General features: G+C 65.4%; 5 protein-coding genes and 1 pseudogene across 9 annotated transcripts in view; 3 read left to right on the top strand and 3 right to left on the bottom strand.

Moving 5' to 3' along the window:
- HSPBP1 (HSPA (Hsp70) binding protein 1) overlaps nucleotides 1-1,959 on the bottom strand; it is a 4,936-nt gene extending 2,977 nt beyond the window's left edge. The window contains exons 1-4 of the mRNA XM_084612340.1: nucleotides 1,887-1,959; nucleotides 878-997; nucleotides 508-683; nucleotides 146-359 (exon numbers count right to left, since the gene is read on the bottom strand). Of these exons, the coding sequence (XP_084468466.1) occupies nucleotides 146-359; nucleotides 508-636 (343 nt within the window). The 5' untranslated portion in view covers nucleotides 637-683; nucleotides 878-997; nucleotides 1,887-1,959. The remainder of the gene's footprint in view (nucleotides 1-145; nucleotides 360-507; nucleotides 684-877; nucleotides 998-1,886) is intronic.
- Nucleotides 1,960-5,732: 3,773 nt separating this feature from the next.
- On the top strand, nucleotides 5,733-34,979 carry BRSK1 (BR serine/threonine kinase 1). Of its 2 annotated transcripts, none has more exons than XM_084612123.1 (19): nucleotides 5,733-5,867; nucleotides 10,413-10,507; nucleotides 10,725-10,810; nucleotides 12,788-12,928; nucleotides 13,716-13,832; nucleotides 14,140-14,173; nucleotides 14,960-15,028; nucleotides 24,945-25,091; nucleotides 25,513-25,544; nucleotides 26,093-26,257; nucleotides 27,547-27,644; nucleotides 28,629-28,779; nucleotides 29,145-29,205; nucleotides 30,563-30,770; nucleotides 31,661-31,709; nucleotides 32,388-32,511; nucleotides 33,009-33,189; nucleotides 33,804-33,893; nucleotides 34,431-34,979. In XM_084612123.1, the coding sequence occupies exons 1-19, from the start codon at nucleotides 5,759-5,761 to the stop codon at nucleotides 34,601-34,603; spliced, it is 2,130 nt and encodes a 709-aa protein (XP_084468249.1). In that variant the 5' UTR covers nucleotides 5,733-5,758; the 3' UTR covers nucleotides 34,604-34,979. The 2 variants fall into 2 exon arrangements, with proteins under 2 accessions (XP_084468249.1, XP_084468248.1); XM_084612122.1 differs by having other exon boundaries at nucleotides 30,344-30,770.
- A 3,672-nt stretch (nucleotides 34,980-38,651) lies between these two features.
- Nucleotides 38,652-43,331, bottom strand: TMEM150B (transmembrane protein 150B). The gene is made up of 7 exons (XM_084612957.1): nucleotides 43,201-43,331; nucleotides 42,636-42,709; nucleotides 42,266-42,325; nucleotides 40,434-40,501; nucleotides 40,064-40,191; nucleotides 39,609-39,842; nucleotides 38,652-39,148 (listed from the first exon to the last, which is right to left on the bottom strand). Exons 2-7 carry the CDS (start codon nucleotides 42,698-42,700, stop codon nucleotides 38,894-38,896), a joined length of 810 nt encoding a protein of 269 aa, XP_084469083.1. The 5' UTR covers nucleotides 42,701-42,709; nucleotides 43,201-43,331; the 3' UTR covers nucleotides 38,652-38,893.
- A 1,576-nt stretch (nucleotides 43,332-44,907) lies between these two features.
- KMT5C (lysine methyltransferase 5C) lies at nucleotides 44,908-54,496 on the top strand. Of its 2 annotated transcripts, none has more exons than XM_084613006.1 (9): nucleotides 44,908-45,011; nucleotides 47,052-47,189; nucleotides 47,762-47,927; nucleotides 48,063-48,172; nucleotides 48,773-48,936; nucleotides 49,463-49,482; nucleotides 49,921-50,057; nucleotides 50,381-50,568; nucleotides 50,734-54,496. In XM_084613006.1, the coding sequence occupies exons 1-9, from the start codon at nucleotides 44,932-44,934 to the stop codon at nucleotides 51,810-51,812; spliced, it is 2,082 nt and encodes a 693-aa protein (XP_084469132.1). In that variant the 5' UTR covers nucleotides 44,908-44,931; the 3' UTR covers nucleotides 51,813-54,496. The 2 variants fall into 2 exon arrangements, with proteins under 2 accessions (XP_084469132.1, XP_084469133.1); XM_084613007.1 differs by lacking the exon at nucleotides 44,908-45,011 and adding an exon at nucleotides 45,172-45,262.
- Nucleotides 54,497-54,829: 333 nt separating this feature from the next.
- On the top strand, nucleotides 54,830-57,821 carry LOC311511890 (galactoside alpha-(1,2)-fucosyltransferase 2 pseudogene; annotated as a pseudogene). The gene is made up of 2 exons (XR_014714628.1): nucleotides 54,830-55,003; nucleotides 56,261-57,821. The product of XR_014714628.1 is annotated as a galactoside alpha-(1,2)-fucosyltransferase 2 pseudogene (transcript).
- Nucleotides 57,822-60,238: 2,417 nt separating this feature from the next.
- Nucleotides 60,239-63,008, bottom strand: LOC311511542 (galactoside alpha-(1,2)-fucosyltransferase 2-like). 2 transcript variants are annotated; one of them, XM_084612226.1, is made up of 2 exons: nucleotides 62,955-63,008; nucleotides 60,239-61,417 (listed from the first exon to the last, which is right to left on the bottom strand). In XM_084612226.1, exon 2 carries the CDS (start codon nucleotides 61,380-61,382, stop codon nucleotides 60,339-60,341), a length of 1,044 nt encoding a protein of 347 aa, XP_084468352.1. In that variant the 5' UTR covers nucleotides 61,383-61,417; nucleotides 62,955-63,008; the 3' UTR covers nucleotides 60,239-60,338. The 2 variants fall into 2 exon arrangements, with proteins under 2 accessions (XP_084468352.1, XP_084468351.1); XM_084612225.1 differs by lacking the exon at nucleotides 62,955-63,008 and adding an exon at nucleotides 62,912-62,948.
- Between the last annotated feature and the right edge of the window lie 2,531 nt (nucleotides 63,009-65,539).

Genomic DNA, 65,539 nt, shown 5'->3' with positions numbered 1-65,539 from the left:
CCCCCCACAACACCACCCCCCTGTTCCCATCCCCCCTGCCCCAGCACTCCCAGGATAATCCCCCATCCCGGCTCCCTCCCGTCCTGCCCCGAGTGCCCCTCTCCTGCCCCCCAGAACCCCCTGCCCTGAATGCTCTACCCCATACCTGCGGCGTTGTCCAAGTTCTCGCACAGCTCAGCCAGCAGCTCCAGCGCGCTGGCCTGGCGGGAGGGGTCCCCCTCGGCCGGCTCCGAGGTCTCCCCGCCGTCCCCTCCAGGGGACACGGCCTCCAGCACCCGCAAACACTCCTTCATCTGCTCCACCTCCTCCAGCTGCCCCCTGAACGCCTGGGCCATGGCTTCCTGCAACCACTGCCGCCGCTGGGGGGGCAGGGAGAGATGGGGGTCAGCGTCCAGCCCCGTCCCAACCCTCCCCGAGCCAGGGGGAGAACCTGGCTCCCCCCCCCCGCTCTAACCACTAGAGCCCACTCCCCTCCAAAGTCAGGATAGGACCCAGGAGTGATCGCACCTCGTCAGACATGGGCTCCAGCTGGCTGGGCTCGGCATTGCCAGCGGTGATGGCCATCTGCAGCAGCCCCTGCAGGTTCTGCGGATGCTCGCGCGGCGGCTGATTCCCCCCGGCGCCCCCTTCAGCCATGGCTGGGGCAGTGCGGGGCCAAAGAGCCGGCGCCTTGGCCACGGGCCCTGCAGAGAAAGGCACAGACAACAGGAGTCAGGTACGGAGCTGGGGAGAGAACCCCGGCACCCTGGCTCCCAACGCCCCCCTACTCTAACTGCTAAGCCCCACTCCCCTCCCAGAACCGGGAGGGGACCCAGGAGTCCTGGCTCCCACGTACCCTGCCCCCCAACTCTAACTCATCGACCCCACCCTCCATTACCTAGGTCCGGGGGGTCCAGGCGTTACCAGACGCTGGGTCCGCGCTGAGCACTCGGCCTGTGACGGGGGGGGGGGGGTCGCTGACGTCCGGCTCCCACTGCTGGCAGCACAAGAGGGTCTGCTGGGGGGCAGGGAGAGAACCCAGGTCAGCATGGGAGGGGGACCCAGCCAGGCTGTGGGGCACAGGGTAGCGAGGGAGGTGCCCCCCATTAAACAGGGGGCAGCATATCACCCCACCCCGTCTTCTGCCCCACCCCCCTCAGCCACCTCCCCCCGTCCTCTTCCCTGCCCCGCTCCCCCCCTCTTCTGCCCCCCCGGTCTTCTGAGCCACCCCCCCCCGTCCTCTTCCCTGCCCCGCTCCCCCCCTCTTCTGCCCCCCCGGTCTTCTGAGCCACCCCCCCTGTCCTCTTCCCTGCCCCGCTCCCCCCGTCTTCTGCCCCCCCGGTCTTCTGAGCCACCCCCCCGTCCTCTTCCCTGCCCCACTCCCCCCCTCTTCTGCCCCCCCGGTCTTCTGAGCCACCCCCCCTGTCCTCTTCCCTGCCCCACTCCCCCCCTCTTCTGCCCCCCCCGGTCTTCTGAGCCACCCCCCCCCGTCCTCTTCCCTGCCCCGCTCCCCCCCTCTTCTGCCCCCCCGGTCTTCTGAGCCACCCCCCCTGTCCTCTTCCCTGCCCCGCTCCCCCCCTCTTCTGCCCCCCCCCGGTCTTCTGAGCCACCCCCCCGTCCTCTTCCCTGCCCCGCTCCCCCCCTCTTCTGCCCCCCCCCCGGTCTTCTGAGCCACCCCCCCTGTCCTCTTCCCTGCCCCGCTCCCCCCCTCTTCTGCCCCCCCCCGGTCTTCTGAGCCACCCCCCCGCGTCCTCTTCCCTGCCCCACTCTTCTACCCCCCCCGGTCTTCTGAGCCACCCCCCCTGTCCTCTTCCCTGCCCCGCTCCCCCCCTCTTCTGCCCCCCCCCCGGTCTTCTGAGCCACCCCCCCGTCCTCTCCCCTCCCCCACCGCCCTCTGCCCCGCTCACCCCCTACCGCGCCGCGCGCTCCCCACTCCCAGCCCTGGGCGCCGCCATCTTAGCCGGACGGGCGGGGGGCGGGGCCGCGAGGAGGGGGCGGGGCGGGGCCGGGCGACCCCTGCTGGCGGGAGCGGAGCATGGGCGGCTGGGCGCGAGCCGGGGGGGATGTAGGTGGGATTGCTGGGGGGCGATTGGGGGTGGGGTTGGGGGGATCTGAGGGGGTGTTGGGCGGGTGGGGCTGGGGGGATCCAGGGTGGGATTGCTGGGGGGGGGGAATTGGGGGCGGGGTTGGAGGGATCTGGGGGGGTGTCAAGCGGGGGGGTTTGGGGGATCTAGATGGGATTGCTGGGGGGGAGTTGGGGGGCTGGGGGGATCTAGATGGGATTGCTGGGGGGGAATTGGGGGCGGGGGTTGGAGGGATCTGGGGGGGTGTCAAGCGGGGGGGTTGGGGGGATGTAGGTGGGATTGCTGGGGGTGAGTTGGGGGATCCAGGGTGGAATTGCTGGGGGGGGAAATTGGGGGCGGGGGTTGGAGGGATCTGGGGGGGTATCAAGCGGGGGGATTGGGGGGATGTAGGTGGGATTGCTGGGGGTGAGTTGGGGGATCCAGGGTGGGATTGCTGGGGTGGGGGATTGTTGGGATCCATGGGGGAGGTTGGGAGGAGGGACCTAGGGGAGGGGTTGGGGGAATCTAGGTGGGATTGCTAGGGGGGAATTGGGGGTGGGGTTGGGGGGATCTGAGGGGGTGTTGGGCAGGTGGGGTTGGGGGAATCTAGGTGGGATTGCTGGGGGGTGGGGAATTGGGGAGGTTGGGGGATCTGAGGGGGGGCTGGGTGAGGATGTTAGAAGGTCCTGGGGGGTTGGGCAGGGGGATCCAGGGAGAGTTGGGGGGATCTAGGTGGGATTACTGAGGGGGAATTGGGGCGGGGCTGGTGGGGACCCTCCCGTGGGGGGTGGATGACAAAGTGGGAATTTTCTGTCATACGGGGATGGTTCCTGTGCCTGCCTCAGTTTCCCCCGCCCCCAGACTCCAGGTCGCTGGTGGGTGCAGGCAGGGGGGTTTACAGCCACTGCAGGCAGCCCACCAGAGCCGTGTGGCACAGGGGTCCTGGGGCTGGCTGGGGTGGAACGAATGGGGTGTGAAAGGCCATGACCCAGAGCAACTGGAGGGTCGGGAGAGACAAAGGGTCACTCCAGGGACCAGACAATTCACTCCGAACAAGGGGATTCTCCAGCTCTGGGCAGAGCTCCGGAGGTGAAGCAGGGGGACTGGAGCCCAGGGCTCAGTCTTAGAGGCTGGCAGGCCGCAGGGCCTGGCTCTGGTGGAAGAGGGGGGGTCTGCCACTCCGATGGGTTCCTCCAAGGGACTGTTTAAAAGATGGGGCATGGCCCCGATTCCTGGGCAGGGGGATCCAAGAGGGGGCGATGGCAGGGGGGTCCTGGAGCTGGCTGATGGGGTGGGGGGAGTGCAGGAGCAACTGAAGAGGCTGTGAGGGGATCAGGTGGGGCAGGATTGGCCAGCAAGGGCCCATCACAAGGGGTTGGGAAGGGGGCTGCGGGGAGGGATTATTTGGCATGGGATCCAGGGGAGGTGTGCGGGGGGGGGATTCGGGGGGCTTGTGGGGTATCTAGGGTGGGGGGGCAAGGCAGCGACTCATCCCTCACCAGCCCCAGTGGAACAAAACCCCCAAATCACTGGGATTTCAGCCTTGCATTTAAAAAGAGGAGCCAACCATGGGCCGGGGGCCATCGCACGGGTCCTGCCCCACCGTGCGGGGAAACATCAGGAAAGGTCACATCCATTTCCAAACACTAGATGCGCCCCTGCCCAGTGCCTCCCCGACCATGCCAACGGCGCCTGGTCCCCCAGGACCAGTGCTGGCCCCGGCCCGGGTATTGGAAACAACCCGGGATCATGACAGCAATCCCCAGGGCCAGCTTGAGGACCAAGAGGCACGGAGGTTAGGGACCCAGATCCGGATAAAGCCGCCGGCTGAGGACCCCAGGACGGCTCCCGAATCTCGGCGTCCAGTTAAAAAAGAAAAAAAAAAAGTTCCTAGCCGGTACGGCTGGGGAGGACAGTTTGGAAACGGGGCCGAAGCTGCCAGTGTCTGCAGAGGGCCCAAGCCGGCCGCTCGCGGGGTGGGAACAAGCAAGGAGGGGACATCAGAGCTGGCGTTTCAGCACTTAGCCCGTCTCTGGGGAACAGAGCTAATGGGGAAGGTGCAGGGGGGTTGGATGGGGGCGCTGAGGCCAGGCTGGGCTGTGAGCTGTTCCGTGCCCTGTGAGGGGTCACACACACAGCGCAGGGTCCAGCCCCTCCAGCAGGGGGCGGCAGACATGGGACACACACACCCATAGGCACACTGACATTCACTGTCTTTGTCACACTCTAAAAGAGATCACACACCCCGTGTCTCTTTGTCACAGCCTGTCTCTCTCTCGCACAGTTGCACACAGAGAATCACAGTTCCACACACAATCATACCGTCACACAATACCACCATAATCACCGACACCATTACACACACCACAATCACACCGTCACAGCCACGAGCATACAACTACACAGCCAAACAATCCCAGCCACAGTTACTCACACCACAATCACAGCCACAATCAGACAGTTACAATCAGTCACAGACACAATTACACTCCTGCCAATAACGGCCGCAATCACACAATTACCCAGCCATACACACTCAATTACACACACAACCATCACGCAGTTACAGTTATACAATCACAGAGACAATTAGACTCACAACACTCTGTCGTAGCCAGGATCACACAATCACCCAGCCATATAATCATAGATCCAATTACACACACAACAATCACACTTACCCAGCCATATAATCACTCACAGAGTTACAGTCTTACGATCACAGAAACAATTACACACACTGCAATCACAACTGCCATCACACAATTACCCAGCCATACAGTCACACTCAATTACACACACAACCACCACACAGTTACAGTTATACAATCACAGACACAATTAGACACACAACAGTCTGTCGTAGCCAGGATCACACAATTACCCAGCCATGCAATCACAGACCCAATTACACAACAATCACACAATCACAGCCGCAATCACACAGTTACCCAGCCATACAATCACAGACCCAATTACACACACCACAATCCCCACAATCCCACAAAATGACAGTCACACAATCACAGCCCAATTACACACACCACCAGCACACAATTATGCAGCCAATCACAGCCACAGTGGCACACCCAGCAATCACACAATGACAGTCACACAATCACAGCCACGTTCACACAATCACAGCCACACGATCACAGATACAATTACACACACCACAATCGCAACCCACGATCACACAGTTACCCTGCCAGACACCCAGACCCTGAGTCCCCCCCCTCCCGGTCACCGAGGCACGACACCCGCCCAGCGACAGCCCCCCCCCCCCGCCTGCGCCCCCCATCACACCCCCCTTCCCTCCCCCCGCTCCCCCTCTGCGCCCCCCCGCGCGGCGGGCCGGGTTCACCCCGCCGGCGACTGTCACCCGGTGCCCGGATGCTGATGCGGGGGGGGGGGAGAGGGGGAGGAGGCAGCTGGGGGGGGAGCCAGGGACGAGCATCCTCCAGCACCGGTCGCAGCATCCCTGGCGGGAGGGGGGGGGAGGGCCCCCTCTATCATGCTGGTACCCGGGCGGTGAGCCTCCCTCCCAGCCCAGCCCCCCCCCCGGCCCCGGTCCCTCCACCCCTCCCCCCGGCCCCCCCAAATCCGCCGGCATGCGGGGCTGAGGGGCTGGGGCCTCCGTCTATTGTTCCTGCCCAGGGAGGGGAATCGAGGCGGGGTGGGGGGGGGAGGTGGCAGACAAAGGGGGCCCGGCCGTCATGTCCGGCGGCAAGGAGCCTGGGGGGCACCCCCCGGGCCCGGCCCCCCAGCACGCCCAGTACGTGGGGCCCTACCGGCTGGAGAAGACCCTGGGCAAAGGCCAGACGGGTGAGTCTGCGGCACCGGCCCCCCCCACTCCCCCCTGCGGTCCCAGGGGCAGATCCCCTGCCCTAATACCAGGGGATGGGTCCCAATACACCGCCCTTCCCCCCCCCCATTCCCTGAGGTAGATCCCCCGCCCTGATACCGGGGGGATGGGCCCCAATACCTTATCCTCCCGCCCCCCCATTGCCTGGGATAAATCCCCCGCCCTGATACCAAGGGGGTGGGCCCCAATACACTGCCCTTCCCCTCCCCCATTCCCTGGGGTAGATCCCCCGCCCTGATACCGGGGGGGGCAATACAGAGTCCTTCTGCCCCCCATTGCCTGGGGTAAGTTCCCCGTCCTGAAACTGGGGGGGGGGGTGGACTCTACAAGATATTTCATCCCTACCCCCCCACACACAGACACTTCCCAGCTTAGATCATCTGCCCAGATGCAAGGGTGATGGGCTCAGCGTAAAGGCCCCCAGTAGAATTCCTTCCCACCCCCACTGGACCGGGCCAGAGTGTGGTCAGAGGGACACAGGAGGAATGTGGGCAGTCGGAGGGGGTTTAATATCCCCCCAGGGATGGAGCTGGGCAAGTTGGGGGTCAGTGATGCCAGGAGCTTAGGGTAGGGAGGTTGATAGACTTATGGGGTCTGGGGTGAGGTCAGTGGAGTTGTGGGGTCATGGAATGGGGGGTCCCTGGTGCGATGGGGTTGGGGGGTCATTGCAGCCATGGGATCTGGGGTGGGGGGTCCCTGGTGCGATGGGGTTGGGGGGTCATTGCAGCCATGGGATCTGGGGTGGGGGGTCCCTGGTGCGATGGGGTTGGGGGGTCATTGCAGCCATGGGATCTGGGGTGGGGGCTGTACCTTTCCTGGGTAGGACTGAGAAGTGTGTGTGGGGGGTGCTGGGAGTCAGTTTTCCAGGAGCTCTGTGCATGGCGAGGGTGGGGGGATGGGGAGCAACCCCAGAAGTGACGGCGGGGGGGGAATCCCAGCCTGGCAGGGGTGCATGTGTGTGTCTGTTTCACCTCTGTCCGGGGGGGGGGGGGGCTGGTCAGTTTCACACCTGGGCCTTGGGGTGGGATGGGGGAGTGGGGCTGCACGGACAGACTCTGGATCTGGACCCACTGCAGCCAGTACTGGGGTCTTGAGGGAAAATCTCTAGGCAGAGGGCAGGTGTTTGTGTGTGTGGGGGGGGGGGGTTCTGCTGCAGGGAGTGACGGGGGGGGGGGGGGGGGGAGGTGCCCAGCCCAGATGTCCATTAGGTTCCTAGCCAGCAGCCCGGAAAACCCACTGTCCAGCCCATCCCCTTGTGCTGGGTGTGGGGGGTTAGAAATACCAGAGGTCACTCGGATATGGGGCAAACCCCCCTGCCCCGCTCCCTCATGCCCTTGTCTCTGTGTGTGTGTGCGGGGGCGGGGGGTTATATTTGTACACTAAGAGGTTGTGGGTTGTGGTGGGGGGGAATGGAGCAATTTGCTGCAGTGCCGGGCTGTGGGAACCGCGTGGACGTCTGGCGCGGGGGGGGGCGGGGATTCGAGGAAATCCCGCTGGAGGGGGAGGGAAATTGCTGCAAATCTCCAGGCCTTGCTTGGCTCACACCGGGCGGTTCGGGGGAAACAGGGGAGGCAGCGATGAATATTGGGGAGGGGGCAGAGCTGACGGTGGATCTAATGTGTGTGTGGGGGGGGTGGATTTTGGGCTGAGGATGGAGGGGAGCCGGTTTAATGCAGTGGTTGTATGGAGGGGGGGATCCAGCCTGTGAGATAGAAACCCCCACCCCCAGCCAGCCTCCAGGGCTGGGGAGTTGGAGGGGTTAAACTTGCAGGAAGGATGGAGACCTGCTGGGGAGGGGAGTTCCCATCTTGGCCCCCTAAGTGGGGGGGAGCTCTGTCTCTCTGCCCCCCCACAAACTGGGATACCCCCCCACTCCCATGCAACATGCCGTGGGAATTCATGCCGGGGAGTTGGGTTTGTGTAGGGCCTGCAGAAATGTTTTTTGTTTACTCCGGGGGTGGAGCAGAAGGAGGCAGCGCAGGGAGGCCAGGGCCATGGGCCCGGAGCTGGGAAGACTAGAGCTGTAATCCCAGTTCTGCCTATGGGGCCGTGTCGCTCTCTGACTCAGTTTCCCCTTCTAGCAAACAGGGGTGGTAGCACCTGCCCAGGGGAGCGAGCGAGAGGGGGGATGGGATGTGGTGAAGGGAGTGGGCTCAGGAATCTGCTGGTGACTCTGTGGGTGTCCCTGGGTGAGTCCCTGAATCGCTCTCTGCCTCAGTTTCCCCAATCCTCCCTCTGTCTAGTTAGATTGTGAGTTCTTAGGGGTGGAGGCCGCCCCTTGCTGTGCATCCGTGCGCTACCAGAGGCCGCGCCCATTTGGCTGGAGGGAAGTTGGGGAAGACGGAGGGAGACAGGAGGCGAGGGGCGAACTCTGGGAGCAACACCATGTTGAGACCCTCAGACCCGCGGGCAGGGCCAGGTGGGTCCCCTGGCCAGACAGATGCGCAGACCCGTGGCGCAGGCTCACCTGGGATGGGGCTTGTGCAGAGGACGAGGGTTCGCCTGGGGTCCCGGCCTGGGGGGGGAGCTTCTCCTCCCCCCCGCCCCATCCTGACATCTTCCCATTGGGCACCAAAGACTTGTGCATCCCAGGACGCCCGGACGGGCACTGCTGCAAGGCCAGCGAGAGGGGGTCCCCAGGGCTCTGTGCTCCAGTCCTTCGGGGAGTTTGGCCTGCGGACTCAGCCTTCGAATCCAGCCCCTGCTGTCACTGGCCGCCCCCCCCCCCACCGTCCACTTCAGCCCCTGTAGGTTGCGTAGGGAGGTTTCTACCCCTGTGTGTCCCCCCTGCCGTCCTGGAGTCAATCCCTGGCCGAACTGGAGCAGATCTTTTGGAGACACTCGGTGGAAAAGTGGCCCCCGTGCCGGAGGATGCGCCCCTCGCCCGGGGAAGCCGGTCCCTCCTTCACCCCGCGGCCTGGTAAAAACATGCCCCTCGCTGCCGTTGTGGGGGCAGCGGTAGGCCCGGCTGAGAAAGGGAACAGTGGGGAGGTCGCAGCCCGAGACACCTGGGCGGCGTTTGGATCAGAACCCGAGGACGCCCGAAAACGAGCCCGGAACGGATGGGTCTGAAAACGCGCCGGCGAACGGGGCAGAGCCTGAGCTCCCCGGGCGGCGCTGGGGCCGAAGGGCTAACAGGACCCTGGGACGCATCAGCCCGGGATCCCCGAGTGGGAGCAGAGGTGGTTTGGCCTCTGGATCTGGCCCGGGGGCGAATCCTGCGCCCAGTGCTGGGCCTGCAGCGCGAGGAGGCTGTGGCGAAACGGCAGAGGCCGGAGAAGAGCGAGGGGGACGAGTGAAGGGTTAGAAAACCTGCCGGAGGGCGAGAGACGCCAAGAGCTCCAGCTCTGGTGCTGAGCGCGGAGACGGCTTGGGGGGGGACTTGATCCCCGGCTCTAGGGCCCGACGTGGGGAACGAATATTTCCTCCCGGGCTCCTCAAGTGGGCAGAGGAAGGTCGAACCCAACCCCCCGGCTGGACATCGGAGCGAGACAAACCCAGCTGGGAAAGGGGGCTGCCCGCTTTTAACCCGGAGGGGAATTAACCCTCGGACAGGCTTGCCAAGGGCTGGGGGGGATTCTCGGGCGCTGGCCACTTTGAAATCCAGCTTGGCTGTGTCTCTGAAGGATCTGCTCTGGGAATGATACCGGGGCGGCTCTCCGCTGTTCAGGGTTATCCCGGCTGGCCTTGGAAAGGGCAGATTTGTCCTTTTGCCGGTCGAGTTTCCAGCCATTTCTCTGGCCGAAAGGGGAGATGCCGGCCAGAGGACACGGTAGGCAGGAGAGGTGCGCTGAGAGATGGGCCGGCCGAAAGTGGCCACCGTCCCCTACATAGCAAAACATCTGTTCAGGGGGGCTGCCAGAAATCCATGTGGGTTGGGGGGCACACGGAGGCGGCAGGGATGGAGCGGGGAAACACACACACACACTGAGCTGTTTGGATGATCCAGGGGATCGCCCCGATTCTGGGTGTCGGGGATTCTCTGGGACCCTCTGCCCCCCGGATCCCAAAGGGCCCCGGTCACGGACCTGGGGAAGGACAATGGCTCCCTCTTGGTTGTGACTGTTGGAGCGTTTGGGGCCAGGGGAGGCGGGCGGCGGGCAATGCGAGGGAGGGGTGGGTTGGATCGAGGCACGGTGGGTGGAAGGAGCCAGACAAACAGACAGAGTTGAGGGGTGTTAACCCCCCCCGGTCAGTTTCATTTTTTTATCTCTGGTCAGTTTCACTTAAAAAGCCAGGCCAGCTCTCCCTTGACACCACTGCCCAGGTGTGACTGGCCCCGATCTCGATCGGGGGTGGGGGGCGTAGGTGCAGCACCCGGCAGGACAGGGACATCAGCGGGGGCACGCAGGGGTTCACTGGGGTGCTGCACTGCAGGGAGGAGGGTCAGTAGGGGGCGCTGTGCTGCAGGGGGGTTTTGTGGGGGTGCTCGGCAGGACCAGTGGGGGGCGCTGCTCGGCAGGGCCAGTGAGGGGTGCCGTGCTGACCCCTCTCCCCACCCACAGGGCTGGTGAAGCTGGGCGTTCACTGCATCACGGGGCAGAAAGTGGCCATCAAGATCGTGAACCGAGAGAAGCTGTCGGAGTCGGTGCTGATGAAGGTGAGTGGCTAGGGGTGATGTGGGGGGGGACACTCTGCAGGCCCCTCCCCTTCCCGGATCCAAAGTCCCCCTTGATCCCCCCCCAGCCCCCCTGGGAGTAGGGGGGAGCGTGGCTGAGTTTGGAACCCAGGCTTGGGCACCCCACCCCCCGGCCCCCATTCCTCCGCTCCGCCCCGATTCCCTTCCCCATCCCCCCTCTCTCTGTCGCCCCCTGCAGGTGGAGCGGGAAATCGCCATCCTGAAGCTGATCGAGCACCCGCACGTGCTGAAACTGCACGACGTCTACGAGAATAAGAAATATTTGTAGGTATTTATAGACGCTCCCTGCGCGTGTCCCCCCCATTCCCCCCCCGAGCCAGCCAGTCCCCGCCCTGGAGCCGGGTGGGAGCCGGCGCCCCCTAGAGGGGAAAGGCCCCGTGCCCCATTCTCTGCCAGCTGAGGTCTCCCATCCCAGCCCACAGACAGTCTGACACCGCTTAACTTTGGCGGGGTGGGGGGACATGGGCTGTCTCCTACCCTGGGGAGGTCCTGTGAAATGTCTTAAAACCGGGCCGTTCTTGATTGGCTGAGGAGATTGCCAGCTGGCCAATCGGAGCCCTCCAATCTGTGCTGTCACTTCAAAGGGTTTCAATTGGCCGGGGAGATGGTGAGCCAGCCAATCGGAGCCTTTGAATCTGTGCTTTCGCTTCTAAAGGCAACTGCTCTGGAATGCGGGGGCAGGGCTGATGTTCTAGAGCACTGCTCTGGAACGGGGGTGCGTCGGTCGATGTTCTAGATCGGCATGGTCTCGGGGCACCATGCCCTGGAGTAGCGCTCCAAACGGTGACTCTGCGTTCTAGATCGGCCCTCTGGAATTGGCCACACTGGCTGGTCTAGCTGGCTGTTCTGGAGGGAGGCCGTCCTGTACACGAAGCTCTGGAGTTTGACTCTAGAATAAGGGCCCCTGTCCCCGCTTTGCTATTCTAGAGCATCGCTCTGCAGTGGGTGTGTTGGCTTTTCTAGATGGCCGTTCGGTAATAAGCCGGTCCTTCGCTTGTGGATCAAGGTCATGGACCTAGAATCGGGACAGGGCATTGCTTCGCTGTTCTAGAGCAGCGCTGAGCAACGGGTGTGTTTGGTATTCTGGAGGGCGACTCTGCACTGATTGCTTTTCCAGAGTGGGGTGGTCTAGATTCATTGTCCTAGAGTTGCTATGATTGTCTAGATCTTGGTCCTAGAGCTGGGGCAGGCTTGTTGCTTTGATGTTCAGTTTGGAGAGGGTGCGTTTGTCCAGGGGACGGGTGGGGTGACGCAGGGTTCCTGGAGGCGACGCTCTAGATTGCGTGTCTAGAACCCGCTGGGCGTTGATGTTCCCGACTGTGGCTCCAGAACGCAGCTGAGTTTGCTCGGTTGTGCTGGACCCTCACATGGCTGTGGGCGTGTTTGCTTTTCCAGCAGGTTTGCTCTGTGATGACCCTCCCGCCCCGAACGCGATGTTCTAGGGCATGGATCTAGACCTGGGGCAGCCCGCTGGTTTGAGGTTCTCGAGCGTGGCTCTGGAATGGGCGTGTTTGCATTCCTGGCGGGTGGGTGGTGTCACGTCTGGAACAAGGCTCAGTCCGGGGGCAGGGGGGGGATTCTCCGACAGGGCTCCGTGAGTGAGACCCTGTGCAGAGCTCGCTGGGGTCGGGGGGTGCCCTGATTCCCCCCGCTGGAGGGGCCAGGCCCTGCTCGGTGTGTGTCCCTCTGCTCTGTGTGTGGTTTGTGTTAGGGGCAGGGTGCGTTAGATGCCAGGCAGTGACAGCTGGCTCCCCCCACCCCCACACATGCCCACACAAGGTGCCTTTGTCATCGCTGGGCTGTGACATAACTGGCTGATGTGACACATGGGGGTGAAACCTGGCACAGCCCCCCCCCCAGTGCTGCCCTGGGGCAATGGGGCCAGCCCTGCCTGCTGGGGGAGAGCGCCCCCTGCTGGGCCCCTGCCCCGCTCCCTGCAGCGCACGGTGGGGTCACTGTCCCAGCCCGACCTGGCTAAGCCAGGCTGCCGGGGGTTGGGGGGGGCAGTGGTGTCAAGGGAGAGTTCTGATTGGTCGTGACCTTTCCTCCTCCCCCCATTCCCTCCTCCCCACTTAACCCCCCACCCCTCCTTCTGCCCCTTCCCTGGCATTATCTCACTTCCCGCCCCTAATCCGCCTCCCCCTGAGTCCCTCAACCCCCTCTCCGGCCCTGACTCCACCCCCAATCCCCTTCCCCATAACCCCCCTCTCCCCATTTGCCTCCCCCCCATGCCCCCGCCAGGTACCTGGTGCTGGAGCACGTCTCGGGCGGGGAGCTGTTCGACTACCTGGTGAAGAAGGGGCGCCTCACCCCCAAAGAGGCTCGCAAGTTCTTCCGGCAGATCGTCTCCGCCCTGGACTTCTGCCACAGCTACTCCATCTGGTGAGCCCCCCCAGCACCCCCTCCACCCCACAGCAACCCACCACAGTCCCCGTGACCCCCACCTCCCCCCCGTTCTCTCCCACTCCAGCTCAGGCAGCGCTCCTCTCGCTGGGAACAGTAGTATGTCTTTTATCCTCTCGTTTTTTCCCACATCACACGCAGCCTGCGAGTGACAGGTCTGAGCTGAGGGCCCCCCCCGGATTGATTTGGAGTCACTCTTGTTTGAACTGAGGACAGGACTGGGTCTGCTCTCAGCCCCCTGGGTCAATCCGGAGTCACGCCGACTGCAATGGGGGCAGGGCCAAGTTCTGATCTCCACGCCATGGGGTCAGTCTGAAATCACTTCTGTTTGCACTGGGGGCAGGGCCGGTTCTGATCTCTAACTCCTGGACTCAATCTGGAGTCACTCCTGGTTGCACTGGGGATAGGTTTCTGATCTCAGCTCCCCAAGGGTCAATTCGGAGTCACTCCTGTTTGCAATGGGGAAAGGTTTCTGATCGCAGCTCCCCAAGGGTCAAGCCGGAGTCACTCCTGTTTGCACTGGGGGCAGGGCCGGCTCTGATCTCAGCCCCCGGGGGTCAATCTGGAGTCACTCCCATTTGCACTGGGGAAAGGGTTATCATCTCAGCCGCATAGGGTCAATCTGGAGTCACTCCAGTTTGCACTGGGGATAGGTTTCTGATCGCAGCTCCCCAAGGGTCAAGCCGGAGTCACTCCTGTTTGCACTGGGGGCAGGGCCAGTTCTTAACCCTTTGGGGTCTCTAACCCTCCCACTGCCCCACTGCAGCCACCGTGACCTCAAGCCGGAGAACCTGCTGCTGGACGAGAAGAACAACATCCGCATTGCGGACTTCGGGATGGCGTCCCTGCAGGTCGGGGCCAGCCTGCTGGAGACCAGCTGTGGGTGAGCCCCATGGGGCGGGGGGCTGGGGGGCTGGCGGAGTGGGGTGGGGGGGCTGAGATCCGCAGGGGCCTCGGGGGACTGGCCAGCGGGGAGAAGGGGCTGCTGGGGGCGCTGTCTGCCTCGGTGCCCCTCCTCCCCGCCCTGGCTGGGGGTGGGGCTGGGCGTCCATGGGGAGGTGTGGGGCGGGGGGGCGGGGCCTGTGTGACTCAGCCGCCCCCCTCGGGCTGAGCCTCCTTTTCACTCCGTCTCTCCCTCTGTCTGTCTGTCTGTCTCTCTCTCTTTGCTCCCCCTATTGCTGGCCCCCCAGCTCTCCCCACTATGCATGTCCCGAGGTGATCAAGGTAAGTCATGGAGTCCCGCCCCCTCCCTGCCCCTCATGCCAGCCCCACAGCCCATCGACCCTAGTATCCTGCCCCCTCCCTGACCCACGGCCCATCGACCCCCATATCCCGCCCCCTCCCTGACCCACACACCACACCCACGGCTCATCAACCCCCTATCCTGCCCTCTCCCTGTCCCACATGCCAGCCCCACAGCCCATCGACCCTGGTTTCCTGCCCCTTCCCTGCCCCATGGCCCATTGACCCCCATATCCTGCTCCCTCCCTGCCCCCCAGCTCAGCCCCATGGCCCATTGACCCCCTATGTCCTGCCCCTCCCTGCCCCACATGCCAGCCCCACAGCCCATTGACCCCCCATATTCTGCCCCTTCCTGCCCCCCAGCTCAGCCCCACAACCCAGGTGGGGTCGGATGGGTGGGGTGGACAGACGGACGTGGGGTCTCCAGACACTGTTGAAGTCGGCCGGGCGCTGAGTGTGGCTGGGGAATTGGAGCGCGGGGTGAGGGAATGGGGGGGCTTTCCCTCATTGGGGGCGGGGGTGGGGCTTTTCCTCGGGGAAGGGGCCAGGCTGTGGGTCCCTCCCCCGTCTGTTCCTAGCCTGGCCCCTCGTCCTCGTCCTGGGGGGCCTGTGGTCCCACTTGTTCAGGGGTTCGGTCCCCAGGGAGGGGCAGGGTGGGGGTGGGGGAGACTGTGCCCTGGGGAGGGGGGGGTCTACCTCGGGGGGGGGCCTGGGGGTGTTCCCTGGGGAGCCCCCTCCCTGTCCCAACCCTGTGTCTGTGCCGCACAGGGTGAGAAATACGACGGGCGACGGGCCGACATGTGGAGCTGCGGGGTCATTCTCTTCGCCCTGCTGGTGGTGAGTACCCTGAACCCCCCTACCCCTGGACCCCAGACCCCCTGCACCCCATCCCCCTGTGCCCTGCTCCCCCTGGACCCCCATTCCCCTGCGCTCCAGACCCCCTGCGCCCCATCCTCTGGTACCCTGTGCCCTGCTCCCCCTGTGCCCCCGAACCCCCTGCCCTCTGTACCCTCGGACTCCCCTCTCCCTGTACCCCCGAAACCCCCCATACCCCAGGACTCCCCTCCTGCTGTACCCCCAAACCCCCCTCCCCCTATACCCCTGGACTTCCCTCCCCCTGTACCCCTGTACCCTGCTCCCGCTGCACCCCTGGACTCCCTGGACCCTGTCCCCCTGTAACTCCTGTACCCCACTCCCCTGTGCCCCCTGCACCCCTGTACTCCTGTCCCCCTGAACTCCAGACTCTCTGCGCCCCATCCCCCCGTACCCCTGTATCCTGTTCCCCCTACGCCCCTGAAACCCTATGTGACGGAGCAGGGGGTGGGGCGGACTGACCTGGGGATGTTGCGGGGGAGTTTCACTGGGACTGTCGGCATGGGGGATGGGATACCGGGGGTGACTTCACTGGAGGGACGATACTGGAGCAGGTGACCTGAGCCGGGAGGGGGGCTGGGGCCAGGTGACACCTTCTGCCGGGAAGCTGGACAAAGGCTGGAGGAGGAGCCGGGGGGAGGCTGGGGGAGTTGGCTGGAGGGGGTTTGAGTTTGGGAGTGGACTGGGGAAACGGAGGGAGCCCCAGGGCTGGGGTCTAAGCTTCCTGCCCCCCCCCCCCCGAGGGACCTGACTGAGGAGGTCCTGTTGTCTGTACCTACAAGCTCTGTTTGGGGCTGTGTTCCTGTCGTCCAATAAACCTTCCGTTTTGCTGGCGGCTGAGAGTCACGGTGAATCGCAGGAAGTGGGGGGTGCAGGGCTCTGACTCCCCCACACTCTGTGACAACTGGTGGCAGCGGTGGGATGTACTGCACCCCGTGAACGGCGCTTCCTGCAGTAAGTGACTGAGGAGCAGTAAAACGAAGGGGGATTGACGAGGACCAGGCGTGCTGAAGGCTCAGAGAGGAGCGGTTTCGGGGGGCGGTTAACCCCTGGGAGTGTGTGACCAGCGAGAAGGGCTGTTGCAGTAACGGGGTCTCCCTGGGGACTGCGGTGAGCAGGCCCAGGGGCGGAGGAGCCTGCAGCTTGACCCTGGGAGAGAGGTGGTGACCTGGAGAAGGGCTGGCACAGTAGGGGCTCCTCCTGGAAACCGTGGGGAGCTGAGCGCACCCAGGCCTGCGAGTGGCTAGCGGGAAGATGTGTCATAAGCTCCTTAAGAGCGACCTGGTGGAGCTGTGCAGGCAGAGGGGGCTGGGCACTGGGAGGCTCACCAAAGAACAGCTGCTTGCCCGGCTGGAGGAGGAGGATCGCTCAGAGGAGCCGGTCCCTGACTCTGAGGGAAGCAGCCCGGCAGATGCAGGGTGGGCACCAGTGTCTGTCCCAGCCGAGCGTGGTCAGACAGCTGCCGAGGGCATCCCAGGACCCCTCCCACCTATGCCTAGGGGAAGGGCTGGGAGGAGCCCAGCGAATATTGAGGGCACCGTGACCCCCGCAGCCAGCAGGGGATCCTCCCGGCGGAGCTCCCCAGCGCTGGAGCTGAGGCGGCAGGAACTAAAGGAGAAGTGGGAAGAACAAGAGAAGCAGAGACAGCGTGAACTGGAGCTGGCCGGGCTGAGGAGCGGTGGGGCCCCCGGCTGCGGAGAGTGCGGGGGGGACCCAGGACTGCATGGAGATTTGATAAGTGCGTCCTGGCCCAGCGGAAGAAGGGGGAGGACATGGATGACTTCCTGAACGCCTCTGAGAAGGCCTGCGAGCTGCACAGGGTTGACCCTGCCGACAGGCTCTGGTTCCTCACCCCCTTACTGGACCCCGAAGCCGTGGGGCTGTCCGGCCAAATGAAAGGGGCGGAGGCAGGGGACTATGAACTGTTCAAAAAAGCCCTTCTCCGCGAGTTTGGGCTGACCCCCGAGGTGTACTGGAAAAGGTTCTGGAGTCAGCGTAAAACCCCTGAGGTCACCTACCTAGAACTGGCCCTCCAGATGCGGGGATACGCCCACAAATGGGCAGATGGGACCCAAACTAAGGACCTGCTCAACCTAATTGTACTGGAGCAAGGGTATGAACAGTGCCCAGCTGACCTGAGGCTGTGGTTGGGGGACAACCTGCGACTCGCAGGGCGGCTGGCCGACAGGTTCATGAACAGCCGGGCAGGGGGTGGCAGGGAGGAGTCCCAAAGGAACAAGCCCACCATGATGCAGAGAGAGAGTCACCCTGGGACCTCCCAAAGGGGGAACATGGAGCACCCCCTCCCAAGGGGAACATCCGGCGTCAGGACCAACCACCCGGCTTGAGAGGACCAACGTGACCTGAGCTGCTATCACTGTGGCCAGAGGCCATGTACGGACCCAGTGCCCCAGGCTCAGGGACAGACTGAGCAGACCCAACCCACACAGGGTTAACTGGGTAGGGACCCAGCCGGACAAGGGGCAGGCTTCCCAGGCAAGGAGGGCTGGCAGCTTACCAACTGCTCAGGACGGAGGAGTTTCCCAGGCCAGCTCCTCTGCGGGGCTGGATGCTCCAGACTTAAGGTTCTCCGTTTATAGGGGGGGCGCGGGGCTGTCCCTCCGGAGCGAGTGCCTTGTTCCCCTGGAGGTGGATGGGAGGAAGGTCAATGGATACTGGGATACGGGCGCGGAGGTGACGCTGGCCCGGCCCGAAGTGGTGGCTCCAGATCGGGTGGGGTCCAACACCTACCTGACCCTGACAGGGGTGGGCGGGACCCCATTTAAGGTGCCCGGGGCAAGGGTACACCTGAAATGGGGGGCCAAGGAGGGCCTCAAGGATGTGGGGGTGCACCACCATTTGCCCACTGAAGTTTTGATGGGGGGAGACCTAGAGGACTGGCCAAGCAAGCCCCAGACCGCCCTGGTTGTGACGCGTAGCCAGAGCCGGCGAGGGGCCCTGCGCCCTGACCTCGGGGAGGGTACCACACCGGAGGCGCAGGACCCTACCCTGGTGGGGAGGGAGGGCCGAGGGGCACGGCTCAGAGAGGCGGAGGCCTCAGACCTGGCCAGCGAGAGGGAACCGGGCCCCATCCCTTCCCCAGCCGCTGAGTTCCAGGCCGAGTTGAGGAAAGATCCCTCCTTGCGGAAGCTCAGGGACCTGGCCGACCTCAGGGTGGGACGGACCATGAGGAGAGGCTGCCAGGAGAGGTTCCTGTGGGAGAAGGGGTTCCTGTACCGAGAATGGGCTCCCACAAGGGAAGTGTTGTCCTGTGGGATCAGGAGGCAGCTGGTGGTCCCCCAGAAGTATTGCCGCAGGCTCCTGTACCTGGCCCATGACATCCCCCTCGCAGGGCACCAGGGAATCCGGCGCCCCCGGCAGAGGTTGCTACAGAACTTTTACTGGCCCGGGGTCTTTACCACGGTCCGGCAGTATTGCCGATCCTGAGACCCCTGTCAGAGGGTGGGGAAGGCCCGGGACAAGGGGAAAGCGGCTTTGAGACCTTTGCCCATCATAGAGGAGCCTTTCCAGAAGGTGGCCATGGACATCGTGGGGCCTCTCAGCAAGACGACCCGGTCGGGGAAGAAATACATTCTGGTGGTGGTAGATTTTGCCACCCGCTACCCCGAGGCCGTGCCCTTAGCTTCCATTGAAGCCGACACCGTGGCCGATGCGCTCCTGACCATTTTCAGCCGAGTGCGGTTCCCCAAGGAAGTCTTGACAGACCAAGGCTCCAACTTCATGTCGGCCCTGCTCCGGTGCTTGTGGGAGAAATGTGGGGTCCGGCACGACTGGGCCTCAGCTTATCACCCCCAGTCCATTGGGCTGGTGGAGAGGTTCAACGGGACGCTAAAGATGATGCTGAAAACCTTTATGAACCAGCACCCGCAGGATTGGGACAAGTACTTACCGCACCTGCTGTTCGCGTACAGGGAGGTGCCCCAGGAGTCGACCGGATTTTCGCCTTTCGAACTGTTATATGGCAGGAGGGTGAGGGGCCCCCTGGACCTGATGAGAGACGAGTGGGAGGGGAAGGCCACTTCCGATGGAGAGTCAGTGGTGGAGTATGTCCTGATCTTCCGAGAGAGACTGGCTGAACTCATGGGCCTGGCCAGGGAGAATCTGGCCAGAGCCCAGAGGAAGCAGAAGGTCTGGTATGACCGCACGGCGTGGGCCTGTGCCTATGCCACCGGGGATCAGGTGATGGTTCCCATCCCCGTGAGAAAGAACAAACTACAGGCCACCTGGGAGGGCCCTTTCAAGGTCGTCAAGCAGCTCAATGAGGTAAAGTATGTGGTGGAGCTGTCGAACCGGGCGCACCACCGCCGGGTGTACCATGTAAAACTGCTCAGGACCTGGAAAGAGAGGTCAGGGATATGCTGGCTTTGGGGGTGATCCAGCCATCTGCCAGCCCTGGAGCCTCGCTGGTGGTGCTGGTCCCCAAAAAGGACGGGTCGGTCCGGTTCTGTGTGGACTATCGGAAGCTCAATGCCATCACCGTGTCTGATGCCTACCCCATGCCCAGGCCTGAGGAGCTCCCAGACAAGCTGGGAGGAGCTCGGTACCTTACCACCATGGACCTTATGTCACGGAGTGTGGGGGAGTCCAGGCGCTGCACCCCTCTTCCTGGGATTCACTGAGACTCTCAGCCAGCCAGTAAAACAGAAGGTTTATTGGACAACAGGAACACAGTCTCAAACACGGCTTGTGGGTACACCCAGGACCCCTCAGTCCAGTCCTTCTGGGGGAGCAGAGAGCTCAGACCCCAGCCCTGGGGTTCCCTGTGTTCCTCCACCCAGCCCCAAACTGAAACTAAACCCCCCCCAGCAGACTCTCTCCTGCAGCCTCTGTTCACATTCCTGGGCAGAGGTGTCACCTCCCCCTCCCCCTCCTGGCTCAGGTGACAGGCTCTCAGGTCTCCCATCCCCAGGGCACATTCCCAGGTCAACACTCCCCCCTCCCTGCTGCGTCACATCCTCACATCTCTCCCCCCTTCGAGACTGAACTGAGGGGGGTCACGCCGACCAGTGACCTGGGGAAGTTCGGGGCCCCCTCTCCGGGACAGCGCATCCGCTATCATGTTGGCACTTCCCTTCACATGGACCACGTCCAGGTCGTAATCCTGCAGGAGCAGGCTCCATCTCAGGAGCTTGGCGTTGGCTCCTTTCATCTGGTGCAGCCAGGTCAGGGGAGAGTGGTCGGTGTAGACGGTGAAGTGCCGCCCGAAGAGATAGGGCTCTGGTTTCTTGAGGGCCCACACCATGGCCAGGCACTCCTTCTCGATGGCCGCGTAGTGTTGCTCCCGGGGTAGCAACTTCTTGCTCAGGTACACGATGGGGTGTCTCTCCCCCTTTTCATCCTCCTGCATTAACACCGCCCCCAGTCCCGTGTTGGAGGCGTCGGTGAACACCACAAAGGGCTTGTCAAAGTCTGGGTTTGCCAGAACTGGGCCACTGACCAGAGCCTCCTTCAGCGCCCGGAAAGCCTCCTGGCACTGCTCGGTCCAGGCCACCTTGTCTGGCTTCCCCTTCTTGCATAGCTCAGTGATGGGGATGGCTATGGCGCTAAAGTGGGGCACAAATCTTTGGTAGTATCCTGCCATCCCAATAAAGGCTTGGACCTGCTTTTTGGTGTGGGGAGCGGGCCAGTCTCTGATCACCTCCACCTTGGCTGGTTCCGGCTTTAGGCGGCCGCTCCCCACCCGATGGCCCAGGTAAGATACTTCCGCCATCCCCACCTTGCACTTCTCCGCTTTTACAGTCAGCCCAGCCCCCTGGAGTCGGTCCAGCACTTGTCTAACCTGGGACACGTGGTCCTCCCAGGACTGGCTAAAGACACAGATGTCATCAATATACGCCACGGCAAAACTCTCCATCCCCCTCAGGAGCTGGTCCACCAGGCGCTGGAAGGTGGCCGGCGCTCCCTTGAGGCCAAAAGGCAGGGTCAGGAACTCATAGAGCCCCAGCGGGGTGATAAAGGCCGATTTCAGCCGGGCATCTGCATCCAGCGGCACTTGCCAGCAGCCCTTTGTAAGGTCCATGGTGGTGAGGTACCGAGCTCCTCCCAGCTTGTCTAGGAGCTCGTCAGGCCTGGGCATGGGGTAGGCATCAGACACGGTGATGGCATTGAGCTTCCGATAGTCCACACAGAACCAGACCGACCCATCCTTTTTGGGGACCAGCACCACCGGCGAGGCCCAAGGACTGGCAGACGGCTGGATCACCCCCAAAGCCAGCATGTCCCAGACCTCTCTTTCCAGGTCCTGGGCAGTTTTCCCTGTGACTCGGAAGGGGGAGCATCTTATCGGCGGGTGCGACCGTGTCTGCACCCGGTGGACAGTCAGATTAGTGCGTCCAGGCTGGTTGGAAAACAGCTGTCGGTAGGGATGCAGCACCCCCCTGACCTCAGCTTGCTGGGCAGGGGTGAGCTGATCCGAGAGGGGAATTGTTTCCAGGGGGGAACCAGCTCTGGTCCCAGGGAATAGATCTACTAAAGGGTCATCTCTCTGCTCCTCCCACTGTCCACACACGGCCAACACCACATTCCCCCTGGCATAATATGGCTTCATCATATTCACATGGTACACCCGGCGGTGGTGCGCCCGGTTCGACAGCTCCACCACATAGTTTACCTCATTGAGCTGCTTGACAACCTTGAAAGGGCCCTCCCAGGCGGCCTGTACGTCCTCCCGCTCCTTAGGCTCGGCCAGGAAGCACTTATCAAAGCTTCTTGCAGTGTTGGGTCCTCCGGCAGGCAGCTTCCCTCAGGGACAGGGATCGGGTCATCCAAGCGATCCCTCTCCTCCAACTGGGCAATCAGCTGTTCCTTGGTGGACCTCCCAGTGCGCAGCCCCCTCTGCCTGCACAGCTCCACCAGGTCGCTCTTAAGGCGTTTAGCGTACATCTCCCTGCTGGCCACTCGCAGGCCAAGCAGCTTTCTACAGTCTGCAGGAAAAACCCCTCGTGTGCCAGTCCTTCTTGAGGTCACCACCTCTTTGCCAGGGTCGAGCTGCAGACTCCTCTGCCCCTGGGACCGCTCGCTGCAATCCCCCGGGGGACCCTGTTACTGCAAAAGTCCTTCGTTTTACTGCTCCCCAGTCACTTACTGCAGGAAGCGCCGTTCACGGGGTGCAGTACATCCCACTGCTGCCACCAGCTGTCACAGAGTGTGGGGGAGTCCAGGCCCTGCACCCCTCTTCCTGGGATTCACTGAGTCTCTCAGCCAGCCAGTAAAACAGAAGGGTTATTGGACCACAGGAACACAGTCCAAAACAGAGCTTGTGGGTACAACCAGGACCCCTCAGTCAAGTCCTTCTGGGGGAGCAGGGAGCTCAGACCCCAGCCCTGGGGTTCCCTGTGTTCCTCCACCCAGCCCCAAACTGAAAATTAAACCCCCCCAGCAGGCTCCCTTCTGCTGCCTCTGTTCACATTCCTGGGCAGAGGTGTCACCTCCCCCTCCCGGCTCTGGTTACAGGCTCTCAGGTCTCCCACCCCCAGGGCACATTCCCAGGTCAACACTCCCCCCTCCCTGCTGCCTCACATCGGCACATCACCCCCGGGGCTCTATGAGTTCCTGGCCCTGCCTTTCGGCCTCAAGGGAGCGCCGGCCACCTTCCAGCGCCTGGTGGACCAGCTCCTGAGGGGGATGGAGAGTTTTGCCGTGGCGTATATTGATGACATCTGTGTCTTTAGCCAGACCTGGGAGGACCACGTGTCCCAGGTTAGACAAGTGCTGGACCGACTCCAGGGGGCTGGGCTGACTGTAAAAGCGGAGAAGTGCAAGGTGGGGATGGCGGAAGTATCTTACCTGGGCCATCGGGTGGGGAGCGGCCGCCTAAAGCCGGAACCAGCCAAGGTGGAGGTGATCAGAGACTGGCCCGCTCCCCACACCAAAAAGCAGGTCCAGGCCTTTGTTGGGATGGCAGGATACTACCGAAGATTCGTGCCCCACTTTAGTGCCATAACCACCCCCATCACTGAGCTATGCAAGAAGGGGAAGCCAGACAAGGTGGCCTGGACCGAGCAGTGCCAGGAGGCTTTCCGGGCGCTGAAGGAGGCTCTGGTCAGTGGCCCAGTCCTGGCAAACCCAGACTTTGACAAGCCCTTTGCGGTGTTCACCGACGCGGCAGACGTGGGGCTGGGGGCGGCGTTAAGGCAGGATGGTGGAAAGGGGGAGAGACACCCCATCGGGTACTTGACCAAGAAGTTGCTACTCCGGGAGCAGAACTCCGCGGCCATCGAGAGGGAGTGCCTGGCCATGGTGCGGGCCCTTAAGAAACTCCAGCCCTGTCTCTTCGGGCGACACTTCACCGCGTACACCGACCGCTCCCCCGACCGGGCTGCACCCCATGAAAGGAGCCAAGGCCAAGCCCCTGAGGTGGAGCCTGCTCCTGGAGGGTTAGGCCAGGGACGTGGTCCATTGACGGGAAGTGCCAACATGATAGCGGACGCGCTGTCCCGGAGAGGGGGGCCCGAACTTCCCCAGGTCACGGGTCAGTGACCCCGCTCAGTTCAGTCTCGAGGGGGGGATGTGACGGAGCAGGGAGGGGGGGCGGATTGACCTGGGGACGCTGCAAGGGGGTTTCACTGGGTCTGTCGGCATGGGGGGTGGGACACTGGGGTGCGGGGGGGGGGTGACACCTTCTGCCGGGAAGCTGGAGAAAGGCTGGAGGAGGAGCCGGGGGAGTCGGCTGGAGGGGGTTTGAGTTTGGAGCGGTCTGGGGAAATGGAGGGAGCCCCAGGGCTGGGGTCCAAGCTCCCTGCCCCCCAGATGGACCTGACTGAGGGGTTCTGTTTGTACCTACAAGCTCTGTTTGGGGCCGTGTTCCTGTCGGCTAATAAACCTTCCGTTTTACTGGCCGGCTGAGAGTCGCAGGAAGTGGGGGTGCAGGGCTCTGACTCCCCCATAGTCCATGACACCCTGTGCCCCCGCTCCCCTGTGCCCCTGACTCCCTGCACCCCCATTCCCCCTGCACCCCTGTACCCCTGTGCCCCATACCCCCAATCCCCTGCACCCTGATACCCCTGTCCTCCAGGATCCCCACTTCCCTGCACCCCAACCCCCTGTATCCCTGTGCCTCACTCCGCTGTACTCCCGCTCCCCTAGCCCTGGACCTTGATCCCCCTGCACCCCGATCCCTCTGTGCCCCAATCCCTCTGCGCCTTATCTCCTGGATCCACCCTCCCCTGCGCCCCTGTACCCCTGTGCCCTGCGCCCCAGACCCCTGCACCCTGATACCTCTGTACTCCGGGATCCCCACTTCCCTGCACCCCAAGCCCCTGTACCCCTGCACCCCACTCCCCTGGACCCCCGCTCCCCCTGAACCCCGATCCCTCTGTGCCCCAATCCCTCTGCGTCTCATCTCCCGGATCCACACTCCCCCTGCGCCCCTGTACACCTGCTCCCCTGCGCTCTGGACCCTCATCCACCCATCCTCCTGTACCCCCATCCCCCTGCACCCCGCTCCCCCTGTGCCCCCATCCCCCTGTACCCCCACTCCCCTGCACCCCCATTCCCCTACACCCCATTCCCTGGACCCCCATCCCCCTGTACCTCCAATCCCCTGGACCCCCCCATCCCTGTTCCCCCTGTACCCCATTTCCCTGTACACCAATCCCAGGCCCCTTTGCCCCATCACCCTGTACCCCCATCCCCGGATCCCCCTGTACCCCCTTCACCCAGACACCCCTGGACCCCCAGTACACCTGGACCTCCCTGTACTCCCCATCCCTCTGAAGCCCCTGTATTCCTGGTCCCCCCTGGAGCCCCACCCCCAGGCCATCCTGGACCCCCCAGGGTTGGGGGGCTCCTGTCCCCCAGAGGGATCTCAGGGTCACCCCCACCCGCTGAGGGCGTCTCTCCCCCCCCCCCCGTCCTGCAGGGGGCACTGCCCTTCGACGACGACAACCTGCGGCAGCTGCTGGAGAAGGTGAAGCGGGGGGTCTTCCACATGCCCCACTTCATCCCCCCCGACTGCCAGAGCCTCCTGCGTGGCATGATCGAGGTGGAGCCGGAGAAACGGCTCAGCGTGAGTCCGGCTGGGGGGCGCTGGCTGGGGGAGATGTGGGGTGTGGGGGGCACCTGCTGGGGGAGCTGTGGGGGCACTGTGGGGCGTGGGGGGTGCTGGCTGGGGGAGCTGTGGGATGTGGGGGGCGCCTGCTGGGGGAGCTGTGGGGGCACTGTGGGGCGTGGGGGGCACTGGCTGGGGGCGTAGGGGGTGCTGGCTGGGGGAGCTGTGGGGTGTGGGGGGCGCCTGCTGGGGGAGCTGTGGGGGCACTGTGGGGCGTGGGGGGCGCTGGCTGGGGGTGCAGAGGGCGCTGGCTGGGGGAGCTGTGGGTTGTGGGGGGTGCTGGCTGGGGAAGCTGTGGGGAATGGGGGGCACCGGCTGGGGGGAGCAGTGGGGGCCAGGCAGGACCAGCTAATTCGGCTGCTGTCTCCTCTGCCCGTAGCTGGAGCAGATCCAGAAGCATCCCTGGTTCCTGTGAGTATCACATGCAGCCGCCCCCTGCCCCACCCCTTGGGCCCATCACCCTGGTGTCCCGCCCCCTGCCCTGCCCCTGCGCCCATCACCCTGGTGTCCTGCCCCCTGGGCCCATCACCCTGGTATCCCGCCCCCTGCCCTGCCCCTGCGCCCATCACTCTGGTGTGCTGCCCCCTGGGCCCATCACCCTGATGTCCTGCCCCCTGCGCCCATCACCCTGGTATCCCGCCCCCTGCCCTGCCCCTGCGCCCATCACCCTGGTGTCCTGCCCCCTGGGCCCATCACCCTGGTATCCCGCCCCCTGCCCTGCCCCTGCGCCCATCACCCTGGTGTCCCGACCCCTGGGCCCATCTACCCCGGTATCCTGGCTTCTCTGGTTAGAGCCTGGCACCCCCCCCGGCACCCCAACAGTTGAATATTTCTTATGAGAACCCGGCTTAACCCCCCATTGCCGGGATCCCCCCCATCCCTCCCCCCTGCCAGGATTCCCCCAGCCCCCCATCCCGCGCTCCCCCCGCCGGTAGCAGCAGTGGGGCTGTTCCCCGCAGGGGGGGGAAGAACGAGCCGGAGCCGGAGCAGCTGGTGCCGCGGAAGGTGTCGATCCGGCGCATCCAGTCGGTGAGCGAGCTGGACCCCGACGTGCTGGAGAGCATGTACTCGCTGGGCTGCTTCCGCGACAAGGGGCGACTCCAGCACGAGCTGCAGGCCGAGGGGTACGGGGGGCTGCAGGCCGAGGGGGACGGGGGGCTGCAGGCCGAGGGGGACGGGGGGAGGGGCTGCAGAAAGAGGGGTATGGGGGGGCTGCAGGGGGAGGGGCTGCAGGCCGAGGGGGACGGGGGGCTGCAGGCCGAGGGGGACGGGGGGAGGGGCTGCAGAAAGAGGGGTACGGGGGGGCTGCAGGGGGAGGGGCTGCAGGCCGAGGGGGACGGGGGGCTGCAGGCCGAGGGGGACGGGGGGAGGGGCTGCAGAAAGAGGGGTACGGGGGGGCTGCAGGGGGAGGGGCTGCAGGCCGAGGGGGACGGGGGGCTGCAGGCCGAGGGGGACGGGGGGAGGGGCTGCAGAAAGAGGGGTACGGGGGGGCTGCAGGGGGAGGGGCTGCAGGCCGAGGGGGACGGGGGGCTGCAGGCCGAGGGGGATGGGGGGAGGGGCTGCAGAAAGAGGGGTACGGGGAGGCTGCAGGGGGAGGGGCTGCAGAAAGAGGGGCATGGGGGGCTGCAGGCCGAGGGGTACGGGGGGCTGCAGGCCGAGGGGGACGGGGGGCTGCAGGCCGAGGGGGACGGGGGGAGGGGCTGCAGAAAGAGGGGTACGGGGAGGCTGCAGGGGGAGGGGCTGCAGAAAGAGGGGCATGGGGGGCTGCAGGCCGAGGGGTACGGGGGGCTGCAGGCTGAGGGGAACAGGGGGAGGGGCTGCAGAAAGAGGGGTACGGGGGGGCTGCAGGGGGAGGGGCTGCAGGCCGAGGGGTACGGGGGGCTGCAGGCCGAGGGGGATGGGGGGAGGGGCTGCAGAAAGAGGGGTATGGGGGGGCTGCAGGGGGAGGGGCTGCAGAAAGAGGGGCATGGGGGGCTGCAGGCCGAGGGGGACGGGGGGAGGGGCTGCAGAAAGAGGGGTACGGGGGGCTGCAGGCTGAGGGGTAGCGAGCAGGCAGGAGGGGGAGGGGAGGGGGCAAGAGAGACTGGTGGGGGGGATGGTGCTGTGGGGAGGGTGAGTTCAATTGAGGGGGTGCGGCGGGGGGGTGAGACCGGTGTGGGGAGGGGCACGGCAGTGGTGGGCGACAGACAGGGCATGGGGGGGACATGACTGGAGGGGGAGATGCGGGGGGGGCAGGAGGCCGGAGGGGGTTGGGAGATGGGGTGGGGGGTTGTGGCCGGGGGCTTGGGAGGGGAGGGGGGAGGAGGAAGGAGCGGAGCAGGGGCAGGGGAGGGGAGTTGTGGGAGGGGGTTAATGACAGGAAGGGAGGGGGGTGGCCCCCGCATGGCCCTGATCCCCCCTCCCGCCACCCCAGGGAGAACCAGGAGAAGATGATCTATTACCTGCTGCTGGATCGCAAGGAGCGTTACCCCAGCTGTGAGGACGAGGACCTGCCGCCCCGCAACGACGCCGGTGAGACCCCCCCGGAGCCCCCTCCGCCCCCGCGCCGCTCCCCCCCGGAGCCCCCTCCGCCCCCGCGCCGCTCCCCCCCGGAGCCAGCCACAAACCCCGCGCTGCTCCCCCCCGGAGCCCCCTCCGCCCCCGCGCTGCTCCCCCCCGGAGCCCCCTCCACCCCCGCGCCGCTCCCACCCGGAGCCAGCCGCATCCCCAGCGCTGCTCCCCCCCAGAGCCAGCCGCATCCCCCGCGCCGCTCCCCCCCAGAGCCCCCTCCGCCCCCGTGCCGCTCCCCCCCGGAGCCAGCCACAACCCCCGCGCTGCTCCCCCCCGGAGCCCCCTCTGCCCCCACGCTGCTCCCCCCCCGGAGCCAGCCACAACCCCCGCGCTGCTCCCCCCCGGAGCCCCCTCCACCCCCGCACCACTCCCCCCCAGAGCCAGCCACATCCCCAGCGCTGCTCCCCTCCAGAGCCAGCCGCATCCCCCGCGCTGCTCCCCCCAGAGCCCCCTCCGCCCCCGCGCCGCTCCCACCCGGAGCCAGCCCAACCTCCGCGCTGCTCCCCCCCAGAGCCAGCCGCATCCCCAGCACCGCTCCCCCCCGGAGCCAGCCACAACCCCCGCGCCGCTCCTCCCCAGAGCCCCCTCCGCCCCCTCGCTGCTCCCCCCCCAGAGCCCACCCCGGTGCCTACTCCCCCCGTGCCACTCCCCCCAGAGTCCACTCGGCCCCCCGCCCCACTTCCCCCAGAGGCAGCTGCATCCCCAGAACCAGCTCCCAGCGCTGCACCCCCATAAACCATCCCCCCTCCCCCGTGTCCCGGAGCCAGCCCCCGCCTCCCCCAGAGCCACCGCATCTCAGCCCCCGTCCACCCGGCCCCTGCGCCCCACCCCAGAGGGGCCGTGTCCCCGCGCCGGGCAAGGGGTCCCCGGATACCCAGCCCCCACGACCCCACCCCAGAGTGGCTGCGTCCCGCACTCACCTCCCCCCCGCCGGTTCCCTGGCAGACCCCCCCCGGAAGCGGGTCGACTCGCCGATGCTTAACCGCCACGGGAAACGGCGGCCCGAGCGGAAGTCCATGGAGGTCCTGAGCGTCACCGATGGGGGCTCCCCGGTCCCGGCCCGACGGGCCATCGAGATGGCCCAGCACAGCCAGAGGTGAGGGGGGCTGGGGGGCACCAGAGGAGGCGGGGAGGGGTGACAGCTCCAGGGGCCCATTGCACAGCCTGGTGCTAGGGGGCGCTGCCCTCCCTCCCCTGCCCCCCTTCAGTGCCCCATCTTCCCAGCCAGGCACTGGGTGGGGCTGCAGCTGTGCCCCCCTCAGCGCACCCCCCCCAATTGCTCTGCAACCACCGTGCCGTGTGTCAGAGCCCCTGTACAGCTGAGGGGGATTCCCTGTCTGTGTCCCTGCAGCCCCCCCCCATGGCTCTGCCTGGCCTAGTCCCCATCCTGCCCCTGCGGGGGACAACCCTGGAGCTGGGCCCGTCTCTCTCCCTGACCCCCAACCTGTGCCCCTCACCCAGGTCTCGCTCCGTCAGCGGCGCTTCCACTGGCCTGTCCTCCAGCCCCCTGAGCAGCCCCAGGGTGAGTGTCTGACGGGCCCCCTGCCGGGGGAGGGGGCGGAGCTGCCCCATGGGGTGGGGCTGGGGCTGCTATGGGGGCAGGGACAGGGCGGGGGTCGCTGTGGGGACGGGGGCTGAGGGGGCAGGAAGGGGGGCACGGTCCAGGGGAACTCTTGGTGGGTGGGGGGGTCACAGACCCTGCAGCCTCATTCCACCTCATTTGGCCTCGGTGCAGAAAGGCAAAATCTGGGGGAAAGGGGGGACAGAGAGACGCCCCCCGGGGGGCAGGGCAGCTGGCGGGGGGGCGAGGGCTCGAGGGAGGAGATAGGTCAGGGGCTTGGGGTCTGACTGGGGGGAGGAGGGGGGATGGGGGATGGGGGAGGGGAAGGCTGGCAGGGCGGGGGATAGGGATAGAGGGGGGCTGGCTGGGGGAGATGAGGTTGTGGGGCTGGGGGTTGTGGGGTGGGCAGTGGGGAGTTTGGGGGCTGGGGGGGGAGTTGGGGGCTGGTTGGCAGTAGATGGGCGTTGGGGGGCAGGGGCTGAGGGAGGGGAGGGCTGGCGGGGGTGACAGGGGTTGTAGATTGGAGGGGCGGGAGAGGGTAGCTGGGGGGCTGGGAGAGGGGAAGCTGGGTAGGGAGGTGTCCAGGGGGCATAGATTGGGGGCTGGGGAAAGGGTAGGTGGGGGGCTGGGGGATGGGAGGGGAAGCCTGACAGCGGGTGACGGGGGTTGTAGATCAGGGGCCTGGGGCAATGGGTGGGGGGGTCGATGGGGGGTTCGTAGATTGGGGGCTGGGGGTAGCTGGGGGAGGGGAGAGCTGGTGGGGGGCAATGGGGGGTCATAGATCGGGGGGTTGGGGAGGGGTAGGTGGGGGAGGGGAGCGCTGGCGGGGGGCAGAGGGTCGTAGATCGGTGGCTGGGGTAGCTGGGGGAGGGGAGAGCTGGTGGGGGGCAATGGGGGGTTGTAGTTGGGGGGGGCTGGGGAGGGGAAGCCTGGCAGCGGGTGACCAGGGCTGTAGATCGGGGGCGGGGGCGATGGCTGGGGGGCTGCGGGGGGTCATTGCTGCGCCTCACGCTCACCCCATCTCACGGCTCTCCCCCCCCCTCCGCCCTCCTTCCCCCCGGGGGGGCATCTCTCTGTCCCTCCTTCCCCCCCCACCCAGAGCCCCGTCTTCTCCTCCCCACCCCCGACGCCGGAGCCCCCCGCGCCCCCCAAGACCCAGACGCTGCCGGCCAAGGGCAGCCTGGCCGGGGGGCGGGGGCTGCACCAGAGCCGGCGCTCGGCCCCCTTCCCGCTGCCCCCCGCCGCCTCCCCGCCCCCCATCCCCCCTTCCCGCTTCCGCTTCCCCCCGACTAAGCCCCCCCCCGCCTCTGTGCCGCAGGTCACCCCCCACCCTTCCCCCCGGGGCAGCCCCCTCCCCACCCCGCTGGGCACCCCTGTCCACACACCCAAGGACAGCCCCTCGGGCACCCCCGGGGGGACCCCCCCCTCCAGCCCCGGGGCCGCCGGCCTGGCCTGGAAGACGCGGCTCAACTCCATCAAGAACAGCTTCCTGGGGTCGCCCCGCTTCCACCGCCGGAAACTGCAAGGTGAGGGGCTGGGGGGATCGGGGGGCAGCGGGGGTCTGGGGGGCCGTGGGGGGATCGGGGGGTCGCAGGGAGGACAGGGGGCAGCAGGGGGCTGGGGGGCCATGGGGGCAGTGGGGGGATTGGGGGGTCGCAGGGGGGATCGGGGGGTCACAGGGAGGACGGGGCAGCAGAGGGCTGGGGTGTCGCAGGGGGTTGCAGGGAGGACCGGGGGGTCGCAGGGAAGACCGGGGGCTGGGGAGATTGGGGGGTTGCAGGGAGGACTGGGGGCAGTGGGGGGCTGGGGGGATCGGGGGGGTCGCAGAGAGGACGGGGGCAGCGGGGTGCTGGGAGGATTGGGGTGCAGTGGAGGGATCGGGGGTTGCAGGGAGGACTGGGGGGCTGGGGGGTTCGGGGGGCAGTGGGGGGGTTGGGGGGTCACAGGGAGGACAGGGCAGCGGAGGGTTGGGGGGCCTGGGGGGTCGCAGGGAGGACCGGGGGATCGCAGGGGGTACTGGGGGCAGCCGGGGGCTGGGGGGATCTGGGGGTCGCAGGGAGGACCGAGGGCTGGGGGGCCCAGGGGAAAGTGGGGGGATCGGGGGGTCGCAGGGAGGACCGGGGGTGGCTGGGGGGACCGGGGGACACAGGGGACTGGGAGCAGTGGGGGGCTGGGGGACATTGGGAGTTGGGGGGCCAGGGAGCAGAGCAGGATGGGGGGATCGGGGGGGAAGAAACCCTGGGTCAGGAGGGGAAATTGGGGGCAGGAGGGCAGGAATCAGTGGGGTGCTGGGGGTGGTGGGAGAGGCAGAAGGGGGGAATTGGGGAGGGAGGATCAGAGAGGGTGGGGGTGGGGGGCTCGTGGGCAGGGGGCTCGTTGGTGTTTCTGCCCCTCTAACCCCCTCTCCCCCCCGCAGTCCCCACCCCGGAGGAGATGTCCAGCCTGACGCCGGAGTCCTCCCCAGAGTGAGTATGGGGGGGACTGGCCCCCCCTGAGCCCCACTGCTCCCCCGCCAAGCCCTGCACCCCCCAATGCCACCCCTTCCCCCACCCCCCACCTGCTGACCCTGCTTCTCCCCCATACTCCCCTCACCGACCCTGCTTGCCCCCGAACCTGCTGACACCCCCACACGCCCTCCTCTGGCCCCCCCTCGTCCTCCAGCACCTGCCGACCCCCCTGTCTCTGCCCCCTGTCTCCCACCAACAACCCACTCAGGGCCCAGAGAGCCCCCCTTGGACTCTCCCCCCAGCCCTACTGCCTGGCCCAGTCCCTGGCTCCCCCCCCCCGCCTCTGCCCCAGCCCTGCCCCCCCTGCTCCCTCCCCGCCCGGCCCTGCCCCCAGCTCCCTCCCCTCCTCCTGGCTCCCCCCCGCAGCTCTCCTGCCCACCCCTGCCTGGCCCTGCCCCCAGTTCCCCCCCCCCCGGCTCCCTCCCCTCCCCGGCCTGGTCCCCTGCCCGCCCCCTGCCCCTGTCTGCCCCCGCCCAGCCCTGCCCCCCGGCTCCCTCCCCTCCCCGGCCTGGTCCCTTGCTCTCCTGCCCACCCCCGGCTCCCCCCTGCCCCCACACGGCCCTGCCCCCCCCCGGCTCCCTCCCCGCCCTGCCCCCAGCTCCCCCCCGGCTCTCCTGACCCCCCCTCTCTCCCCAGGCTGGCCAAGAAGTCCTGGTTCGGGAATTTCATCTCGCTGGAGAAGGAGGAGCTGATCTTCGTGGTGATCCGGGACAAGCCGCTCAGCTCGGTCAAGGCCGACATCGTCCACGCCTTCCTCTCGGTGGGGAGCCGGGGGGCCGGGGGCTGGGGGGCAGGAGGGACAGAGGATGAGGGGCTGGGACGGGGGCAAGAGGGATGGGGGATGGGGCAGATGGGGCAGGGGTCCAGGCTGAGTGGCAGGAGGGACCGAGACGGGGGGGCTGGGACGGGGGGCAGGAGGGATGGGGGCTGGGCCAGGGGGTGGGGGGGCCAGGCTGGGTGGCAGGAGGGACAGAGGTTGGGGGCTGGGCCAGGGGGCATGATGGACAGGGGCTGGGGCAGGGGGGCCGAGCTGAATGGCAGGAGGGATGGGGGCAGGGATGGGGGGCAGGAGGGACGGGGGCTGGGCCAGGCGGGGCCAGGCGGGGCGGGGGGCCGGGCTGAATGGGAGGAGGGACGGGGGCTGGGGGCTCTGAGGTGGGACATGGAGGGTTGGCCAGGGCACTGGGGGAGGGGGCTGGGCCATGGGGAGCCGGGGAACAGCCGTGGGGACCCTGACCTACCGCCTCTGCCCCCCAGATCCCCAGCTTGAGTCACAGCGTCCTGTCCCAGACGAGCTTCCGGGCCGAGTACCGGGCGTCGGGGGGCCCAGCCGTCTTCCAGAAACCCGTCCGGTTCCAGGTGGACATCAGCGCCTCGGAGGGGGGGGCCGCCCCCAAGGACAGCGGGGTGTTCTCCGTCAGCTTCACCCTCATCTCAGGTGGGGACCCCGGGACCCCGTTTCCTGCCCCTGGGGCCTCTGTTCCCCTGGGATCCCCTTCCCTTCCCCCGGGAAACGGGTCCCCTGCCCCTGGGGCCTCGGTGCCCCCGGGACCCCATTCCCCTGCCCCTGGGGCCTCTGTTCCCTGCTTTTGGGGCCTCCGTTCCCCCGGGATCCCGTTCCCTTCTCCTGGGATCCTGTTCCCTTCCTCTGGGACCCGGTTTCCCTGCCATTGGGACCCCGTTCCCCTGCCCCTGGGGCCTCTGTTCCCCCGGGACCGCGTTCCCTGCTTTCGGGGCCTCCGTTCCCCCGGGATCCCGTTCCCTTCTCCCGGGGCCCGGGTTCCCTGCCCCTGGGGCCTCGGTGCCCCTGGGACCCCGGTGCCTTCCCCTGGGGCCTCCGCTCCCCTGCAACCCTTTCCCTGACTCCCCACCTCATTCCCCCAGGCCTCCCTGTCCCCAGGCCCCCCGTCACCCTCAGCCCGTTGCCCTGGGACCCCCCAATCCACATCCCACCCGGGACTCTGCACCCCCCCATATCCCTGCACCCCATCTCCCCCAGAACACAGGACCCGGGGAGCCCCCCCCAACACTTAATCTCTCACCTCCCCCCAGGTCCCAGCCGTCGATTCAAGCGGGTCGTGGAGACGATCCAGGCTCAGCTGCTCAGTTCCCATGACCAGCCCTCGGTGCAGGCCCTCGCCGGTGAGTCAGGCCCCGGGGCCTCTCCCCTCCCGGGGCACCGGCAGGGCTGGGGGGGCGGTGGTTGGCTAGCAGGGGCTGCAGGTCGGGAGTGAGGGGCACCGGCAGGGCTGGCGGAGGGCCCAGGGCCGGGCTAGCAGGGGGCTGCGGGTCGGGAGTGAGGGGCACCGGCAGGGCTGGGGGGGGGCCCAGGGCCGGGCTAGCAGGGGGCTGCGGGTCGGTAGTGAGGGGCACCGGCAGGGTTGGCGGGGGGCCCAGGGCCGAGCTAGCAGGGGGCTGCGGGTCGGGAGTGAGGGGCACCGGCAGGGCTGGGGGGGGCCCAGGGCCGGGCTAGCAGGGGGCTGCGGGTCGGGAGTGAGGGGCACCGGCAGGGCTGCGGGGGGGCCCAGGGCCGGGCTGGCAGGGGGCTGCGGGTCGGGAGTGAGGGGCACCGGCAAGGCTGGGGGGGGCCCAGGGCCGGGCTAGCAGGGGGCTGCGGGTCGGGAGTGAGGGGCACCCCTTTCCTAATGCATGTCTCTCCGCCCCCCCCTCGCCCCCCAGATGAGAAGAACGGGCAGCAGCCCCGCCCGCCGGGCACCCCCACCCGCGTGGCCCAGAATTCCCGGCGCTCCGACCCCGACGTCTCGGAGCAGCCTCGCCGCGGCTCCTGCAAGGAAAAGAAACTCGTGTCGTCCAACGGGACGCAGGCCCCCCAGCCCCCGCAGCAGCCTTGACCCCCCCCGGGGGGCAGGGGGAGCACAGCCCCCCACTCTGGCCTCGGCCTCCGCGACCCCCTGCAGCCGGTGGGGGGGAAGGAAGGAGAGGAAAAAAGACACGGACAGGACCTCGCCTCTGACGGGGCTTGGGGCGGGCTGTGGGGGGGTGGCACGGGAATTGACCCCCCCACACACACAATGGCTGAGCAGGTGCCATGGTCCAAGCAGACCATACTGTGAACCTGTAAATATTTAACACAAAAAAGACCCTCCCGACCGCCCCCGACACAGAAGACCGAAAAGGAAACTGCAAATGACGACAAACCCCACAAAAAATCCACAGAGGAAAAAAAAAAAACCTGAACTGAGCAGATGGGCGATGGAGCCGGGGCGGGCGGGGGGGGTCCGGGGGGGGCGGCTGGCTGGCTGGCCAGGGCGGGCGGGGGCGGGAGAAACGAGATTTTAATTTAATGTATTGACGGGAGGAGGGAGTGGATTGGTGGATTTCGTTACCCACTCCTCCGCTTCCCCCCCCTTCCCTCGTTCCCACGACCCGCTCCGATGCACCCCAGACCTTGGCTGGCTTCTTCCCAAACTGCTTTCGGGGGTGGGGCCCACCCCGACCCCCTGCTGTGGTGACGCGAGGCGGGAGGCTGTGCGCGTGTGGACGCCCTGACGCCGGATCAAAGCCCCGTCCTGCCAGTCCCGCATGGGGGGCGGGGGGGGGGGGGAGCATTTCTTCTCCCACCCGGTGAAACTCTGCCCCAGCTCCGGAGCCAGGCAGGGAGGGGACCGGCGCTTCCCCCGCGGGGTCGCTGGGGCTCCCTCCCCGCCGGCTCCCATCGGTTTCCGCGGTGGATCCGTGGAAAGAAGGGAACCGACGTCGCTGGGGGCCTGCTGGGTCCCCCTCCTGCCTTGCTGGGCCGACGCCGCCCGGGGGCGCCGTTTGCACCGTCGCGCAAAACGACGTGGGGGGCGGGGGGAGCCGCTGGTTTCCGAATGACGGCGGCTGTTGGAAACCGATAAGCCATTAAACCCCACCGGCCCCGGTAAACGCTCAGAAGGCAGAGGAATAATACTGGGCTTTGGCCGCGTCTTTCTTCCTTCGCCTTGCTGTCAATTCCGACGCGCCTCTTTTGCGGGCGGCTGCAAATCGAAGGCTCCCGAGTTTAATGGTCCCTCTCCGGGGCTGAGCCACGGCAAAGGGGCCTAGGCCTTGGGTGCGCGGGGACCGGGTCGAAATCTATTTCGTTAAACCGGAGTGAAACCCCCTCCCTGCTCCCGAGTGTAGACGCGCTTCACCCGGCTTCGTAGCAGCACGGATCCACCTTCAAGGATTTCTGGGCGGGGAAAGCAAAGATCTGCCCCGCCTCCAATGGCATTTGAGTCACTAGCTGGCCAGAGAGGTGTCGATTTGGGGGAGCAAGCGACTAGCCCAGCGATTCGGGCCAGGTTCAGATCCGCCGGCTGCCGGATTCCTACCCGGGACCAGAGCTCGGGTCATCCAGCTCCCGGCTGAGCACGTGCCCGGCCCGGGTCTAGTGAATGATTTGTACAAAGGGGAACGGCTCCCCGAGCAGCCAGGGGCCCTGGGCTGAGCTGGGGAAGATCTCAGGGCCAAATCATAGGCCTGGAGTCGTAGGAGGGTAACGCAGCACGTCACCGGTCACAAAAGCAGCTCCGCCTAGGCCGGGAACGAGAGTCCTTGCCGAACCCATGTGCCTTGAGTGCGTGTAGACTGGGCTGAATCGGTTTTGTTAAACCGGAGTGAAACCCACTCCCAAGTGTAGACACGCTTCACAGCAGCCATGATGCACTGTCAATGATTTCTTACCCCGTGTGAACGTCAACCCATTTGCCCCACTCACCCTGCGCCCCCTTCCGGGAGGCTGAAAGCAGGTTTGGACTGGAGTCGTCGACCCACGTAACTTTTCCGTGCAGACCAGGCCAACCTCAGACAAAAGCATCCATGCTTAGGGGCTAACCCAGCCTTAGCTGGTTCTGTTAAGGACACCCCCCCACACTCACCCGTTAAGGGAAGCCGCTAAACCAGATTGAAACCTGGTTAAAACCCAGGCTCAAATTGGCACCGAATCAAACGGGTTTAGCCCATGGCAGCACCACTCCCGTTCCGCCCTGGGGCAAGGGCGGGGGAGGGGTGGGTTTCCCCGCTCCCTAGCTTGAGGGGGTAACTGGCCTGGAAAGGCTGGAGGGGCAGCGTCCGCCCACCCCACGGCTTGGGGGGCATCTGCTCTCACCTTCGCCCGCGCAGGGTCCGGCGTGGGTTCTGAGCCCCGGCTACAAAAGGTGATGGAAAATGGAACCAGATTTAAACTAAAGCGATCTGAAGCTACTTAAGAGCATTTACATGGGGGCACGGCCAGAACAAAGCTACCGAGCCATCGGGGTGCAGCTCAAAGGGGAAGATGCCCCCCCCTCCACTTTTCCCTCTGCCAGCCCCTGCTGCCCTCCGCACCGATTCCCAACATGGACCAAACCGGACCCGATGTCCCAGACTGCTCCCGGCACCCCGGATTCCCTTTCAGCCTGGGATCGATCATGAGACACGGCCCCTCTGGGGTGGGGCGGAGGGGCCGTTCAGGACAGGAAGTGAAGGACAACCCGCCTTGGCTTGCATCAGCTTCTGGGAACTGCTTCTTCAGTGGGCCAAAACCCCAGGGCTGGACTAGCAGGGGGCTGCGGGTGGGGAGCAAGGGGCACCGGCAGGGCCGGGGGCTGCGGGTAGGGAGCAAGGGGCACTGGCAGGGCCGGGGGGGGAGCGAGGGGCACCGGCAGGGCCGGGGGCTGCGGGTAGGGAGCAAGGGGCACCGGCAGGGCTGGGGGCTGCGGGTAGGGAGCAAGGGGCACCGGCAGGGCCGGGGGCTGCTGGGGGGGGGGAGCGAGGGGCTCCAAAGGAATCCTGCAGCCCCCCCGGGCTGGGTCAGGCATCTCCCCCCCACATCGGTGCCCCCCCGCCCCCGGGCGACCCTGGTGGGAGCTGGGCTGCATGCTGCCTGTGAGCGCTGTCCCCCCCGTCCCCCCCCCACTCCTCTTGGGGTCAGTAATGCTCAAAAAAAACCAAAAATACAAACAGAAAAAACTGACCAAGAACCCCCCCCTGGGGGGGCCTCGCACCATTTGTCCTCCCACCCCCACCCCACCTGGACTCAGACATCCCAGTCCCAGCCCCTCCCTCCAGGCCCCCTCCCCCACCACAGCCCCTGATGTCCCTCAGCCCCCAACTCTCTATTTGCTGCCCCCCCCCAAATTTCCCTCCACCCCTTCCCACCCCTCCCAGCCTCCCCCCGCCACCCCAAGGGGCTACAGGGGTTTGTTCCTCCTTCCCCCCCCAGCACCACTCACTTTCAACCCCACTCGGCCCCCCACATCCCCAGTCCAGCCCCCCCCCCCAGCCCTCAAACTCCACCCATCAGTGCCAGCAAAGCCAGGTACCCCCAGCCGGGTGCAAACCCAGATGTGAGGAATCTGGGGAGTCAGTGGGGTCGGGGGGGGGGGGGGGGGGGATGGAGCCCGGGGCCTTTCCCCTCTAGGGGGCGCCAGCTCCCCCCGGCCTCAGGGGTGCTCTGGGTTGATGAACCAGACAGTGATTGTGGGGCGCTCACGGGGTGCAGCCCGAGCTGCTGGTCTGTATCTCCCCCTCCCCCCCAAAAAAACCATTTGGAGATGAGAGGATTGTAACCCCCGCCCACCGGCCTTTTCTCATCAGCCCCCTGCTGATCATAGAACCCAGGAGTCCTGGCTCGGAACCCCCCCTCCCCCCAACCACAAGACCCCCCTCCCCTCCTAGCACCAGGGGAAGAACCCAGGTGTCCTGGCTCTGGCTAGCTTCCCACCCCCCATTCTGAGCAATGCCCTGCCCCCACCCCGGGCAGAGTGGGGTATAGGGGGCAATTTCTGCTCCTTCCCCCACCCCAAGCTCTCGGTGCTGGGGGGGCAGGGCCAGGCCCCTCCCGCATCCAAATATGACAGAGGCACCAGAGCTGAGAAATCCCACATTTATTACAGCCCGGTGTGGTTGGGGGGTGGGGGGGGATGAGACCCCTTCTGTCCTGGGGGAGGGGGGGAAATAAGGGGGTCTGTGAACATTCTCCCCCCCCACACACACACACACCCACCAGAACCATGGTTCCCCCAGTCTCGCTCCCAGCCGCCAGCCAGCCCCCAGCGCTGCAAGCTTCCCCCGCCAGCAGTGCCCGCAGCGGGGGGGGGGGGGAGAAGAGCTGGGGGAGGCCATCCAAGGGTCTCTGCCCCACAGCCGTGGGGGGCACAGTCCGGGTGGGGCCGGGGCTAGAGCGCCAGGGTCTGGGTGGAGGTGGCGCCCAGCTCCAGGGCAGGGGGGGGCGCCCGGTGCTGCAGCCCCACGGAGCAGGACTCGATGTGCCGGAAATCCACGGCGAAGAGGCCGAAGAGGAGGAAGAGGATCAGGGCCAAGGTCCATTCGCAGGCCGCGGCTTCGGACCTCAGCCCCAGCCCGTGCAGAGCGAACACGGAGCCCGAGTCAAGGGGCCACGGCTGGGGGGTGCCCCCCACGCCCGACCCACAGCCCCGGCCACCCCGGCCCTGCCCGTGCCCCTCACGCCCGACCCACAGCCCCGGCCACCCCGGCCCTGCCCGTGCCCCTCACGCCCGACCCACAGCCCTGGCCACCCCGGCCCTGAGCTCCCCCCAGCTCTGCCGGTGCCCCTCACGCCCGACCCACAGCCCCGGCCATTCCGGCCCTGCCCATGCCCCTCACGCCCGACCCACAGCCCCGGCCACTCTGGCCCTGAGCTCCCCCCAGCCCTGCCCATGCCCCTCACGCCCGACCCACAGCCCTGGGCACCCCAGCCCTGCCCGTGCCCCTCACGCCCGACCCACAACCCAGGCCCTGGGCTCCCCGCAGCCCTGCCGGTGCCCCTCACACCCGACCCACAGCCCCTCCCACCCCGGCCCTGCCGGTGCCCCTCACGCCCGACCCACAGCCCTGGGCTCCCCGCAGCCCTGCCGGTGCCCCTCACGCCCGACCCACAGCCCTGGGCTCCCCGCAGCCCTGCCGGTGCCCCTCCACACCAAGGATACTGGCCACAAGCAGGGCCGTGCTGCCCGCACTGAGACAGAACCGGGTTGGTCCGATCCAACGCCCGCCAGGATGCAGCTTCACCCGTTTGGTCAGCGCGGCCTGGACCCAGAAATAAACGACACCCACGACGAAGGCCAGAAACGCCCCAAACAAGTGAGTCTCCAGCTGGTTACTTTGCTGCCAGGGCAGGAAGGGAGCAAGTGGGATTGCGCCCCCCCCCCCCCCGCCAGCGCCCTCACCCTCCCTCTGGGCTCCCCCCCCGACAGCTTTCCCCACCCCTACCCCGCTGGGCTCCCCTCCCTCTGACCGGCGCCCCCTGCTGGGCTCCCCTGGTTCCCCCACACAGCACCCACAGCTGAGCCTCCCTCCCCCCCCACCAGTGCCCCCCAGCACCGTACCTGGAAGTTGCCCACGACAGAGGCCCCTAGGGCACAGAGCAGCCCCAGGCAGAGGCCGGCCGTGTTCAGGGCGCAGGGACACCCCCAGTCCCGCACCTGCTGGAACCGCAGGTAGCTGATCAGGATGACTGGGAAGGGAGACAGCCCAGGTCAGAGGGGCCGGTGCCCCCTAGAGGGGAAAGGCCCCGGGCCCCATTCCCTGCCCCCTGAGCCAGCCAGTCCCTGCCCTGGGGCCAGACGGGAGCCGGTGCCCCCCAGAGGGGAAAGACCCCATGACCCATTCCCCGCCCCCCTGAGCCAGCCAGTCCCTGTCCCGGGGCCAGACGGGAGCCGGCGCCCCCCAGAGGTGGCTGGTTGCAGGGTCACTTACCCAGGAATGCCCCCATGTTCAGCACTTGACCGAAGATGCAGCTCTGGGGAGGGTCGGATCCGCAGGTGCTGGGAAAGAGGAGAGAGACCAGTGTTTTCCTGGGGAACTGAAATGGGGGGGGGGGGGCAGGAGAGGGCCGACGAGGGGCGAGACCGTGAGGGCGAAGATGGGCTGGATGGCACCATAGTAAAAACCAAGACGGGCAGGGATGCAACCCCACACGCCGAGCGTCCCCCGCCTCTGGTCGCCAGGCGCTGGACGGCAGGGGATGGATCACCCCACGAGTCCCTGTCCTGGTCGTTCCCTCTGGGCCACCCTGCACTGGCCACTGTCGGCCGACAGGACACCGGGCCAGAGGGACCATTGGCCTGACCCAGTCTGGCCATTTTGACCGGAAAATAACTAGAATAATCAAAACGTTGAGTCCAGACACTCCCCAAGATAACGACCTCTTGAGCTAGCAATGGGGTGGGAGCATGTCTGTGGCCAATAATGCTCTGGCCGCTGCTCCGTCCCCGGTGGCCCTGCACCGTCACCTTGTGCTGCCACCGGGACCCCTGCGAGTTGCCCCCCCCCCCCCGGTGCTCAGTGATTTCAGCTCTGGGGGGTGGGGGGGAAATCTCGCTGCTGGTGCGGGCGGGGGCGTCTGCTCCACAGAAACACCGTCCCACAGCGGGTCTCCGCACTTAGACCGGAGTATCTGCGATTTCAGCTTTAGCGGTCACGTCAACCGAAAGACGCTCAATGGAGCCTACTATTTGAAACAGGAGCAGGTCAAATAGCGCCCACCCCCCACAGCAAAACACCCGTGTCCCCCCCCCCGCCCCCGCGCTAGGATCTGGCATCCAAACCGCCTGCTTAGCAGGTGACTGGGGCTTAATTCTTAAGGCAAGAGGTGCCGGGACTCACGCAAGTTTGTTACTTTCATAACGGAGGAGACAAGCCCGGAGGCCCCAGGGCTACGCACGGCCGGGGGCTCAGCCCTGGCACGAAGGAAGCCCCGAGGGAGACCCCCGCATGCAGGCAGGCTAAGGACAGTTCTGCTGCCCTTTACTCGGACAGTCAGGAGAATAGGTCATGACCCCTCACATTTAATACTCGGGCGATTTGTAACCAATACCGGCCAAAATCGATCACGCCAACAGCTCAGCTCTGGCTGCCGGACGCCTCGGCGGAGCGGGTGCCTTCGTGTAAATACCGCCTGGCCCTGAAGCCTTTTCCACCCACCCCTGGCTCATCGCGAGCCGTCGGGGGAGAGCTGGCGCAGATCTGGCTCATAAATCCTCGGCTGAAATGAGCAGGCTGGCCAAGACAGCCCAACCGAATGGGCCGACGTTGTCATACATCACGGCGGCGGGAGTCGGCGAGTCCTGGTTCAGACTTTTCCAGCCCCTTCTGCTTTCTCTCAGACACTGGTAGGCTCTCAAAGCGTGGATTCAGGTTTCAATTTCCATTCACATTTCCAACCCACAACTAAACTGGCAACACGGCATGTCACTGGGGGAAGGGGGGCGGCAGGGGGTCTGGGGAAATCCCTGAGAGAGACCCCAACAGCTACAGCCGGGCTCTGATCCTGCCCGACCACTCGCTGCCCTGGCGGCAGGGGTGTGTGCTGAAATCAGAACCCAGCCCTACCCCCACTGCAGTCTGGTGTGAATCTGGATTGTCCCCTGGGGGCTGAGGTCAGAACCCTGCCCTGCCCCCAGTGCAAACAAGAGTGACTCCGGATTGTCCCCTGGGGGCTGAAATCAGAACCCATCCCTACCCCCAATGCAAACAGGAGCGACTCTGGATTGATCCCTGGGGCTGAGATCAGCATCTGACCCACCTACCTGATATACGGGAACATGACTGTGACATTCACAGACCCGTTGGCCACGGACATGGCGTATCTGTGGGGAACAGGGGTGTGTGTGTGACCAAGCTGGCCCCAAAGGGAAGGGGAGCAAGAGCCAAGGGCCTCAGAGTCACCCCATCAAACCCCCTCCTCAGCATCCTCCCTCTGACCCATCCCCTAGAGGGGACAGGCCCCATACCCCATTCCCTACCCCCTGAGTCAGCCAGCCCCTACCCTGGGGCTGGATGGGAGCCAGCACCCCCCGCCCAAGGGGAACGGCATGCCCCGTTCTCCACCTAAGGCAGGCAGGGAGCCCCAAGCAGAATGGGGGGGCGGCTCATCTACCCCCCATACATGTTACTTACACCACCCAGAAGCCCACGGTGCCGCAGATGGCCAGCAGGATGGGGAGCAGGGCCCAGCCCCACATGGCAGAGACCTAAACAGGGGAAAGGGGGTGAGACACTGGTGAGGGAGGAGAGCCCCCACCCCCCATTCCTTCCCTCTCCAGAAGGCTGGGTTCTCTCCCCCCACCAAAGAGAGGCTGCAGCCTGGGGGAGCCCTTTAAAACACCCCCCACCCTAGCCCCCTCCCACTATTTAAAGGCACAGGATGCCTCTAATGTTCCTCCCCCACATGCAGGAGGGTCAGGGCTGCCCCATGCTGCTGCCCTGGGGAGGAGGGAGTGCTGGGGGTCTCAGAGACACCTGGCTGGGGTGTACTTAGGAGCAAGAAATATCTCTCCCCCGTCCCCCACCAGGATCTGGGCTGGAGGAGGCTCTATCCCAGCTCTGGGAGGGGAGTGGTGTCTAGGGGTTAGAGCAGCGGGGGCTGGGAGCCTGGGTTCCTTTCCTGCTGCGACCACTTCTGACCTCAGCTCCCCAGCGCAGTGCCTCAGTTTCCCTCACATGAGATCGGGCTGATACATACCTACCCCTCTGAGCCTCTGTCACAGAGACATCTCCTGAGCTGCCCGCCCGGCTTCTCTGCTCCCGTGTGTGGCTGGGGTCACAGGAGCCCTGTCACTTGGCATGGCCCCACCCCGGGGACAGAGAGCAGCCCTGGGAGCTGGCTGGGGCCAAAGTGCACGGTGTGGAGGGTTGTACCTGGGAGGGATTATCCATGGGGCAGCGGGGCAGGGCTCACCCCGACCCAACACAGTGGGGCTCTGCGCCCACAGCCAGCCTCCACCATCACATTGGGCAGGAGATTGTTGAATGCTCTTAAAATCACAGACTCAGGACTCCTGGGTTCTTTCCCTGGCTCTGAGAGGGGAGTGGCATCTAGAGGAGGGGGGGCTGGGAGCGAGGACTTCTTGGCCAGAATCCCCCCAGGGATTTGGCTCCCCCACCCAGGCCTGGAGCCAAATTAGAGGCGGCGCCCCCTAGTGGGGAAAGACCCCCGTGTCCCACCCCACAGTCAGCCTGCCCCCAGCAGATCCCTCCCCCGACAGCCCCATCTGGGACTCACCAGCGGTTCGGGGTGTGGTCACTCGACAGCAGGCTCCATCCCAGCCGAGCCTGGTCGGCACCCCAGGGAGTCTGGGCCAGGGTGTGAGAGTCCTCTGACAGCTTGTTCCTGCTGATGTCCAGAGACCTTGGCCTGGCCATATCCGCTGCCTGGCCTGCAGGCGTCCCGGAGCCAGGAATGAGTTTATACGGGGACACTGAGGTGCGACCGCCTCTGGGGTGGGGCACAGGGGCTAGTTATCCGGGGACCCCCCTCGCCCGGCTTAACAGCTGCTCCCCACCCTAGACTGTCCTGTACCCGTCTCAGCGTGTGGCTCTGAGGAGTCTCCCTCCCCTGCACCCGGTTTGGTTCCCCGTCCCACCTCTGAAATCCCCTCGCTTGGATTTAATCGCTGGTGAAGGTTTACGTTTACCTAGGGCCTACCAGAACTCAAGGCCCGAGAGGGGCGTGCGCAATGCCGACCCCCTTGTCTTGTTTTGCGCCCGTTTCCTTTTCAGTTAAAGCTTGAGAAATATTCATGAAGTGTTTACTGTAGGGCCTACAAAAACCCAAGGCCTGGAGGTGCCTGAGAGGGGCTGGTGATAAAGTTGCTTGGCCTTGGACCCAGGGGCCTCCTTTTCCATCTGCCTGTGTCTGGCTTTATTTACACCATGAGGAGTGGCCAACATGTTTACCAACTGTTTATTGTAGGGCCAACAGGAACTCTGTGCACTTGAGCGGGCTGTCAATAAAGTTTTGTTGAGGCACCCCGCACTAGTAATTCACGTGGGCTACCTGGGTAACAATAGATGATTGGCAGCTGTTAGAGCCAATAAACAGAGCATGTGGGCCAATCAGTGAGGAGTATGGGCGGGCTTGCGGCTGGGTGTGACAAAGCGTAGTGATTGCCAGATTGACTGTCCAATAGAATAAGAAGAACTAGGACCAATCAGAGAGGACACTGGGAGTACTGGGATGATCGACAAGGGGCATCGGCCAATGGACTCTGGTAGAGGCCGCGAGGCGGTCCTTTCTCGGTGAGTGGGCGGGAAAGAGATTAGATTGATAGCTGTGCAAACCAATAGATCGCGGAGGTGCTAAGAAAGGGACCAATTGGTCTCCAGAGGGCAGGAACAGAAGATTGTCACCCGAGCAGTCCAATAGGAAGCGGCTGAGGAGCGGGGCGGGTGGTGGTTGCGCGCCAGGAACCCAATGGGGAGAGAAGGAGCCGACGAAAGATTGACAGACACCTGGGCGCGCCCATGGAAAGAGTGGAAAGCCAGGCGGGGCGGGTGAGGAAGGGCGGGACGAGCGGGTGACAAACACGGCGAACGCCCAACGGCCGCCGGCGGGTGGAGGCGCGGGCCGCGCGGGCGGGGGCGGGGCAAGCAGCGGCAGGCGCCCGGGCTGGCCCAATGGGAAGCGGCGGCGCCGGGTCGGGCCCAATGGGCCGCGCGCGGGGGGCGGGGCGAAGGCCGCGAGGGCCCCGCCGGGGGGGGCGGCGAGAGAGAGGCCGAGGCGGCGGCGGCGGCGGCTGGGGCAGGTGAGGCGCGAGCGGACGGGGGGGGGGGCGCGCGGGCGCGGGCGCGCGCGGGAGGGGGAGGGGCCATGGCGGTTCCTCCCCAACCGCCGGCCCCGCCCCCGCCCGGGCGCTGCTCCCCACACGCCGCGGGGCAGCGGGGGCGGCTCTGTCTGGGGTGGGGCCGCTGAACTCCCCCCCGGCCCGCAGAGGGGAAACTGAGGCACGGAGCCACGTGGCCGGGTGGGGCGAGAACCCAGGAGTCCTGGCGGCGGCGCCACGGAGCCCCCCGGGGTTTGTCCCCGCGCTGCCGGCTGGGGGGGGCAGGACTCCTGGGTTCCCTCCCCGGCTCGGGGCGGGGGGAGGGGGGATGCTGGGAGCCAGGACTCCTGGGTTCCCTCCCCGGCTCGGGGCGGGGGGGGGGGGGGGATGCTGGGAGCCAGGACTCCTGGGTTCCCTTCCCGGCTGGGGGGGGGGGATGCTGGGAGCCAGGACTCCTGGGTTCCCTCCCCGGCTCGGGGAGGGGGGATGCTGGGAGCCAGGACTCCTGGGTTCCCTCCCCGGCTCGGGGAGGGGGGATGCTGGGAGCCAGGACTCCTGGGTTCCCTCCCCGGCTCGGGGCGGGGGGAGGGGGGATGCTGGGAGCCAGGACTCCTGGGTTCCCTCCCCGGCTCGGGGCGGGGGGAGGGGGGATGCTGGGAGCCAGGACTCCTGGGTTCCCTCCCCGGCTCGGGGCGGGGGGGGGGGGATGCTGGGAGCCAGGACTCCTGGGTTCCCTTCCCGGCTGGGGGGGGGGGATGCTGGGAGCCAGGACTCCTGGGTTCCCTCCCCGGCTCGGGGAGGGGGGATGCTGGGAGCCAGGACTCCTGGGTTCCCTCCCCGGCTCGGGGCGGGGGGAGGGGGGATGCTGGGAGCCAGGACTCCTGGGTTCCCTCCCCGGCTCGGGGCGGGGGGAGGGGGGATGCTGGGAGCCAGGACTCCTGGGTTCCCTCCCCGGCTCGGGGCGGGGGGATGCTGGGAGCCAGGACTCCTGGGTTCCCTCCCCTCCCCGGCTCGGGGCGGGGGGGGGGGGGATGCTGGGAGCCAGGACTCCTGGGTTCCCTTCCCGGCTGGGGGGGCGGGATGCTGGGAGCCAGGACTCCTGGGTTCCCTTCCCGGCTGGGGGGGCGGGATGCTGGGAGCCAGGACTCCTGGGTTCCCTCCCCGGCTCGGGGCGGGGGGATGCTGGGAGCCAGGACTCCTGGGTTCCCTCCCCGGTTCGGGGCGGGGGGAGGGGGGATGCTGGGAGCCAGGACTCCTGGGTTCCCTCCCCGGCTCGGGGCGGGGGGGGGATGCTGGGAGCCAGGACTCCTGGGTTCCCTCCCCGGTTCGGGGCGGGGGGAGGGGGGATGCTGGGAGCCAGGACTCCTGGGTTCCCTCCCCTCCCCGGCTCGGGGCGGGGGCTGGGGATCCGCTAATGAGCCGCTGCATGTGGCCTGTGGGGGGTTCGCAGGCTGTTGTTTTTGTCACGTTCCTGGTCCCTGTTACCTGCTGACGGGACCCCCGGGGCCGGGGCCGGGGCTCTGCGAGTGGAGGGACGGAAGAGGGGGTGCGGGGCTGCGGGGGAGGGGTGCTCTCCCCTGCAGGGTCCCCCGTGCCCCACCCCAGAGGGGCCGCAGCGCAGCCCCAAACGCCCTACCTCTGCCAGACTCTGCCCGAATTGGGGGGGACAGAGATGCTGAGGACCCGGGGGTGCTGCAGGGTCCCCCAGGGGTGGGGCTCCGGGGCTGCTCCTGTCTGGCCTGCTCACGCCCCTCTCCCCCCACTTGCGCAGCGGCCAGCAGCATGCGTCTGGCCGGACCATGGGCTCCACGCGGGTGACGGCGAAGGAGCTGTGCGAGAATGACGACCTGGCCACCAGCCTGGTGCTCGACTCCTACCTGGGCTTCAAGACCCACAAGATGAACGTCAGGTCAGGGCGGGGCTGTGGGTCGGGAGTGAGGGGCACCGGCAGGGCTGGGGGGGCCCAGGGCCGGGCTAGCAGGGGGTTGCGGGTCGGGAGTGAGGGGCACCGGCAGGGCTGGGGAGGGGCTCAGGGCCAGGCTGGCAGGGGGCTGCGGGTCAGGAGTGAGGGGCACCGGCAGGGCTGGGGGGAGCCCAGGGCCTGGCTGGCAGGGGGCTGCGGGTCAGGAGTGAGGGGCACCGGCAGGGCTGGGGGGAGCCCAGGGCCAGGCTGGCAGGGGCTTGCGGGTCAGGAGTGAGGGGCACCGGCAGGGCTGGGGAGGGGCTCAGGGCCAGGCTAGCAGGGGGCTGCGGGTCGGGAGTGGGGGGCACCAGCAGGGCTGGGGGGAGCCCAGGGCCGGGTTAGCAGGGGGCTGCGGGTCAGGAGTGGGGGGCACCGGCAGGGCTGGGGGGAGCCCAGGGCCGGGCTAGCAGGGGGCTGCAGGTCGGGAGTGAGGGGCACCGGCAGGGATGGGGAGGGGCGTGGGGGTGGGGGGCCGTGGTCAGGACTCTGTAGCACCCCAGTTCTCTCCTTCCCCCCAGCCCGCTCCCCGCCATCCGGAGGCAGCACCACCTGCGAGAGGCGGTGGAGGCATTTCGCCGGCGCCGGGACCTGGACGCCGCCTACCGCGCCCTCATGCTGGGCGAATGGGCCGGCCCGTACTTCAAGAGCCGCAGCCGCCAGCAGGAGACGGCGCTAAAAACCCACGTGAGTCCCAGGTCCTGTCCTGGCCCGGGCTGGGGCGTGGGGGCCAGTGATTAGAGGAGGGCAGTGGGGGCTGGGAGCCAGGACTCCTGGGTTCTCACCCCGGTTCATGGCTCCTCTCGAATCCTCTCTCCCCAGATATTCCGCTACCTCCGCATCTTTCTCCCGGAGAGCGGCTTCGTGATCTTGCCGTGCAGCCGCTACTCCCTGGAGACCAACGGGGCCCAGGTGGTGTCCACAAAGTCATGGTACGGGGTCCTCAGCTCACCCCACCCCTGTGGGTGAGGGGTCCCCGTATACCCAGCCCCAGCGCCCCACCCCAGAGCGGCCGCGGCCCAGAGCCGGGCAAGGGGTCCTTGTATACCCAGCCCCCTCCCCCGAGGGCTCGTGTCCTGGCGAGGGGTCCCCGTGTACGTAGCCCCCTGTGCCCCACCCCAGAGGGGCCACATCTCAGCACTGGGTGAGGGATCCCATATAACCAAGCCCCGCACTCCACCCCACAGTGACCACGTCCTGGTGACAGGTAAGGGGTCCCCATATAACCAGCCCCCTGCCCCACCCCAGAGAGGCCATGTCCCAGTACCAGGTGAGCGGTCCCCGTATAACCAGTCCCCTGCCCTGCCCTAGAGCGACCGTGTCCTGGTACCAGGGGAGGGGTCCCCGTATAATAGTCGCCCGCCCCACCCCAGAGCCGCTGTGTTTCAGTGCCAGGTGAGGGGTTCCAGTTTAACCAGCCCCAGTGCCCCACCCCTGAGGGGTCCCCATCTGAGCAGCCCCAGCACCCCACCCCAGAGCGCCCGGGGTGGGGGCTGGACAGGCCCCCCGACTCATCCCCCAACGCCCGGCAGGAGGAAGAACGACAAGCTGGAGCTGCTCGTAGGCTGCATCGCGGAGCTGACGGAGCCGGACGAGAGCCTGCTGCGGGCCGGGGAGAACGACTTCAGCATCATGTACTCCACGCGCAAGCAATGCGCCCAGCTCTGGCTGGGCCCCGCCGCCTTCATCAACCACGGTGCGGGGGGCTCCGCTCCCAACCCGGCTAGCCCAATCCTGGGCTCCCCCAGCTCTGCCGGTGCCCCTCACTCCCGCTCTGCAGGCCCCTGCTAGCCCAGCCCTGAGCTCCCCCAAGACCTGCTGATGCCCGTCACTGCCGACCCCGAGCCCCGTGTTCTCTTTGAGATCTGCACAGACCCAAGCCTCCCTCTGCCTGCGCAGCAGGGTTCTGTCTGGGGGGCAGCGGTGGGATCTGTCTCCCTGGCCCCCCCACCCCTTGGTCTCGGTGCTGTGAGGGTCATAGAGCACCAGCTCTGACACTGGCAGGGGTGGATGGGCGCTGGCGCCCCCTAGAGGGGCAGGATGTGTACCACCCCTTCGTACTTCGGCCACTCTCTCAGCAGCAGCCTGTGGTTCGCTTACCCCGAGGGTCCCCGGGGCCGTGTGGGGATCTGCTCTGAGCCTGGGGGAGTCGTAGGCGTCTGACCCTGTTCTCTGGCTTGTCTCTCTTGTGTCTCCTGCTATCCCACTGCGGAACCTGCCAGACTGCAGGCCGAACTGCAAGGTAAGGGGGCTTGGGGTCTGTCCTGGCTCTGGGAGGGGAGTGGGGTCTAGTGGTTAGAGCAGGTGGGGGCTGGGAGCCAGGACTCCTGGGTTGTATCTCCAGCTCTAAGAGGTTTCTAGTGGTTGGGGTGGGGGAGCCAGGACTCCTGGGTTCTCCCTCAGTGAATGTGAGACCCTGGGGAGGGGAGGTGCAAGGAGCAGTGCCCCCCCATCTGTAAATTGGGGCTTAGGGTTGATTAGCCATGGGCTTTGAGACCCCTGCTGCGATCAGCTGGGGGGCATTGGGGAGAGATCAGCCTTGCTGTGGGGGCTTGGATGGAGCTGACGTGTGCAGTGGACTCCTCATGGCCAGGGAGGGACAGCCCCCCCCCCAATCCTGTGGGAGTGTCTGCGCCCTGTCCCCCCGTGGGGCCCTGGCTGATGCCCCCTGTCCCCCCAGTTTGTCCCAACGGAGGGGAACACGGCCTGCGTCAAGGTACTCAGGGACATTGAGCCGGAGGACGAGATCACCTGCTTCTATGGCGACGGCTTCTTCGGGGAGAACAACGAGCTGTGCGAATGCCGCACCTGTGAGAGGTGGGGGGGCTGGGGAGAGGGGCTGGCCGATGGGGGAGGGGGGCTGGGAGCCAGGACTCCTGGGTTCTGTCCTGGCTCTGGGAGGGGACTGAGGTCAATTGGGTAAAGTGTGTGTGGGGGGGGGGGGCTGGGACCAGGACTCCTGGGTTCTCTCCCCAGCTCTGGGAGGGGAGTGGGGCCTAGTGGGTAGAGCGGGGGGGCAGGGAGCCAGGACTCCTGGGTTCTGTCCTGGCTCTGGGAGGGGAGTGGGGCCTAGTGGGTAGAGCGGGGGGCAGGGAGCCAGGACTCCTGGGTTCCAGTCTGCAAGGTCTCTGTTCCCTCAGGAAGGGGGAAGGTGCCTTCCGGCTGCGGAAGAAGGACCCCTCGCAATCTACCTCAGCCCAGAAGAAATACCTGCTCCGGGAGACGGACGGGCGGCTGCAGCGCTGGAAGGGGCGGGGCTCCAAGCAGGCGCAGCCCCAGAGCATGCGGCGGCGGCGTAGGGCCCGGCGCAGGAGGGAGCATGGCTGCGGTAGGAGCCCCGGCCTGGGGGAGCTCACAGGGAACGGCGGGGTGGGGGGGGGGGCCCGTATACCCAGCGCCGGGCGAGGGGTGCCCATATACCCAGCCCCTGTGCCCCACCCCAGAGTGGCCGCGTCCCGGCGCCTTTGACATCCGTTTCTCTGTCCTCTTCCAGCTTCCCAGCGCCGAGCCCCGTGCCGCGGACCGGCCTCCTCTCTCGCGGCTCTGGGCGCCGGCCCGGTGAAGGACCTGCGGATCTCCCTGCACGACTGCGTGGCCTGCCAGGCCACGGGGGGAGCCGGCTGCCGGCTGCGGAAGCCGCTCTGGGTCACCCTGCCATGGTGGGGCCCCAGGGCCCGGCAGCCTGGCCCTGCACCAGCCGGCACCATCGTCCTCCGTCGCTCCCTGCGCAGATGCTGCCGGGCGCAGCGGGACGACAGCTGCTGCACGGCCGCCGGCCTGGGTGTCCCGCGGCCCACGCCACCTGGCCCGACCCACGCGGAGCTGGGGGGCAGGCTGCCCAGGGGGCTGGCCGGGCAGGGCTCTGGGGCGGCATCCCCCCTGGCTTGGGAGCTGCACGGGTTCAGAACTGCTGGCAGGAGCTGCCCCAGACGGGGCTTGGAGGAGACTCGCCCATGCACAAGGCCCTCTGGTGGAGTTCTGCAGCTCCGGGCCGGGGTCACTGGGCCCCCTAGTGGAGCCCTGAAGCTGTGCGCTAGGGACACACAGCTCCGCCCCGGGGACTCGGGGGCCCCTGGCGGAGCTCTGGAGCTCCGCCCCGGGGACTCGGGGCCCCCTGGCGGAGCTCTGGAGCTCCGCCCCGGGGACTCGGGGCCCCCTGGCGGAGCTCTGGAGCTCCGCCCCGGGGACTCGGGGGCCCCCGGTGGAGCCCTGGAGCACCGCACCAGGGACACCCAGCTTTGCCCCCCTGCTCCTCAGCCCCCCAGCCAGCTGGTCTGTCTGACCAGGAGTATGGCCCGGCAGCAGGCCAAGGCCATGCCTCCTGCCAGGCCCCACCCCCCCAGCCCGAGCCGCCGGCGGCCGCCCAGCAAGGCCCCCCCGGGCAGAGACGACCCCAAGCTCTCCCTCTACGCCCATGTCCGCCTGGAGACAGTGAGGCCGCGCTGGCCGGGGCAGGAGGAGCCCAAACGGACAGTGACCTTTCACCCCTTCACCCCCCCGAAACGCCTGCGGCTGGTGGTGAGCCACGGCTCCATCGACCTCGACGTGGCCTCCAGCGAGGAGTTGGCCTGAGGCTCAGGGACCGGGAGGGGCCCAGCTCCCTCCTCACCTGGCTGACCCACCCCCCTCCCCCCCAGCCCAGGACCCGGAGCCCCTCCTGGAGCAAGAGGCTCTAGCCCAGCGGGGGTCTGGGTCTCTGAAGCACATGCCCCCCTCCCCCCAGGGATTGCACTGAGCCACCCCCCTACCCCATTGGACAGAGCTTTTCCGGACCCCCCTCCCACGTCAGGGTGCCTGGGGTGCTGGTGGTTTGTTGGTGACTTCTGGCGTCTGGTTCAAGCGGGACCCTTTGGGGTTATTTATAGTCAGTTTGGCAGGAGGCCCCAGCCCCGATGAGGGGAGTGGGTGCAAACAGGCTGCTGGGACATGGGGCCTTTCCCCTCTCGGGGGCCCTGGCCCGGATCCGGCCCCCATGCGGGGACTGGCTTGCTCAGGGGCAGGGAATGGAGCATGGGGCCTTTCCCCTCTAGGGGGTGCCTGCCCCAGAGTGGGGACTGGCTGGCTCGGGGGACAGGCAACGGGGCCTTTGAGGGGGCGCCGGCCTTGATCCCACCCCAGAGTGGGAACTGTCTGGAAAGCAGGGTGCTGGGCATCAGGATGGAGGGCACTGGCCCCCCCTGCCCGCCTGCTCCCCAGACTGTGGGCACACGTCTGCCCTGTCCTGCCACCGGCCGTGTACAACACCCAGCCCTTGGCTAAGGCTTTCAGTGGGGCCTGGGCCAGATACCCTGGGGGGGGGCACCAGCCCACCGCCTGGCATCCTGCACAGGGAGATGCCCGGCAGCCGGTTATGAGACCAGCCTGGGTAGCAGCTCGTGCCAACTCAGCCTTGCACCCTACAGCTGGGGGGCTGCACATGGGGCCCCTGTCTCCCTGGCATCCTTAACCCTTTGCAGGCCAGCCCCCTGGTGGGGGCCCAGAGGGGCGTTCAGATGCTGCCCTGGCCCAGGCCGCCTGGGTTCCCACCTGGGCCAAACAGGCTGTACAGGATGGTGAGTTCGTTTGTCATTAGGGGCTCGGGTTGATCCCCCAGTTCTCACCTCAGAGACATCCCTTGCGTTTAGATTGGAAGGGCCAGATTTCCCCCACCCCCGGTGTCGGTGGGCTGTAGCTCCATTGGACTCATGGGGGCCAGCCACCCAGCAGGGCCTACGGCTGACCCCCAATGGAGCAAAGGCTGATTAACCCCAGTGGGGGCTGTGGCTGTCCCTCCCCCCCCCAAAATCTCTGGTGCTAGTTTGGTGTGTTTTCTCCCTCAGATCCCCAGCTGCTGGAGTCAGGGGGCGAGGGGAGAATTGTGGTGTTTGATTTAAAAAAAAAAAAAAAACTTTCCTAGGTGGGGTGGGGGGGAAGCCCCCCGGAAAAAGGGGCCTGGCCTGACTACATTGAAAGCTCCTGGGAGAGTTTGTGATCATATCAATTTTGGTCCCTGAGGCCCAGCTGGTGGATTTTGATCCCTGGGGGCTGATCGGGGTGGGGCCCAAAGGGCTTTATTTCTAACAAGCCCTGGCTGGCGGCCCCCGGCCCCCTTGATTCCTGGAGCTTGGTGTTCCTTGCCCCCTTACTGGCTTGGGAGGTGGGGGAGTGACCTCAGGCTGGTTAAAGGGGGCATCTGAACGCCCCACCCGAGTTGCTGCATGACGTAGTGTTTAGGGTTCTCCATAGTGGGGGGCTGGGTCCAAAGGATAGTGGGGACAGTAGGAGCGGGGAGCCAGGACTCCTGGGTTTGGTTCCCGGCTGTGGGAGGGGAGCAGGGTCTAGTGATGGGGGGCGCAGGAGGGCTGAGAACCACTCCTGGTTTCTGTCCTCAGCTGTGAGAGGGGAGTGGGGTTTAGTGATTGGGGGGGTGGCGGCTAGGAGTCAGGACTCTGGTTCTGTCCCCAGCTGCGGGAGGGGAGTGAGGGGAAAGGGGGGGGGCGGGTGGCAGGACTCCTGGGTCGCAACCCCAGCTGCACCTTGGCCTGGGCCCAGTCACGTCACCTCTGTGCCTCAGTTTCCCCATCTGAAAAATGGGTTTCACACTTACCTACCTCACTGGGAGAGGGAGGAGGCGAAGCCATTTCTGAAGCGTCCAAGAAACAGCTCTTCCCCTGACAGGGTGCAGCGCCCCCTTTCCCTGCCCCCTACCCCTCCATGGGGCCTGCAGACCCTGGGCTTTGCAGGCAGGGTGGGGGGAACCTCCTGTTCCAGCCCAGCGGACCTGAAACTCCCACGCGGCGTGTGTTGGTGATAGATTTCACCCCACCCCGATTCAGCCGCCCCTGCTCCCCACAGCCCCCTCAGGGCTTACGGTCGGCCCTGCCAAGGCAGAGGGTGGCCGGATGCCTGGGTTCTTCCGGGCGGGGGGAGGGTGCGAACGCTTACACCTGCTGAACTGTGTGTCGCCTGGGGGGGCTCTGCACTGGAAGAGGGGATGGGACTGGAAAAGTGGGGTGACTCGTTTGCACCCCTGTGGGCTAGCCCTACAGCTGATCCCAGGATGGGGGGGGGCGTGGATTGGTGCTAGGGGCACAAGGTGCAAAGCTGGGGGTGGGAGACCCCCCTCGGGGAATGTGCCCAGCTCTGGGGGAGGGTGGGGGACCTAGGGGGTTCTCAGCCCCCCTCCGGGGGTGGAGCTCAGCTGGGTGTGGTTGTGTCAGGTTTTTGGAGGGGGAGAGAAATTCCCCTTTTAAAAACAAGTAGGGAACAAAACATGGTTGGAATAAAGATTTTTCTAAAAGAGATTGTGTCTGTACGTCTGTCCAGAGAGCTGGTGGGGTCGGTCGGGGGAGCTGGGAGCCAGGACGCCTGGGTTCTATCGGGGAGGGGAGTGGGATCTAGTGGTTAGAGCATGGAGGGACCACAGAGCTCCCAGCTCCAGCAGGGGGCGCTCACCACTGGCAGTTGGGGGGGCCCCAGGGCGGTGCCAGGGGGTGCTGGGCTGTAGGGGGCTCACACTGCCTGGAGGGCTCCAGGTTTTGGCTACGTGACCCTTCCCTGTGACACCCTCCCCCCCCCCCGCCACCCAAAGAGGGACATGGGGGGCAGTGCAGAGGTTTGAAGCCAACCGCTGGTGCCCAGCCCCCTTGGGCCTGTCCCCACCCCTGGGGGCAGGGACCCACGGGGCCATCCCAGCCTGAGGTGCAGCCCCTCCCATCCAGCCCGGGTGCAGCCGCCTCAGTCTGGACCTGTGCAAGCCGGGGCTGGATCCTTCCTGCTGCCAGGTGTGGCCCGGTGGGCAATGGCGGGTGGGTGGGAAGCCCTGGAGGGAGAGCGCCTGGGGGCGGGGGAGAGACGGGGCAGTGGGAACCATCGTGCCCCCTCTGGGTCCCCAGGAATGGGCACTAAGCTGGGGCAAATTGGGGTGGGGGGTCATAAGGCGGGAATGAAAAAGTGGGAGTGGGGCAGACTGCTGTAACCACTAGACCCCACTCCCCCAAGCCAGGGAGAGAACCCAGGACTCCTGACTCCCAGCCCCCCTGCTCTAACCACTAGACCCCACTCCCCACCCAGAGCCAGGGAGAGAACCCAGGAGTCCTGGTCCCAGCCCTCCCTGGTCTAACCACTAGTCATCACTCCCCACCCAGAGCCAGGGAGAGAACCCAGGAGTCCTGGTCCCAGCCCCTATGATCGACCCCCAGGACCATTTTCCTGCCCTAGGTGGGATGGTCTGGGGCCTATTTCTGACCAGACTCTTATACTAGCTGGAAGGCACAAGACAGGGAGAGACTAGCCTGCTTGGAGCCTGGACTCCTGGGTTCCCCCTCCGGCTCTGGGAGGGGAGTGGGGTCTGGTGGGTAGAGCAGGGGGGCCGGGAGCCAGGACTCCGGGGTTCTCTCCCTGGCTCTGGGAGGGGAGTGGGGTCTGGTGGGTAGAGCAGGGGGGCCGGGAGCCAGGACTCCGGGGTTCTCTCCCTGGCTCTGGGAGGGGAGTGGGGTCTGGTGGGTAGAGCAGGGGGGCTGGGAGCCAGGACTCCGGGGTTCTCTCCCCGGCTCTGGGAGGGGAGTGGGGTCTGGTGGGTAGAGCAGGGGGGGCTGGGAACCAGGACTCCGGGGTTCTCTCCCTGGCTCTGGGAGGGGAGTGGGCTCTAGTGGTGGGAGCAGTGGGGCTGGGACTCACCCATCCCCTGTCAGGGTCACATGGGCCCCCAGTGATTGTCCTGGCTCCAAGGAGGAATTTTTAGTATGTGCTTTTCCTGGGCTTTGATCAGAAAAGGAAGCGGAAATTGTCCCCTCGGCCCTGACCTCCAGCACCTGCACTAAACCCAGGGTGGGGCTAGCAGGGGGCTGCGGGTGGGGAGTGGGGGGCACCGGCAGGGGCGGGTGGAGCCCAGGGTGGGGAGTGAGTGCTACCGGCAGGACTGAGATGGGGGGATGCTGGAGTACGGGCAGCTCAGATGGGACCCTGGGAACAGTAGGACTCGGGCCTGGAAGACCCCTCCTCTGCTCCTCCCCCGTTTCACCCACCCCCTCTCTCCCCAGGCTGGAACCTCCTTCCCTCACCTTGGCCATGACTGCCCTGGTCTCCTGGGTCCCCTTCCGGTCGCCCCTCCAGCTCTCCGTCTTCCTGCTGGCCATCTTGACCCTCTCCATCTTCTTCAACTTGAGGGGCTGGTTCCCTGCCCAAGGACAGAGACTGCCCTCCTCCAATGCCATGGGGTGGCCCCCAGCCATGTCACCCATCCTGCCCCCCACCACACCTCCTGCCACGGAGCGGGGCGTGTGGACCGTGAACTCCCTCGGGCGCCTGGGGAACCAGATGGGGGAATACGCCACCCTCTACGCCCTGGCCAAGATGAACGGGCACCAGGCCTACATCCTCCCGGAGATGCACCAACATCTGGCACCGCTCTTCCGCATCACCCTGCCCGTGATGTCCAGCAACATGGTCCGGAGCATCCCGTGGAGGAATTACGCGCTACACAATTGGATGTCGGAGGAGTACAGGCACATCAAGGGGAAATACGTCCGGCTGACGGGCTACCCCTGGTCCTGGACCTTCTACCACCACCTCCGGCAGGAGATCCTCCAGGAATTCTCCTTCCACGACCACATCAAGGAGGAGGCCAACCGGTACCTGGCCGGGCTGCGTGGGCAGCGCCGGAACGTGACCTACGTGGGTGTCCACGTCCGGAGGGGGGACTACGTCCAGGTGATGCCACAGGTCCGGAAGGGGGTGGTGGCGGACAAGGCCTACCTGGAGAAGGCCATGGGCTACTTCCGGGCCAAGTACCAGGAGCCGGTCTTCGTGGTGACCAGCAACGGGATGGAGTGGTGCCGGGAGAACATCGACACCTCACGGGGAGACGTGTATTTCTCGGGGGACGGGAAGGAGTCGTCGCCGGGGGGGGATTTCGCTCTCTTGGTCCATTGCAACCACACGATCATGACCATCGGGAGCTTCGGCATTTGGGCCAGCTACCTGGCTGGGGGGGAGACCGTCTACTTGGCCAACTACATGCTCCCCAATTCCCCCTTCCTGCGGTCCTTCAAGCCTGCGGCCGTCTTCCTCCCTGACTGGATTGGGATTAACGCTGATCTCTCTCCGCTGCTGAATGGGACAGAGCGGCAGAAAGGAGCCCGCCCACAGGCTACCAACAGGACCCGCAGGGATAGCGGGCCAGCCACCAGCCAGGGAAGAGGGCGCTGGAGAGTTCAGAGTGCATCAGAGCAGATGTTGGTCAGGCACAGGGTGGGGTCAAGACAACCTGGCTCCCTTCTGCCAACTTTGTCCTAGGATTCCTCAGAAGGGGCCATCTTGTTCCTAGGTTGAACTGTTAGAACAGGGGAGCTGTGAGTCAGGATTAGAAGTGAAGTGAAGTAAAGCCAGGAAGTGAAGCCAGCTATAAAAATAATAAATAACAAATGGAAGAAAGGGGCAGTGGATAGTAATATATATAAATCAGAAACTAGGGATTGTAGAAAATTGATAAGGGAAGCAAAGGGACACAAGGAGACATCTATGGCAAGCAGAGTTAAAGCCCATACTGTGTTTTGTTTTTTTTAATGTATATTAGGAACAAAAAAGGATCCTGAGAATGATATCGATCCCTTTTAGATGGAAATGGTAGAATTTTCAACACTGCAGACAAGGTAGAATTTTTCAATAAATATTTCTGTTCTGTGTCTGGGAAAAAAACAGATGATGTTGTCATAGCGTATGACAATGCGAACGCACTTTCCATTCCACTAGTAGCTCAGGTGGATGTTAAACAGCAGCTACAAAAGTGAGTGATTTTAACATCAGCAGGTCATGGTAATATGCATGGAAGAGTTTGAAAAGAGCTGGCTGAGGAACTGACGGCACTGTTTATGTTGATTTTGCCCTGCAGCAGGTCCAGAATTAAACTAGAGTGCCAATTTTTAAAAAGGGTAAATGGGATGACCCAAATAATTATGGGCCGGTCAGCCTGACCTCGATCCCAGGGAAGATAATGGGGCGGCTGATGCGGGACTCGATTAATAAAGCATGAAAGGAGGGTGCCTCATTCATTATCTTGGGACTATGGAAGCTAGACCCTGTCATACTCACCTGCTAGGCTCTTTCACTGTGATTGCATGTTCGGTTGAGGAAAGTCACAGGGTTGGTGTCAGGCAAGGCGCGGGAGCTGGTGGCTGATTAACAAGAACACTAGGAAATGAGCGCGGCCCTCGTTAAATGGAGTCACATCCGCCCAGCTGACGGGTCTCATAATGTACCTGTACATGGAGACAAGCCATCGAGTGCGGATGGGGGGGTGGTTTCCAGGGGCGGATCCCGCAGGGGTCGGTTCTTGACCCTGAGCTAGTTAATGTCAATGACGTAGAAGAAAGCCTCACAGATCAAGTTTGCAGAGGCCACCAAACCAGGAGGAGGGGCCCCCAGCGGGGCTGGATCGGCCATCGCTCAGCAGCTGGATCGAGTGTTTAGAGCCAGTGTCCCTTCCCCTGGCCTCCCCTGCCCCAGCGCAGGGCCAACGGCAGCCACAGAGCCCGGGCGTTACAGACGGCAGGCAGGGTGGGGCTGCGGGGGGAGGCTCTCCTTCCAGCCCGGCTGGCCCAAACCTCCCATGTGGCTTGTATTGGGGATGGACAGAGAGATCCCCCCACTCTTCCCCCCCACACCAGATTCAGCCACCCCCACTCCCCACAAGCCCTTGGGGCTCAAGGCTGGCTCTGCCACGGCAGAGGGCGGCCGGACGCATGGGTTCTTCCAGGGCGGGAAGGGGGTGCTAATAGGTCACAGCTGCTAAACTGTGTATCAGTCCCGTGGAGGGTAAATTTCCCCCAGGGTTGGGCTCCACCCACCCCCCATTCCTGCTGACCCAAGAGCAAGAGGGGTCTAGTGATTACAGTGGGAAAGGGGAGCCAGGACTCCTGGGTTCTTTCCTTGGCGGACAGGGAAGGGCGGTATTCAGTGGGGCACTCCCTGGCTAGGGCTGGGCTAGATCCATAGGGCAGGGAACTCTGGGCAGAAGGATTGGCCCAAGGAGCGGGGGGTGAGGGTGGAGCGGGGCCTTATCATTCCAATTTTATTGTTGCTTGTAAAAGCCCATCATTTGCCCAGCAGTTCTGCCTTTACAGCCCTGTGCCACATACACACTGGGGCTGGTTTATATCCCAGGTATGTGCCCACCCACAAAGCCCTGCTGAACCTGCCCTACTCAGCAGGGGATAGAACCCAGGAGTCCTGGCGCCCAGCCCTCCCTGCTTTTTTCAAAGGGCTAGTTTCATCAAGCTGAAAGGAATTAGGAACCGAAGCAGCCTGGAGGAAGAATTTAATCAGACCCATGTGGCTACTGATTGGGGATTGTTTACCAAACACCTGACTACTTGCCCAGACAGCCACTATTCCATGCTTGAGGAAGAAGACTGTACTGGTCACAGACTGACCTGGTTTAGAGAGGAAGTGAAAGCAGCAATAACAAATGGAAGTACGGGGAAAGTGGACAGTATATAAACCAGAAACTAGGGATGGTAGAAAATTGATAAGGGAAGCAAAGGGAAACAAGGCACATTCTATGGCCTGCAGTGTTGAGGACAATAAGGAGGCTGTTTTTTTTTTTAATGTATATTAGGAACAAAAAGAATCCTGACAATGCTATTGGTGCATTTTAGATGGAAATGGTAGAATTATCAATAATGCAGAAAAGGCAGAATTGTTCAATAAATATTTTTGTTTTGTGTTTGGGGGGAAAAACAGATGATGTCATATCACATGGTGATGCTAATGCTCTTTCCATTCCACTCATATCTCAGGAGGCTGCTAAACAGCAGCTATCAAAGTGAGACATTTTAAAATCAGCAGGTCCAAATAACTTACAGCCAAGAGTTTTAAACGAGCTAGCTGAGAAGCAAGTTTTAACCATTCAACCTCATGATGGACCCATTTGGTGACTCCTAGGAGAAGGTCGGCAGAATGAACACACATCATCTTTCCCCACCCCCCTCCCGGTCAGTACCTGACCAAGGTCCGTGCTGATGCCCCCTAAACTCCCCAGGGCTGCATACCCCAGCTCGGGGCTGGCCCACTATCCCAGCGGATCCTGCTGGTGGCCTGCAGGCTGGATCCTTTCTGTCCCTATGTCCCACTCCGCAGTGGGGAGAGATCAGCGTTGATCCCGATCCACTCGGGGAGGAAGGCAGCCTCAGGCTTGAAGACCCGGAGGAAGGGGGAGTCGGGGAGGGTGTAGTTGGCTAAGTAGATGGTTTCCCCACCGACCAGGTAGCCGACCCAGATGCCGAAGGTCCCAATGGTCATGATCGTGTGGTTGCAATGAGCCAAGAGAGCGAAATCCCTCCCTGGCGACGACTCCTTCCCGTCCCCCGAGAAATACACGTCTCCCCATGAGGCATTGATGTTCTCCCGGCACCACTCCATCCCATTGCTGGTCACCACGAAGACCGGCTCCTGGTACTTGGCCCGGAAGTAGCCCATGGCCTTCTCCAGGTAGGCCTTGTCCGCCACCACCCCCTTCCAGATCTGTGGCATCACCCGGACGTAGTCTCCCCTCCGGACGTGGACACCCACGTAGGTCACGTTCCGGCGCTGCCCACGCAGCCCGGCCAGGTACCGGTTGGCCTCCTCCTTGACGTGGTCATGGAAGGAGAATTCCTGGAGGATCTCCTGCCGGAGGTGGTGGTAGAAGGTCCAGGAGCAGGGGTAGCCCGTCAGCCGGACGTATTTCCCCTTGATGTGCCTGTACTCCTCCGACATCCAGTCGTGGAGCCCATAGTTCCTCCATGGGATGCTCCGGACCACGTCGTTGGAGATCACGGGCAGGGTGATGCGGAAGACCGGTGCCAGCTGCTGGTGCATCTGTGGGAGGATGTAGGCCTGGTGCCCATTCATCTTGGCCAGGGCATAGAGGGTGGCGTATTCCCCCATCTGGTTCCCCAGGCGCCCGATGGAGTTCACGGTCCACATGCCCCGCTCCGTGGCAGGGGTTGTGGTGGGGGGCGTGGCTGGGGACCCCTTCGTTGCGTTCAAGGAAGGATGCCTCAGTCTTGCAGTGGGGAACCTGCTGCTCAGGTGGAGGAATATGGAGAGGGTCATGATGGCCAGCAGGTAGAGGCTGAGCTGGAGGGGCAGCCGGAAGGGGACCCAGGAGTCCGGGGCCGTCATGGCTCTCAGCAGTGATAGGAAAAAGGGGTCCCAGCCTGGGGAGAGAAGGAGCAGGGTGGGTGGGTGGTGAGTGGAGTGAGGGGAAGAGGGGAGGAACGGAGGGGATGGTTCGAGGAGATGGGAGAGGGTCTCCCAGGGCCAATAACCCCCCTTTCCCACAGCCCAGCTGAGGGACCAAGGGACTCCAGCTCCAGAAGAATGTCAGGGGAGGGGAGCAGAGTCATTCAGTTTCGGGAGGCTGAAGCCCCACAGCCCCTTGACCCCGGATCGGCCCCTTCACCTGCCAGCCGACACCGGGCCAGGCAAGAACAGTCAGAGCAACAGTGTTTCCCCTCCCAGCTCTACTGGTGCCTCTCACTCCCAACCCACAGTCCCCTACTAGCCCGGCCCTGGGCTCCCCCACCCCCAGCTTCTGTGGGTTAAGTGCAGTGTTCGGGGAGAGGGCTGGGGTCGATGTGGTGCTGGGCTTCTTTGTGGCGTTGTCCCCTTTGGACCCCAACAGGCCCAGGGGTGGGGGGCAGAGGACAGGGCTGTGGGTGGCCAGGCTGGGGTGGGTGGGGGAAGGGGGGACGACAATTTCCTGTTCAGCCTCAGATCAGATCAGATCAAAAGCAAATAAGGAAAATTCCTCTGGGGCGGAAGAAATGCTGGCGGCTCTGAGGAGCGTGACACGATCCCGGATAGGCCCTGGGCCCTCCCCCCACTGGATCTCCCTCCCTCCCCAGAGCTGGGCATAGCCCCCCAGCCCCCACTTCTAACCACTAGACCCCATCCCACTCCCAGAGCCAGGAAGAGAACCCAGGAGTCCTGGCTCCCAGCCCCCCCTGCTCTAACCGCTAGACACCACTCCCCTCCCCGAGCTGGGGAGAGAATCTAGGAGTCCTGGCTCCCAGCCCCCTCCCTTTCTAACTAGTAGACCCCACTTCCCTGTCCCAGAGAGGGCGAAAGGACGTATGGGTCTATTTGTAGTTGGATTCTTTCTCCCCTCCAACCTCACCCATGGGACTGTATCACCTGGGCCCGGAGGCAGGTGGGGGCATGAGAAGGAACAGACGGGAGCCAAATTCTCCCCCCCCCACCTCCCACCCCAGATATTTCTTCCTTCCTAGTAACCCTTTGCCAGCCACTGGGAGAGAAACACAAACTGCCTTGGCGAGGGGAGCTGGGAGCCAGGACTCCTGGGTTCTCACCCCGGCTCTGGGAGGGGAGTGGAGTCTGGTGGTTAGAGCAGGGGGTGGGAGCCAGGACTCCTGGGTTCTCTATCCCCTCTCAAACAGAAAAGGAGGACTTGTGGCACCTTAGAGACTAACCAATTTATTTACGCCTGTTCTTTTTGCGAATACAGACTAACACGGCTGCTACTCTGAAACCTGTCCCCTCTCAGCGAGGATCTAGTCCCCTCTCTTGTTCCCTTGTTCCAACCACCTGAGCCCAGAGATCCTCCTTCGCTGGGGCAGGGCAGGACAGTCCCCGCTTCCCCTGCACCCTCTGTCTCTGCCTTTGTCCCACTCCCTTCTCTCACCACACACCTGGGCTCTCTCCTTCCATCGCTCCCACCCCACCCGGCCGCACCTGTCAGCAGAACGGATCCAGCTCGGGGCTGCCAGCAGGTCGCACTGCTTGGAGAGGCTGGGCTCGGCTGCGCCCCGGCAGATGGGAGGGGATCTGAGCCCTGCCTTCAGGGGTGGGGACAGCGCTGAATTTGTGCCTTGCACTGTCTGACATCTGGGCCTGGCACTTCATGGCCCCGGTGCCTCTGGGCCTGGCACTTGACGGCAGCCCCATGCCCCTGGCACTGCCCTGGGGCATCAGGCCCAGTCCTGCCTGCCAGGGGAGTGCGCCCCCTATCGAGCCCCCGCCTTTCTGCCCAGCACACCCTGGGCCCAGCATGGGGTACAGCAGGAGCAGCCAGACAGGCCTCCCCTTCCCCGGCCGGCTGAATTAGCTGGTCATTAACTCTGTGCCCTGATGCCGAGCGTGATAACGACATGGCTAATGGGCCGCGGGCTGTGCCAGGCTGCACTGCTGGCCGGGAGCCACCCATTGCTGCTCAGGGTGAGGCCGGAGCATCCTGGAGTGCGACCAGCCCCATGTCCAGCCCTGCTCAGGGCTCTGCGCATCTGTGGGGAGTGGGGTGGGGGGCCCCTGGCAGGCAGAGCTGGTCCCATTGCCCCAGGGCGGCACTAGGGGGTGCTGGGCTGCAGGAAGTCAGGTGGGGGGGGGCAGCAGGGGGTGCTCTTCCCTGGCAGGCGGGGCTGGCCCCATTGCCCCAGGGCAGCACAAGGGGGCGCTGGGCTGCAGGGCTGGTCACTAGGGGGCGCTCTCTGGGAGTCTGTGTCAAGCTCTGATGAACTATAACCCGGCGGCGAGAACCCAGGAGCCAGCAACTGGCCCCCCCAGCCCTGCCATAACCTCCGGGCTCCCCATCCCTTTCGGCTGGGGTGGAAGCCCCCTCCCCGCCCAACCATCCACAGATTCGCCCCCCCCCCTCACTCCCCCATGGACGGAAGCAGCTTGTCCCTGCCCGCACAGAGGGGAAAGGCAGCTAATGCCCCCCAAGCTTCTGCTGGCCACCCACATAACCCAGCCGGCCCCGGCCCCCAGCTACAGCGCGGGCAGGAAGGGGTTAAGCCCGAAGGCTGCATTGTGCACCAGGGCCCAGGGAACCTGACTGCAGGGGCCTCAGTGACCCCGGCCAGGCAGGGGGCTCAGCAGGGGAGGGAACCTGGGGGACACGGAGCAGCCCCGCGCTCCCGGGGGGCAGGGCCCTGCTGGCACACAGTGTGGGCTGTGCTGATGGCCCAGCAGGGGAGCGGCCGGCCCCACACACTGCACGTTTGTCCCGCCAGCAGCCCTGCACACCCACCCCCGCCGTTGGCCACTGGATCCCCCCCGTCGTTGGCCACTGGATCCCTCGCCTCACTGCTGGTGGGAGGGCAGCTGGCGCGCCGGGATCCAGCCAGGGCCAGGACCCGCCCGTACTGATGGGGGCGGGGGACAGAAACAGTGGGGCAATTTTCCTGTTTTTAAGAAGAAGTCAGGACACCTGCAGGAGGGCTTCAATACGGGACTGTCCCTTTAAAAACGAGACGTCTGGTCACCTCATCTCCACGGCTCTGGGAGGGGAGTGGAGCCTAGTGGTTGTGGAAGAGCTGGGACTTGGCACACACCCCTGTCCGGGATTCGTCACCTTTACCATGGTTCCTTCCCCGCAATTCTTCCGGCTCCATGGATTCTTCCTTATTTGCTTTGCATTAGAGCTGAACTGAATCACAGAATCATAGACTATCAGGGTTGGAAGGGACCTCAGGAGGTCATCTAGTCCGACCCCCTGCTCAAAAGCAGGACCCATCCCCAATTAAATCATCCCAGCCAGGGCTTTGTCAAGCCTGACCTTAAAAACCTCTAAGGAAGGAAGCAAAGGGGAAATTGCTCCCCCCTCCCCCAGCCCTGGCCTGCCCTTCCCCCTCCCCTCCCCACACACACTCTGGGCCTATAGTGGGGAGCAGTGGGTAGGACTCTACAGAAAAGCCCAGAGCCATACCGCTCCCTCGGTGCCCTGCCCCTGCCTATACTGCACTGAACCCAGAGCTGGGTTGCAAGAGCTCAGGGCAGGCTAGCAGGGGGTCGGGAGTGAGAGGCACCGGCAGAGCTGTGGTATGAGGCCTTGTGGGAGCTTCTCCCCGTGCACTGTGGGGCAGAAATGTCGGCCCCAGGGATTGCTAGGGGTCAGGTTTCCCCACCCCTGGTGCCAGCCTCCACCCTTCATTCTTGCGCCTTGTTTTATAAAATGCCCTGCGTCTGCGTGGCTCGGCCCGGTGCCCCATCTCGGCTGCGCCCTGCCCCGGTGCCGGGGTCCCAGCCGATATAGGCCGCCCACTCTGCTGGCATTGACAGAGCCGGGGACCCGTGGGGGATGGAGCCAGGCCAGTGGGGGACGTTCACGGAGCAGTGGGTGGCACCGCGGGGGCCCAAGGGATGAGCACAGGCCGATGGGAGCCCATCGCATCAGGGCAGCTTGGGCACAAGGAGCAGCCGCTGCTGGACCCTTGGCGTGGGGAGGCCGAATTCCTGGATCTGTGCCTAGAGCTCGCCTGTGCCCAGCCCAGAGTGGGCAGGGGGATAGATAGATAGAGAGGTAGATAGATAGATAGGAT

This window comes from Lepidochelys olivacea (genome assembly GCF_965140295.1).
Source record: "Lepidochelys olivacea isolate rLepOli2 genome assembly, chromosome: 23".
NCBI lineage: Eukaryota > Metazoa > Chordata > Testudines > Cheloniidae > Lepidochelys > Lepidochelys olivacea.
This window is presented reverse-complemented; position numbering and strand designations above follow the sequence as displayed.

Coding starts and splice junctions, on each gene's coding strand:
- BRSK1 (XM_084612122.1), top strand. CDS start 5,759: ATGTCCGGCGGCAAGGAGCCTGGGGGGCACCCCCCGGGCCCGGCCCCC. Junction 5,868..10,412: donor CCTGGGCAAAGGCCAGACGG/GTGAGTCTGCGG, acceptor CCCCACCCACAG/GGCTGGTGAAGCTGGGCGTT. Junction 15,029..24,944: donor TTCTCTTCGCCCTGCTGGTG/GTGAGTACCCTG, acceptor CCCGTCCTGCAG/GGGGCACTGCCCTTCGACGA.
- TMEM150B (XM_084612957.1), bottom strand. CDS start 42,700: ATGTGGGGCTGGGCCCTGCTCCCCATCCTGCTGGCCATCTGCGGCACC. Junction 40,192..40,433: donor GAACATGGGGGCATTCCTGG/GTAAGTGACCCT, acceptor CTCCCTTCCCAG/TCATCCTGATCAGCTACCTG. Junction 39,149..39,608: donor GGGAGCCCAGGGCTGTGGGT/CGGGCGTGAGGG, acceptor GGTGGCCGGGGC/TGTGGGTCGGGCGTGGGGGG.
- KMT5C (XM_084613006.1), top strand. CDS start 44,932: ATGGGGAGAGAAGGAGCCGACGAAAGATTGACAGACACCTGGGCGCGC. Junction 48,937..49,462: donor CGCCGCCTTCATCAACCACG/GTGCGGGGGGCT, acceptor GGAACCTGCCAG/ACTGCAGGCCGAACTGCAAG. Junction 50,569..50,733: donor CAGGAGGGAGCATGGCTGCG/GTAGGAGCCCCG, acceptor GTCCTCTTCCAG/CTTCCCAGCGCCGAGCCCCG.